Below are 71,631 nucleotides of genomic sequence, written 5' to 3'. Positions count from 1 at the left end.
TATAAGACCTTGGTCAGTTGAATTGGTTTAATGCAAGTCTTCCTGAATTACTTCTTTTAAAAAGTTACAGTGGACGGCTGGGAAGGTGGCTCAGTGGTAGAGCGCTTGCCTTGCATGCATGAGGCCCAGGGTTCGATTCCTCAGCACCACATAAGCAAAAAGAAAAAAGCCGGAAGTGGCGCTGTGGCTCAAGTGGTAGAGGGCTAGCCTTGAGCTGAAGAGCCGAGGGACGGTGCCCAGGCCCAGAGTTCAGGCCCCAACCCCCCCAAAAAAAGAAGTTACAGTGGAATTTGATGTATCAGCTGATTTTATTATATATTAAGAAATTGGTGGGCAAAATTAGTTTGAACCTGATTTTTTTCCTTCTTAGAGTATCTTTAGAAGATCTGTATAATGGCAAGACAACCAAACTACAACTTAGCAAGAATGTACTCTGTAGTGCATGCAGTGGGTAAGTGTGCATTTTGTTTGTTCTTTATGAATGGGGTATTGAAAATCTATATCTAGTAAAAATTTTCATAATTTAAAACTCACTACACAACACTTTTTGATTCCACTGTTAATTTAAAAATTAGATGATTGAAAATGAAAGTGAAATGCGCAATTTTCTTTGTTAAAATTGAACATGAAAGTGAAATGCACAATTTTCTTTGTAAAGACTGGTTGGAATTGTTTGTGGGCAAAAATATGATTTATAAAATTGCTTGCTTTAGTCAAGGTGGGAAGTCTGGAGCTGTTCAGAAGTGTAGTGCTTGTCGGGGTCGAGGTGTGCGCATCATGATCCGACAGTTGGCTCCAGGAATGGTACAACAGATGCAGTCTGTGTGCTCTGATTGTAATGGAGAAGGTATGTCTGTGGTTTTATATTGGAATGGGTTAGGAATGTAAAAGCTAGAAAGACTACAGTCTTCCTTTTGCTAATTGTATTTATATTCATTTATATTCAGTGGGATTCTAGAAATATAAGAATATTCTATGTATAGATCTAGTATATACAGTTAAACAGTAAGTTATGTTGTATATAGTGAAAAGTTGTGTCTTTAATTATTTTAGCTATACAATAGATTTCATTGTAACATTTCTTGTCAGATACACAATATATTCCAATCTCATCTCTCTTGTTGCCTTCCTTTCCTCCTTCCTTCCCTTGTGCTGGTATTAGGCTTGAACTCAGGACCTTCAGCTTTCATACAACTCTGTTATGGCTGATGCTCTACCATTTGAATCACTCCTACAACTCTGTTATGGCTGATGCTCTACCATTTGAATCACACCTGTAGTTCTAGCTTTTTTGCTGATGAATTAGAGATGAGAGACTCTCATGTCTGGGCTGGCTTTGGACCACAGTCCTCAGATCTCAGCCTCCTGAGTAGCTTGGATTATAGATGGGAGCCACTGGTGCCCAGCAATATCTTCTTTTTTGAGTTTGACTTACTTTGCTCAATATTACACCTCCAATTCCGTTCGTTTCCCTGCAAGTAATATTTGAATATATTTTATTATATATATTTTTAAATCTTTTAAATTTGTTTTTGGGCATATCTTGGGCTGATTACCTCATTTGGCTAGTGTTGGGGATTGAACTCAGTGCCTGGCTCACGCTCAGCATGCACTGTATCTCTTATTTGAATCCCTATTCCTGCATGAGTTTTTAGTCAAGTTAATTTCAAGGAGATGGATGAGATGGTTATCCATCCCTTTGTTATTTGTTTTTTTTTGTTGTTGTTTGTGCTTATTCTGGGGCTAGAACTCATGGCCTGGCCCTGGCCCTTTTTCACTCAAGGCTAGCACTTTGCCATGAGCCACAGCTCTAGCTTTTTTGCTGGTTAATTGGAGATAAGAGTCTTTATTATCTTTTTTTTGGGGGGGGGGGCAGTTGTGAGGCTTGAACTCAGAGCTTGGGTATGGTCCCTGAGCTCTTTTGCTCAAGGCAAGAGCCACAGCTCCACTTTTGGTGTTCTGGTGGTTAATTAGAGATGAGATTCTCACAACTTCTTGCCTGTGCTGGCTTTGAACTGTGATCCTCAGATATCAGCATCCTGCATAGCTAGGATTATAGGCATGAGCCACTAGCACCCAGCCCATGTGTCTTTTAAAAGATTGTATTTGATAACTAATAAGATACTAATAGTGTTTAGCCATTCTAATTAGTGTAAACATGGTTAGCTTTTGGGATTAGATACTGGAATTAAGCTGTTCTCACAGAAGTAAATGTTTTAGACTTACTGGGCCAAGTAGTTTGTGTCCCATCTACTTACCTCTGCTCTCCATAAGACAGTATGTAAACAAAAGGGTATGGCTGTTTTATTTTATTTTATTTATATTTTTTGCTGACTTAAATATTCTTTAAAAAATTAGTTGCTTTTTATACAGCTATACAAAGTTCTTAACATTTCTTTGGCAATGGAATATAATGGAATTTTACAACAATATAAAAAAGTTACCTTTGCCTAAGAAACAGTATTTACTGTATTTACATAGTTGACTGACAAAATTCTCTACCATCCAGCACCCTAATTAATCGACGAAATAAGGTACCTCATAGGATTTCCAGAAAGACAGACAGACACACACACACACACACACGCACGCACACACGCACACAACCCTTCGGTGGCTCCAAACACAGTATCACGGCCCTGTTTTCAGGCAGCTCGCAATAATTGCCAAATACAATTCAGTGATAAGAAAAATCTTTTCAGTGATGAAAAACAAAAAAAAAAAAAAACCAAAAACTTGTAAATCCCACTGAAGTACAGCTTTAGTTTAACTATACATAAAAAGTTACTTAACATTTTCCTGTTTCAAATATATTTAACGCTCATTTTTTTTAAAGATGAGCTGCCCGCTATATTTTAAAATACAGTTTTATCAAAATTTATTTCCCAATTTGGCCTGTGGAATATTTCTGGAACACTATTATCCACCAGGTGTTTCTTGTGTGTTTTGTGGGTTTTCTTATTTGTTGTTGTTTGACAAGTGTTAGGAAGGAACCTAACCTAAGGATTGTTACATGCTGGACAAGCTCTGTACCCCTGCCTACATACCCCAGCCCTAGTAGAATTTTTTAATGTGATAATGGAATTGTTTATCTGCAATTTCTCTGTGCAATGGCCACTAGTCACTTGGAGAACTTGAAATGTGGCTTGAAGAGGAGTTGGGGTATATATATAACTTAGTGGTAGAGCACTTGAACAGAATACTCAAGAACCTGAGTTGGATCTTCAGCACTACAGAAAAAAGAGAAGTGGCTGGTTCGTCTCAGGGATTCAATTTTTAATTTTCATTATCTCTCACACTGCAGAGCCACATTTCCAGCCTCATTTTCTGAAGCTAGATATTTTACGAGGCAAGAGTTTTAAGAGTTGGAAGCCCAACTGACTTAAATTTTAGTCTTTAGTATTTCTATTAAATCATGCATTAGGAAACCGTGCTAATTTTCCACCTTACACTATGTACAATTTCAGTTTTGCTTAATATTATAATGATTCAGAAGAACATAGAGAAAAGGCTGTGTTGTCCTGAAGTAGAGATAGTACCAGTTAAACTCAGACATCTCTGAGAAATTCTTAGTGGCAGTATAAGTAAATAAAAGAGCCAGAGCCAAGCACTAGTGGCTCACACTTGTAATCCTAGCTACTTGGAAGGCTGAGATCTGAAGATAGGAATTTGAAGCCAGTTTAGGCAGGAAAGTTTGTGAGATTCTTCCCTTGAGTTAAGCACCAAAACAGCCCAAAGTGGAGCTGTAGCTCAAGTGGTAGAATGCTAGCAAGAAGGCTCAGGCCCTGAGTGTAAGCCCCAGGACTGGCACCAAAAAAAGTAAGATCCAGAGTTGGGAGGTAGAGCATAGTAGTGGAGTGTGTGCTTTGCATACTCAAACCTTGGGTTTTATCCTCTGATCCAATGAAGAAAAAAGAAAAATGTAGTAAGCAGTCTTTAATCTGAAATAAACCTTACTAACAACTATACAGTTTAGTAATGAGCCACAAAGAATATTTAGAATTAGAACTGAAAGTAAACTTTTTCTGAAGAAGCGGTTGTACAGAAGCTCTAGCATTTGACTTCACAAATGTTTGGTCGTTTTAGGCTTTGTTTTTAACTTTCAGAATAAGATTCGAGGAAAGAATGTGTTGAAAAGCATAGTACTCGGAAATAGTGTGTAGCTGGATCCTCTAGGAAATGTATTTAACAAGATAAGGACATTATCAAGACATACTTAAAGAGTGCAACACATAGTACTTTTGCTGGAAGTTTATATATAATGCTCTATCTTTGCAGGAGAGGTAATTAATGAAAAGGACCGCTGTAAAAAATGTGAAGGGAAGAAGGTGATTAAAGAAGTCAAGATTCTTGAAGTCCATGTAGACAAAGGCATGAAACATGGACAAAGGATTACCTTCACTGGGGAAGCAGATCAGGCCCCAGGAGTGGAACCAGGAGACATTGTTCTTTTGCTACAAGAGAAAGAACATGAGGTAACTTCGTTTCTTTTATTTATTTATTTAGTCTATTGTGTGGGTTGAACTCAGGGCTTGCTGCTGTCCCTGAGCTCTTTTGTTCAAAGCTAGCACTCTACCACTTGGAGCCATAGAGCCACTTCTGGATTTCTGGTGGTTAATTGGAGATCAGACTCATGGACTTTTCTGCTCCAGCTGGCTTTGAACTGGAGTCTTCAGATCTTAGCCTCCTGAGTAGCTAGGATTACAGGTGTGAGCCATCTGTACCTGACAATTTTTTTTTCCTGATGGGACTAGGGTTTGAACTCAGGGCTTTTTTGCTTGATAGGCAGGGACTCTGCCACTTGTGCCACACCCCCAGTTGCATTTTATTTTAATCTGAATTTGGACTTGCTTTTATGGAATAGATCTATTTGGGTACCCTAGAATAACACTGAGTATAAATGAACTTCTTAAGGACTTAAGATTCACTTCACTCCAACATAGTCAAATGGTGTCATCTCTTAATTGTGTCTCTCAATTTAGTCTCAATTTGTTCCTCTCAACCCCAAACTTCTTTTGCCCCTATCCACAGCTCAGCTCAGAGGGACCAGTAGCACATATGGTATAAAAAAAAAAAAAAAAGATTCACTTCACTCAGCACAGCTTAACACAAGAACTGACTTGTGTAAGACCCAAGGGGTGGCTGGAGGAGTGGCACAATGACAGTGTTTGCCTAGTAAGCACAATACCCTGGTTAAAACCCTGTATCAACCAAAAACAAAAAGAGTTCCTCTGAAAATTTGCATTTTACTTAGTAGACAGGTGCTGGGGTTGAACAAACATTTTGCCTCCAAACCCACACCAGTATTAATTTCCTTTAATTTATTTTGTGCCGGTCCTGGGGCTTGAGTTCTCTCTCAGCCTGGGCACTCTCCCTGAGGTTTGTGCTCAAGGCCAGTGCTCTACTACCTAAACCACAGCTTCTTCTTGCTTTTTGGTAATTAATTTGAGATATAAGTTTCATGAACTTTGCTATCCAGCCTGGCTTTGGACTGTGATCCTCAGATCTCAGCCTTCTAAGTAGGTAGGATATAGTGAGCCACAGATAGTTGGCTTGTTTTTTTTTTTTGGTCGGTCATGGGGCTTGAACTCTGGGCCTGGGCGCTGTCCCTCAGCTCTTCAGCTCAAGGCGAGCGCTCTACCACTTGAGCTACAGCGCCACTTCCGGTTTTCTGGTGGTTTATTGGAGATAGGAGTCTCACAGTCTCTCTTGCCCGGGCTGGCTTTGAACCGCGATCCTCAGATCTCAGCCTCCTGAGTAGCTAGGATTACAGGCGTGAGCCACCAGCGCCCGGCTTTAGTTGGCTTGTTTTTGTCTTTTTATTCTTTCACTTGTTTTACAAATAGAGAATCTCAGTCCTCCTTGCTCTGCTTCACAAGTAGCAGGGATTACAGACATGGACCTCCACACCTGGCCTGCGTTTACATTATGAAAATAAATTTAAAAGATGGTTAACCTTTTAAAATTTTTTCCCAATTTGATGCATTTAATTTTAAAGATCAAAAAAGCTGGGCATTGGTGACTCACTCCTATAATCCCAGCTAGTTTGGAGGCTGAGATCTGGGAATCTCAGTTAGAAGCCAACATGGGCAGGGAAGGTCTGTGAGTCTCTTATTTCCAGCTAACTACCTAAAAAGCTGTAGCTCAAGTAGTAGTGTTCTAGCCTTGAACAAAAAGCTCAGGGATAGGGCCCAGGACCTGAGTTCAAGCTTAGGATCTGTACCACCCCACCCCACCCCCAAAAAAAGGAAAGAAAAGAAAGTTTAAATTCTTCAAGACAGAGCATATTGTGGAGCAGATTATGAGAAAGTGATTGCATTCATTCACAAGATTGTGACTATTCAATGTTCAGGGACCTGAGCTCAAGCTTAGGATCTGTACCACCAACACCCACCCCACCCCACAAAAAAGGAAAGAAAAGAAAGTTTAAATCCCTTCAAGACAGAGCATATTGTGGGGCAGATTATGAAAATTTGATTGTATTAACTCACAAGATTGTGACTAGTCAGGATTCAGTACACTAGTCACATTTTATGCTTTAGAATTCTGACTCAGGATCGTACAATTGAAAGATTTGCCTGCCACCACACTCCCCCCCCCCCATACACTCTTTTTTGAGGGAGTGGTAATGGGCATTAACCTTGGCTTTACAGTTACTAGATGAGCAGTCAACAACACCTGCTTTTCTTTTGATTTAGTTTTGAGGTAAAGTCTAATATTCTTGTCTTGTATATTATGAGCTGAGATCCTTCTATTTATGCTTCCTATATAACTGAGATGACAGGTATGTAGCACTATACCCAGTTATTTGTTGGAAGATTTTAGTAACTTTTTGCCTGGTTGGCTCTCATCTTGAGTCTCTCAGTCTTCACCTCCCAAGTAGCTAGGATTATAGATATGAGCCTCTTTTATTTTGTGCATAACACCATAGAACCATACAAAACATGAGAGGTAGAAAAACAGCCAAAACTTTAGTTTTTATTTTTTTTAACATTCTGGTGTCAGACCTGGGGCTTTAACTCAGGACCTGGATGGTATCCCTGAACTTTTTTGATCAGGGTTAGTGTTTACCATTTGAGCTTCACTTGCTGCTTTTAGCTGGTTAATTGGAGTTAAAAAGTCTTTCAGACTTTCCTTCCCAGACTGGCTTTGAACTGTGATGCTTAGATCTCAGCCTCCTAAGCAGCTAGGATTACAGGCCTAAGCCATCAGGACCTGGCCAAAAATTGAATTTTTTCATCAGCTTGGGTATAGATAACGGTACAGACAACACCAGAGTAGTTTTATTAACAGTGCAGCAGCTTGAGAATCATGAGGAAGCTAAGAAAGAGCACTTTTTCTTGGATTTTTTTTTTTCAGTCGGGAATGTTAACTGATGGTGAAACCTTTTTCTGCCCTAACTTGTCCTTAACATGTAATTTGGATTTACAGGCAAAAGACTTAGTTCTTCCATTTACTACCTTTGGTGTCTCTGGGCTTTTGCTTACTGGAGATAGTCTTATCTGTTTCAGCAGGAGTATTGGAAAATTACATGAGACCATGAATGAATGAAGTTACTCTCATCAAAGTCACTTTAAATAGTTGGGTTGAGTAAAATTGCACGAAATTGCTAACCAGCATCAGAATGTAGCTAATTGACTGGGTTAGAAAGTAAAAGATGATAAAGGTTAGAAAAGAAATTGTAGTTTTTTTCTGGTTTCATTATGACTAGTAGTTAAATCTGAGGCAAAGATGAGATTTAAGTATTTTAGTTAACATGTTAGCGAAATGAGTCCCTTCCCATAGTTTAGTCCATTCCTTCCTTTCTGCATAGCTTTTAGCATGCCCCCTTCCTAGGCAACACCAGTCCCATGTAGTAATGGCAATAAATAATAAACTTCTAGCCCCCTTTACCTTGGGATGGTACTTCTCTGGAGCAGCTACCATCATATAAGGCAACAAGAGCCCCTTAGAGTGACCTTCAGGTCTGGGCAGTTACAGGACCCCTTATCTACTAGTCTGCCATGATGAAGCCCCTGGCCCACATGTCCACACTAGGGTCTCTGCTCCTAGCCCCTCCTAAATCCCCAAGATTATATAGGTCATCACAGACAATAGCTAGTGCTTCTTCTCACTTCTCCCTTGTGAGAAGGAGTCTTGCCAGCCCCCTTTCCCTACAATAAACCTTTCTTTGTTCTCTGTACCTGGATGTCTGTGTGGTTCTCTGGCAAAGTCTAATTAATCTTTTTTTAAGCTAACAACATACCTCTGAAAATAATGAGTTATGTACAGAAAACTAGAATAGTTCAGACTAGAACATGGAACTACTTGTTTTGTTCAAGAAAAACTTTGGTTTTTGGCTAAGCCATCCTCCCCTCTCCTCCCACCCATCCCCCCACTCCCAACACTGCTAAAGGAATTGAACCCATGATAACATGAGGATAGATTAAGAAACACACTAGCATTTTAAGTTATTTTCTCTATTTGAATTTTTAGCATCAACTTGTCAAATCTTCCTACCTCAACCAAAATACAGATTACCCAGATACTTTTAACTGAAATCACTTCAAATCAAACTTTCCTATATGGTACTCCTTCCTGCCCCTTCATATAGCTTCAACCAAAGACTGGTGAATGATGATTCTTGGAATATTGTTAGCATTTTGCTGTATATTAGCATTTATTATATTACAACTTAACAGCATTGAAAAGTTTTCCTTAAGACTTACTGATTTCATTGTGAGGAATGTACATAGATAGTATACATTTATTGATTCTCAAACCTTAGTATTATATTGCAGTTCCCCTGGAGGTCTTTTTAAAACTAGTTTGCTAGGCTCCACCTCCATTGTTTCTGGCAGAACGTGGAATAGGGGCCAAGAGTATGTACTTGCTATTCAAGCTATTACCCATGACTACACTTGAGAATCATTGCTTATGATGATAGTTTTGTTTATATCATAGGTTAATTTAGGGGGGAAGTATATTTTTCAGATTCTAACAAACCAGCCAAGACTGCTTTTTTTTTGTGGCTTTGTTGATTCTGGGTTTTTTTTGTTTGTTTGTTTGGTTGGTTGGTTTTGGTGTTACTGGGGTATAGAACTGAGAGCCTCCCTCCCTGCCCCTTTTTTTGTTGGCAGTGGGGCTTGAACTCCAGGCAGGGATGCTGTCCCTGAACTCTTTGGTTTAAGGCTAGTACTCTACCACTTTGAGCTATAGCTCCACATCTGGTATTCTGGGGGTTAACTGAGGATAGTGTCTCATGAACTTTCCTACCCAGGCTGGCTTTCAACCAGGATCTTCAAATATCAGCCTTCACATTATCTAGGATTACAGGCGTGAGCCACCAGTGCCTGGTTCTGAGGGTCATCTTGTGTTTGCTAGGCACATGCTATACCAATTGAGCCTTGCCTTAGCCTTTTTGACTTTTTTCAGGTAGTGTCTAACCTTCTTTGCCAGGCCAGCCTATTCCCACAGCAGAGATGTGCCTGGCCCAAGATTCTTCTTTAGAACCAATGTTAACCAGTTTCCTGCCCCCACACCAGGTTATTTTTCTGTCTGGGAATTGTGGAATCCATAACCTGACTTAAATTGAGCAGTGAAGGAGACATGTTCTCAACTTTTAAGTCTTGGGAAATAAGAATAGGTTACTAAAGAGGAGGAATATGCATGTCTTTTGTGTATGGGTAGTGACTTTCTGGTAATTCTGTGGTTCTAGTTGTAGCATAGCAATTTGTCAACTGTCGTGGCACTGGGAAGTAATGTGTCCTTTAGCATGCTGTGGGGATTATAATGAGGTGTTACAGAATTTTCTGGCAGTCACTTTGGCATCTGTCCTAGATCCAACAGGTTTCACCTGCATTGAGACATCTGGCCTGTAGGCCTCTTTGTCCTTAAGCAAGATGAAGCTGGGCACCAGTGGCTTATAATCATGCTTGTAATAGTAACTAAGCAGGAGGTTGACATCTGAGGAAAGTCCATGAGACTCCTTATCTCCAATTAAGCATATCCCTCCCACCCTTAAAAGAAAAAACTCGAGGCGGAGCTGTGGCTCAAGTGGTAGAGCACAAGTGTTAAGCAAAACAGAAAAACAGGACAGCTCCCAGGCCCTAAATTCAAGTACCAGGACCAGCACAAAAAAAAGAAAAAAAAAAAAAAGATGAAGCTTAGCACTGGTGTCTCACTCCTGTAATGCTAGCTACTCAGGATCTCAGTTCAAAGCCAGCCTGGGCAGGAAAGTCCATGAAGCTTTTATCTCCAACTAACCACCAAACAGCTAGAAGTAGAGCTATGGCTTACATATAAAAATAGGTCAGGAACAGTGCCCAGGCCCTGAGTTTAAGCCTCAGAACTGGCAACAAAAAAGATAAGGGGATAAGAATTCTGCTAGGTCACTTATGCAGTAAGTATACTAAGTAGTAGCAGATATTTACATTGAAAGCCCAGATGACCTTGCTGGGTGCTAGTGGCTCTTAGGCTGAGATCTAAGGATTTCAATTCAAAGCCAGTTGGAGCAGGAAAGTCCATGAAACTCTAAACCACCATTTTGGTTAGAGAGCTGTGGCTCAAGTGGTAATATGTCAGCCTTGAGTGAAAAAGCTAAAGGAAGTTCCCAGACGCTGAGTTTAAGCCCTAGTCAGTTCACATACATACATCACATACATACACATACACATCATACTATGTGACCTTCCACCACAGTTTTGTTTTTTGGGTGCTGGTCCTTAGGCTTGAACTCAGGGCCAGGTTACTGTTTCTGAGCTTCTTTTGCTCAAGGCTAGCACTCTCTACTTGAGCCACAGTTCCACTTTCAGTCTTTGGTAATTAGTTAGACATTGGCTTTTGAACCAAGACCCTCAGATTCCAGCCTCTTGAAGTAGCTAGGATTGATTAGGTAATCCTATGTAGATATAGGCTACCGGCACCTGGTTATAACTGAACTTGGTGTGTGTGTTAGTAGTGGGACTTGAACTCAGGGCCTTGGGCACTATCCCTTAGCTTTTTCTGCTCACAGCTCTGTTTCTGGCTATTAGTGGTTAATTAAAGATAAGATTCTCTTGGACTTTTCTATGACCCTCAGATCTCAACCTCTTGAGAAGCTAGGATTTACGGGCTTGAGCCACTAGTTCTCAGTTTGGCTGAACTTTTTAGTATTGACCATCCTTTGTTAGTATCGTGTCTGGGAATACTCCAGGTTGACCTGTTTGGTTTTCTATATAAGCCATAGGTTTTTCAGCCCAGGGACATAATTAGAAAATGGGCCAATATTGCAAAGTAAACCTGTTGTTAGTTTTTGGTGCCTCAGCTTTGTTCTCTTCCTAGTGTTTTTAAATTCCAGAGCCACCTTCATAGAAGCTTGTATCATTCTGCTTAGGATAGTGACACTTTTCCTTGGTGTTGAATGGTAGAATTAAGATTTTGAAATTGACTGAAAGATGTACAACAGGTTAATTTCTTGAAAGTAAGTTTGTGTATTTTGTCTTAGGTGTTCCAGAGAGATGGGAATGACTTGCACATGACATATAAGATAGGACTTGTTGAAGCTTTATGTGGCTTTCAGTTCACATTTAAGCACCTTGATGCACGTCAGATTGTGGTGAGATACCCCCCTGGCAAAGTAATTGAACCAGGTAAGTCTTAACTTTTGTTTGGTATAGGATTCTCTATACTATAACTTTTAGGTTTTATATTCCTTTCAGAGGAATATTATTGAACTCATTTCTTAGGTAAGATTTTTACCTTTTTCCTTTTCATAGGATGTGTTCGTGTAGTTCGAGGTGAAGGAATGCCTCAGTATCGTAATCCCTTTGAAAAAGGTGATCTCTACATAAAATTTGATGTGCAGTTTCCTGAAAACAACTGGATCAACCCAGACAAGCTTTCTGTAAGTAGTTTTTTGTTTTGTTTTGTTTTCAGTTTAAGCAACTAGAACATCTGTGTTCTTGTTTGAGACAGTGTCTTCCTATTTAGCCCAGGCTGGCGTTGGATTTAGATACAAGTGCTAAGCAACTTGAACCTCTTCATTAAAGTGTATTGTTTCTTCAATATCTTCCATTTAGTTTAAGTGCTAAGATTAGATCCCATAATTTGAGTTTTTAGTTTTTTGAGACAGACTGGATTTCTAGTCTAAGATAGTCTTGAATTGAAAATCCTCCTGCTGGGCCTCCCAAGTTCTGAGATTATATGTGTAGGCAACCAGGAGATGAATTTTACCTTTTTGTGTGTCTGGGTACTGGTTCTTGACTTGAACTCAAGAGTTTCGTGCTTGGGTGCTTATTTAGTCACAGCTAACACTCTGTCACTTGAGCCATGCCTTAGGTCTGTATTTTGCTAATTAATTGGAGATAGAGTCTCACAGCTTTTCTGCCCAGGCTAGCTTGGATTCTAATCCTTCAGTAGCTAGGATTACAGGTATAAACCACAGGCACCTAGGTACTTTTAAAACATTTGTATTAACTGATGGATTTGCTTGGTTATTATGAAAATGCAGACTGCTAATGTAAATGTTCATGGGGCTAAACCAAAGAAATTGTAAGTGGTGGTTGGGATTCTTGGGAATCCCTGGAGAGCAAGTCCCTTACTTAAAAGGGAAGAACCACCCCCCCACCCCCCAGTACTCTGTATTAGAGATTCAGGAGGGCATGTCTGCAGTGAAAATTTCCAGGTTTTCCCTCCCTCACTCCCTCCCTTCCTCCCCTTCTCCCTTTCTCCCTTTCTCTTTCTTTCTTTCTTTCCTAAAAAGATATGCAGGTTTGGCCTATGGGTGATTAGTTTGTGATTTCTGACTAGACGTGCAAGGACCAGTCACTTTTTTGTTTGGGCTCTCAAACATACCTGCATTGTATCAAAAGGGAAGTGGATGATAATGCTGTAGCTAACTGTCATTTTGTCTGTTTCTGTGAAGGAATTAGAAGATCTTCTGCCATCTAGGCCAGAAGTTCCTAATGTAATTGGAGAAACAGAGGAAGTAGAGCTTCAGGAATTTGATAGCACTCGAGGCTCGGGAAGTGGTCAGCGCCGTGAAGCCTATAATGATAGCTCTGATGAAGAAAGCAGCAGCCATCATGGACCTGGAGTGCAGTGTGCCCATCAGTAAACTCTGCAAACATTTGCACAGGTGGATTTTCTTTCCACATTTGCCTGATTTGTTCTCAGTAATCCAGCTATTGGAGTGTCTGATCAATCCAGATGAACTGATGGACATCTGTTGGTCTATGTGTAACTTTTAAATTGGTATAGTATCTACAGAGTGTATAATTTAAACTAACCACAAAGCTTTACATCTTCATTTCGACTGTTCTGTAGCAGAATAAAGCACTTGAAAGGAAACAAGACTCCCTTTCACACAATGGGTTATAAGTTTCAGTCCCTGGTATCTATGCTTGATTTTTATCAGTTTTGTGTAGATTTTATGTTTCATACTTTAAATTCAAATCCCACATTGTAAAGTTTGTACAATTCGTCCTGAAGCTTTGTGTTTGGCTGCACCTGCATAAGCTGCTACAAATAGAATAAAGAATTTCATAGCCTGTGTCTATCATTTAGATGCATGGAAAAAATGGGCCTTGCACACAATGGGTTTGGAGCTGACTGGGAACAATGGGAGAAATTACATTAGTGGTGGTTGTAAATTTTTTTTAACCATCTTGTGAAAGGTTTCAGTAAATAATAAAAAGCAGTTGGTGTAAATTATTCTGTGTCACATTTCTAGAAGGAAGAATATTTTGAAGTGTAGAATGTATCATTAAACTGAAGAATATCTTTAGTTCTGTTATTAAACAGCCCTTAAGAAACCCATTGACCTGAAGCTTATGTTCAGGCACCTGCCCATTTTGTAGGTTTTAAAAGATGCTAGAAACAGGCTTTATTGACTTCAGTTGATGCTTGATAGGGTCAAGGATATCATCTTAAGTTATGATTCAGAACTTTGGGGCTAGCCCAGGTCTGCATCTCTCGTATGCCTCTTTTTAAAAATAAAGCAAATCAATAGTAGAACCATGTTTGCATAGAACCTGTCAACATGCTGTTTTCATTAAATGTTAAGTTTAAAAAGCTCTGTCTCCATTAAATTGAATATTTAAAGTTGGGGGGGACATTTTGATTTAAAAAAAATAATGTTTTATAGAATAGGCTCAGGCTGGTATGAGGAATAAATCAAGTAAAACTATGAAAGGTTGTTCCTCATCCTTCCATCTTACTACCTTTTTATTCCTGAAGTAGATCATTTTAGAACATATTACTTGAGGGAAAAGGGGCATAAGATACCCTTTACATGTGTAAAGGCACAAATGTGGAAAACTGAAAACTAGTTTTAAAACTTATGCCATTTCTGAGCCTCAATACATTACTGTTAATTTCTAAGTCTGTTAGAACCTAATTAACAGAAGATGTACTGACTTAATCAAGACCTGTGAGGTTTAAATTATTGCCCTTATCCACTCTACCTCCATTGTACAAAAACTTCTGCAACAAGCCTGGGCAAGAGTGAACAGCATAATACTTTTGTATCCAAGGTTATCTCCCCACAGCACTTTAAGCAGTAAGCAATGCAGTGGCAATATAAACTGTAGCCTTTCCAATAAAGGTTTATGAAACAGTTGTTCAGTGAAGTGTTTCTTTCAGTTCTCAGGTTTTGTGTTTTTTTCTTTTTAACTACCCAAGTTCTTTGTTGTAACCTTAGCAAAAAAATATGTTTGGAAGAAAGGGAGACCCTATTAGTTGCATTTACTTGCCTCAATCTATCTGTTGTGCACCTGTCAAAAAAGTAAGTGTATATAGCCATTTTTTAAACTACTGCGGTATAACTTAAAACAACTTTGTAGAAAGTATACATCACATTTCAGTGACACAAGATAAAAGCTAAGCAATGAACAGTTGTTGAGTCCAATACCTGATCATTTTTGGAATGAAGTCTGATGATCTAAATCCCTGAAAAGAAACTCTAGGAAAACAGTATACCTCTGTTAGTGTATGAGGACTAGGGAACCAGTGTTACTTTTCTTTTTTTTTAAAGTAATTTGTGAGTTCAAGCCCTACAACTGTCAAACGTATATTTGAGACCTTAAGGCTGATCACAAGTGATTTGTCTCAGCTTCCAGAATATATATATATAGCTGGGACTATACACATGAACCACTAAGCTCAGCTCCAAAATGTATTTTAAGATGAATATCCAACACTTTTGGACAATGTTAAGGGTTTGGCTTGCCAAAAAAAAACATGATTATTAAGGTATTACTGTTACATTTTGCCAGTACTGGGATGTAGGTTCATGGTTTTATACTTGCTTTGCTGACTTCCTCATCCAGTACTCTACCACCTGAGCCATACCTCCAGCCTATCTTTTTGCTGGTTATTTTGAATATGGAGTCTTGCAGACTTCTGCCTGGTCTGGCTAGGACAATCCTTCAGACCTTTGCCTCCTAAGTAACCAGGATTACAAGATGAGCCACTAGCACCTAGCTTAAGGCATTCTTATGGATAGAAAACGGAGTGGGATCAACTCTTATGAAATGAAAGTAAAGTATAAGAGAACACAAAACTTAATGAAAACGCCTGTGTAGACTCCTTTGGTGAAAGAGTCCAGTACCAGCTGTCCATACTAAAATCTGATGTCCTTGGGAATTAAGTTTTCCCTATGGACAATTGATTGCAGCTGAATTGGAGTCTCCAAGGGTGTGTTCTAGCACAGAATCCAAAGTATTTGAGTCCACACAGCTCATCAGGAACACTCAACTATGGTCTCTGGAGGAATAGAGTATTGCTGATCCCCAACTTTCTCAGGTCCTGGGTTCTTGAAGTGTTTTCTGGATGGTTGAGTGGCATGACATGACATGGTAACATTCCATTTTCTCATACCATTAGTTCAAGAACATGTCTTTAATAGCTGAAACTCATTAGGCCCTAGGACATCAGTGAATCTCACTACAAGGATATCATGCAATATTCAATCTACCCTGTGAGTCCCAGGGGTGTAGAAATGCCGACAGTTGCACTACAAGTGTATATGTTTTGAATGCTTTTCCTCTTCCTATCAAAAGAGACAACTATTGCTCATATCTTGTCATAACTGAGGCTGCAAAGGAGGTTTCAATGTGTAATGGGCAAGCAGTGTACCAGTGGCTGGCCCTGCTATTATTCCTAGAAACCCTCTTACTACTTTACAGTCAAACTAATGCCAGGCACCAGTAACTTATAATGTGTAATCCTAGCTATTCAGGAGGCTGAGATTTGAGAATTCAGGATTTAACGGCAGCTTGAGAAAAGTCCAAGAGATTCAGCCTTCAATTAACCGTAAAGTCCAAAGTGGAGCTGTTGCTTAAATAGGAGAGTACCAGCTGTGAGCAAAAAAAGCTAATGGACAGCACCCAGGCCTTGAGTTCAAGCCCCACTGCCAGCACAAAAGGAAAAAACAAAGGAAAGGGTGACATTGTCCAAAAAGGAAATGTACTCTTTACATGACTTACATAACAGTAACCCCTCTGTGCATGACCTTTAAAATAACAATAAAAAATTGTAAAAAGCAACTGACATTTGCCCAGCATATGATTCATAAAACTATTTGGTTAGCAGATTATTTAAATGCCTTTGCCCAGTATTACACATCAAGGCATTTTAAAGCTTGAGTTTATCATAGGAGATTAACATTCTCTTGACATTGATCAGTGTATACATCTAAGACATGAGTCTAATGATTACAAAAACAATTACAATGACAGTGTGGCACACAAGAAATTATATCATTGAAAGGCTCTTAATTCATGGGTCCAGAAACATGCTTATTAGAGCTAGGTGTGGTATAATACCAGCACTTAGGTGGATAGGCTAGCCTGGAATTCTAGGGCACCCTATCTCAAAACACAAACACTCCTCCCTCCCAAAAAATACAAAAGGGAGAACCAACAAAATAGAATTGGTACAAAAGAAACCAGTTGTGTTTTATTGTTTTTTGGTCAGCTGTGGGGCTTGAACTCAGGGCCTGGGCTCTGTCTGAGCTCTTTTGCTCAAGGCTAGCACTCTACCACTTAAGCCACAGCTGTTTCCAGCTTTTTGATAGTTAATTGGGGGATGAGTCTCACAGACTTGTCTGTCTTGGCTGGCTTCAAACTGCAATCCTCAAATCTTTCCTGAGTAGGATTAGAGATGAGCCACTGGTGCCTGGCTGTGTTTTTTTGTTTGTTTTTTGTCAGTCATGGGGCTTGAACTCTGGGCCTGGGCACTGTCCCTCAGCTCTTTAGCTCAAGGCTAGCACTCTACCACTTGAGCCACAGCACCACTTCCGGTTTTCTGAGTGGTTTATTGGAGATAGGAGTCTCACCAACTTTCCTGCCTGGGCTGGCTTTGAACCGTGATCCTCAGATCTCAGTCTCCTAAGTAGCTAGGATTATAGGCCTGGGCCACCAGGTGCCGGCTGGCTGTTTTTGACATAAGGTCTCACTCCTATGCCCAGGTTGGCTTCAAATTCAAGATTCTCCTGCTTCTGCTTCCAAAGTACCTGCTATTACAGACATGTACCCCTACAACTAGTTTATAAATAAAGGTTTTTTTGTTGTTGTTTTAAATATAGCAACATTCATTCTCTTTCTTGTTTTGCCAGTCCTAAGGTTTGAACTCTGGGCCTGGTGCTGTCCCTGGGCTCCTTTTGCTCAAGGCTAGGGCTCTACCACTTAAGCAACAGTGTCACTCCCTTGCTTTTCTGTGATTAGTTGGTGATAACAGTCTTGTGGACTTTCCTGCCTGGGCTGGCTTCAAACCATGATCCTCAAATCTCAGCACCCTGAGGAGGATTACAGGCATGAGCGACTGGCACCCAGCTCATACTCATTCCTTTATTTCCACTTTTTGTTGTGGTTTGTGTGTGTGGTACTGAAGGTGAACCTGTTCTCATGCCATGCAAAGGAGCTAAAGCATGTTTTAGGTATTTTTATGCTACTGTCATATTACAAGAACAGAGTTGAGTTGTTGCAATGAGGAGACCATGTGTATTAGTTTTCAATTAGCACACTACCAAAGAAATCAACTGATGAAAGAAACAAGTGATGGCTTATTCTGGTTCATGGTTTCAGAGGTTTCAGTCCATGGTCTCTTGCCCTATCACTTTGGGCCTGTAGTAAAGCAGCTCATCAGAGGATAAATGCTAATAGAGAACTAGAGAGGAGGAGGATCCAAGTGACAATATTCCCTTCAAGGATATGCCCCCAGTGTCCTAGTCCTTCTATTAGGCTCCATTTCTGAAAAGTCTTATTTCCTCCCAATAGTTTCATATGCTAGTGATCAAGCTTTCAACACTTGACATTTGGGGAATATATTTGGGGAATATTTAAGATCAAACTACACGGCTGGGAAGGTGACTTAGTGGTAGAGCGCTTGCCTTGCATGCATGAGGCCCTGGGTTCGATTCCTTAGCACCACATAAGCAAAAAGAAAAAAAGCCGGAAGTGGCACTGTGGCTCAAGTGGTAGAGCGCTAGCCTTGAGCTGAAGAGCTGAGGGACAGCTCCTAGGCCCAGAGTTCAGGCCCCATGACCGGACCCAAAAATAAAAAAAATAAGATCAAACTACAACCATGTACATTCTGCCTCAGACACTTAAACAATTGTGTGTGTGTGCTAGTACTGGGGATTGAACTCATGGCCTTGGTGCTATCCCTGTTTGCTCAAGGATAGCACTCTACCACTTGAATCACAGCCCCACATTTGGCTTTTTGGTAGTTAATTGGAGATAAGATTTTCTTCTCCAGACTGACTTTGAACCTTGATCCTCAGATCCCAGCCTCCTGAGTAGCTAGGATTATAGGTGTGAGCCACCAGCATCTGGCTAAGGATGCCTCACTGATACATTCACTGGCAGCAGAAAAGGAAACACACATATATAAATGATATATATAATAAAATATAAATGTAAGTACACAATAGATTACACATATAGAATATACATTGTACAATGTATGTTTCTACAACTATATATTAATACATATATATATATATTTGGTGAGAGAGCAGCAGTGCTATAGACACTTTGCTATTCCCACATTCCAGCGTGTGAACAACATTGTAACAGGCAAGCCACATCATGGAATGATTTATACATACCAAACTGAGCACTTGGTGTTTTATATGCATTACTTCATGAAACCCACAACAACCTATAAAGCAGAAATTATTACCCTAGTTTACAAATAGGAAATAAAGTGTCAGAGAATATGAAGGAATTTCTGAAAAGTCACATGACCAGCAATGAGTCCAATATTCAAACTTTTTGCTCTTCAACCATATAACCAAGTCGACAAGCCCTGTAAAAGCAGCAAATCTTTCTCTACACTTCCAGTAAAAATCCTTAGTGGGACTCTCTCATTGGTCTAGTGTACACTATATGCCATTTTGAATCAATCCTGAGGTCAGGGTATGTATCATACATTGTTGGCCAGGTCTGGTCCTTATGCCCAACTGGGACCCTTGAGCTAGGGTCTAGTAATCTAAATGACATGACTTGGTATTGGCAGTGCCAGAGTGTCCATATACAAAGAGCTTAATGGATGGAAGTATAGCTCAGAAATAGTGCTTGCTTTGCAGTGTGAGACCCTGAGTTCCTCCCTGCACAACAAAAATGAAGGGAGGAAAGAAGGAGGCAGGGAAGGAACAAAAAGAGAGGCGGAGAAAAGAAAGGGGAGGGAAGTGACTATCTTCACTAGAAAGTCTTGAGAATTGAAGTTTCTACATACCTATTTGTCTACATTGACAAATACAAGGGGTGAGGTTTCGAAGGCTGGGGGCTCCGTTCAGCATTCTGGGTGCCAAGTGCTGTTACAGAACTATGCTTCCTGGATGTTTTACAATTGGATGGTACAAAGTAGAAACTACCAGGTTGGAAGTGCTTGCTTTAACTAACACTCATTATCATTGAGTAGGTGGCCAGCTCCCCCTGGTGCCTAAACAAATTTTTCATCTAGGAATTTTATTTTAGGCCAGTTATGGTAGAATAACAAAGTTGATTATCTATTTGCTCAAAGACTTTATGACTTTTGAAATGAGATACTATAGGTGCCCTTCACAAAGTTTTTTTTGTACAGTATGTAGCTATTAGAAAATAATGTGGTAAAGAATGCTTTATGACATGATGTTAATTATATAATAATTAGGAATGCATTCTGAATGATGCTGTTTTTATAGTCATGCTTTTGGGGCTGGGGGTGATATAGCTTAATGGTAGAAAATGTGCTTTGCACGCATAAAAACCTGGGTTGGCTAAGCACTGATGATGGCTCACACCTGCCATCCTGGATACTAAGGAGTTCCAGGCTTGAGCAAAAAGGCTAAGGGGCAGTGCTGAAGCCCTGAATTCAAGCCTAGTACAAAGATCAATGAATCAATTCACACACACACACAAAAATGAGAATCCTTGAGGGCTGCTAATATGGCTTAGTGGTAGATTGCTTGCCTAGCATGCATGAAGCCCTGGGTTTAATTCCTCACTACCATATAAAGCTGGAAGTGGTGCTGTGGCTCAAGTGGTAGAGGGCTAGCCTTGAGCACAGAGGCTGAGACAGAGCCCAGGCCCTGAGTTCAAGCTCCAGGACTGGCAAAAAAAAAAAAAAGAATCCTTCAATGCACTCTTATTCTAGAAACATAGATTATATACATTAAGCAAATCCTGAATCTTGTGTGTCCAAGAATGCTCTAAAGGGAAGACTTTGTAATGTTTTAGTAACTTAATAATTCATAGAAATCCCTGTGAATTCTTTTAAAGGATTTTATAGTTTAAGTATTTCAGAAGGTAATATTATAAGATGGGGTTAAAGGAAGGGTCTTATATTGATGAAATACAGAAAGACACTGATTTCCATTGCCAACAGTGTCTCAATACAGTGTTATCTGAAGGTTATTTTAGGCCTCTGCTGCCTGCTCCAAACCCTTCCTACCTTTAAACAACCCACCTCATTTACTAATATTGCAAAAGTGATTATGGCTGTGGTTAGCTTATAGCCACACATTTTCTCCTCCCAATCTTCTTTGCTGAAAGTCAATCAGAAAGGCTTTTTAGAGCATACACCAACCAAATAACTGTTGGTCCTCCACCCGCCCCCCCACCCCATGCTCATTCTGATAGGTAGCCTAGCTTCATACAACAGAAACTTAACTCCAACTAACATGGATAAAAGGGGAAAACATTTGCTTTTAATATCCAAGAAGAAGGGTGCTAGTGGCTCATGCTTGCAATAGCTATTCGGGGCCAAAAACTCCATGATACTCTTTTCTCCAATTAATCACCAAAAAAGCTTGAAGTGAAGCTGTAGCTCATGTGTTTCAACTAGCCTTGAGCAAAAACTAACCTCAGGGATAGTGCCCAGGACACATACACACACACAAGAAGTCAGATGGGCTATCTATGGAAAGGGTAGTAGAATTGTAAGTGAAAACTAGCGGGGGGGGGGGGGGTAGGGTTGTTTGTTTTTGCTTGTCCTGGGGCTTGAGCTCAGGTTCTGGTGGTCTCTGAGCTTCTTTTGCTCAAAGATAGTGCTCTACCACTTGAGCCACAGCTACACTTCTGGCTTTTGCAGTAGTTTATTGGAGATAAGTCTCAAGAACTTTCTTTCGTGGGCTGGCTTCAAACCATGATCCTCAGATCTCAGCCTCCTAAGTAACTAGGATTACAGGCACAATTCTCTGGCTCCTGGCTTGCTGAAGACTTTAAAAGTGTCCAAAGAGTTTCAGTACAAAAACACGGGTGTGTCTGTCATAGTCTGTCACGATTCTCTGAATGTCAGTTTGGGCATCCTACTGAAGAATGTTTTCTCTCCATGAAATAAGATTTGTATTTGGACTTCGTGTTTTAAATTTTTCAGCCTCTGGGAGGGAGGGGGGAGGCTGGGAAGGGATGTGAAGGGTAAATAAAGGAGGAGGCTGCAATGCTTGGTAAGAAATGTACGCATTATCCTGCCCATGTAATTGTAACCCCTCTGTACAGTATGTTCACAAATAAAATAAAATTAAAAAATTTTTTCAGCCTCTGGAGAATTAGATTCTATGTTTTTAGCTAGATAATGCTGGGAATGGATTACTGACCCATCAAAAGACCAGAGATATTAACACTTCTAAGAGTAAGACAGGTAACTTTTTTGGAGGACAGAAACCTCAGATGAGCCAGGAAGCTCATGTCTGTAATCTTAGCTACTCAGGAGTACTATCTGAGGATCACGGTTCATAGACAGTGTGAGCATACAAAATTGAGATTTACAATTATGTAATAAAAAGCCCGAAGTGGAGATGTCACTCAACAGGAAGTTCTAGATCAAGGAACATATATCCCCCCTCATGAAGTTACTGAATTATAATCTAGAAACAATGAAATCTACAATTAAAGACTATAAGTTGGGGTGTGTGTTTATTAAACTGGGGTTTAAACTCAAGGCCTTATGCTTGCTAGGTTTGTGCTTTAGCATTTGAACCATACCCAGCCCTTTTGTTTTTTGGTATTTTTTTTAAAGTGTCTTGTAGTTTTGCCAGAGCCAGCCTAGACTCCAATACCATTTATGCTTCTGGTACAGCTTGGATGATAGGCATGTGCCATTACACCTAGGTTTTATTGGTTGGCATAGGTACTTATGTAACCCATGATTCACAGACTGGCCTTGAAGCATGATCCTCTTGATGTCTGCCTTCCAAGTAGCTGAGAATCTAGGTCTAAGCCACTATACCTGGATGCTCCTGAAAATAGTTTAAATATTCTGCAATATATTCCTTAAAATAGTTTGAGATGGGGCTGGGAAGGTGGCTTAGTAATAGAGTGCTTGCCTAGCATGCATAAAGCCCTGGGTTCGATTCCTCAGTACCACATAAACAGAAAAAGCCAGAAGTGAAGCTGTGGTTCAAGTGGTAGAAAACCTGATAGATAGCACCCAGGTCCTGAGTTCAAGCCCCATGACTGACCAAAATAAATAAATAACTTAAGATGTATTTGTGTGTAGTTGTGGATCCTAGCTTTCACTTGTGACTGCTAATAAAAATGCCAGATGAGCGGTTTCTAGCTTTTTACTTTGATAATTTGATAATCTGACATTTCTAAGAAATTTAAGATGTGTAGATATATATCCTTTATGTTCTACTTCATCTTAAGCATCATTAAAATTTGGGGTTCATTTTCCTTTTTTTTTGTGTGTGTGTGTGTGGTTTTTTTGGGGGGTCCAGTTGTGGGGCCTGAACTCTGGGCCTGGGTGCTGTCCCTTAGCTCTTCAGCTGAAGGCTAGTGCTCTACCACTTGAGACACAGCGCCACTTCTGGCTTTTTTCTTTTTTGCTTATGTGGTGCTGAGGAACCGAACCTAGGGCCTCAGGCATGCAAGGCAAGCGCTCTACCACTGAGCCACCTTCCCAGACCATCATTTTCCTTTTTTAAAAGAGGTAGGTGATGTTTTTATTAGGCCATGTATAAAAGTAAAAATTTAACATATTTAAAAGGACTTCAAAAGCAATGCTGCATTAAAGAAAAGGCACATGAAATCCAGGAGGAGACAAAAAACAAAAAAAACAATGCATCTTCTCAAGTGGGAAATAAAATTTCACTAGGAAACATCTAATCTGTGTCCCTAGAAGGGGAGTATTAGGGGTGTCTCAGATTGGGCATGGGGTGAAATTCAAAAGCATCATCTCTGGAAGACTTTAAGAGGACACTGAGAGATGAGTAGGTGGCCCCCACCTTCAATTCAGTAGAGAAGGGCTTAATCTCCCTTCCTTTGCTTCACCTCTACCTCTGTGTGACTGAGACTTGAACCCAGGGCTTGCACTCTCACTTAGCTCAAGGCTAGCGCTCTACCATTTGAGCCACAGCGCCACTTCCTGAGGAATCGAACCCAGGGCCTCAAGCATGCAAGGCAAGCACTCTACCACTGAGCCACCTTCCCAGCCCCCTATATATTCTCATATGGGTGTGTACAGTAAGTAACAAGATAGCGAGAGCAGCTCCAATCCATTTGGTTATCAACTAATTGGAGGTGAGAGTCTTACAGATTTTCTTGCATTTGGCTGGCTTGGAACCATGATCCTCAGATTTCAGCAGCTTCAGTAGCAAGGATTTCAGGCAGGAGCCCCCAGTGCCTGGCTGCAACCCCCTTTTCTATGGTCAGTAGCTTTTCTTCCCCTTCAATATTATAGTTTCATTGAGGTGATCCTCTGTGTTCAGAGTTCTTATGAACTACAGAGATTGGCTCAGTTAAGGACACTTAGGCCAGGACAACCAATCAGTCATTCCTCAGGATTTTTCAGTGTGTAACTTGATAAGACAGGTTGCATATAATAAACACTAGAAGCCAAGCCAGCTTTTCCTACCTGTACAAGGCAATGTATTTCTCTAGTCTGCTTAAACTGTGCTAATGAGAATCCTAATGATTCCAAGAGTCTTAATGTTTTCCTTTGTATCCCAAATTTTCTTCAATAAAGAATTAAGCAGTTTAGTCTAGAGAGGTTTGATGTAAAAACTACACATTACAACCAATGTAGATATAGGAAACCTGGGGACAACTAATATAATCCCTTCTGTTGACATCTCCCTCAGGACTCATTGGCTTCTCCACCCCATGAAGACAATGTCAGTTTTTTGTTTTTTAGGGAGGGGGGGGTGCTGGTTATAGAGCTTGAACTCTGGGCCTGGACCCTGTCCCTCAGCTCTTCAGCTCAAGGCTAGTGCTCTACCACTTGAGCCATAGCACCACTTCCGGTTTTCTAGTGGTTTATTGGAGAATAGAGTCTCACAATTTTCCTACATGGGCTGGCTTTGAACCATGATCCTTAGATCTCAGCCTCCTGAGTAGCTAGGATTACAGGTGTGAGCCACTTCTACCAGAAAGTCACAGACTATATTCATAGAATATTTATGCCAAGGAATCCATAATCTGTTCACTTCAAGCAACAAAAGAAAATGTAGCTGTGTCACTGGAGTTGAACTCAAAGTTGTTTGCTAGAAACATATATTACAAAGAATGAAGATACTCTGGGCACTAGTGCCTCACATCTGTAATCCTTGCTACTCAGGAGGCTGAGATCTGAGTTCAAAGCTACGTCTGTCAGGAATGTCCATGAAGCTCTGACCTTTATTAACCAGCAAAAAGGCAGAAGCGAAGGTATGGCTCAAGTGACAGAAAATTAACCTTGAGAAAAAAAATCTAAGGGACAGCTTCTAGGCCTTGAGCTCAAGCCTTAGTACCAATACAAACAACAACAACAAAAAACACAAAAAAAAAACCAAATCAAAGAATAAAAACATAAAATTAGTGATAGCAGGGTTGGGAATGTGGCTTAATGGTAGAGTGCTTTCCCTAGCATGCATGAAGCCCTGGATTCAATTATTTAGTACCACACAAACAGAAAAAGCGGAAGTGGCGTTGTGACTCAAGTGGTAGAGTACTAGCCTCGAGCAATAGAAACTCAGGGACAGTGTACAAGATCTGAGTTCAAGCCCCAGGACTGGCAAAAAAAAAAAAATAGTGATATCCATTCAATTTTTAGATTTAAATAACAAAGTTAAACACAAGCCACTATTCTGGACATAGATTTTATTGTTTAGAAATTTCCAGCAGTGTACCTTTGTCAGATGCCTGTGAGAACTGAGACTGGAAAAGAGCCAAGGGCAGGTTGTGACTATTCTTCCTGAAAACCCCACACAGAACAGAAACAGCCAGCCTGGCCTCAAGGCAGGAGGCGATGGAGGAGCCAAGGGTTGGCCACCCATGCGCAGATCTGTGTGAACAACAGAAACTGCACAGGTGTCCAGTCAAAGTGAGACCCCAAGTTACAAACAGCTTTCTTAGGTAGTGCCGGAACAGGAAAAGCATTAGAGAGAATCTATAGAAAACCAATCTATCGTGGTCATCATATTTACCTGAAACTAATCTACCTGTTCTTATTATTCTTTTATTTTTAAAAGCAAACCAAGTGTTTACAGTATTTTTTTAAAAGTCATGTAAACGTTGCAAAGTTTTGTGGGTTATTTATAATCTAGAGGACATAAAAAATTACCATACTTGTTAAGATTATAAATACTAACCCTTTCACCCCCCTCCCCCAATGAAAAAAAACAATTGTTACAAAAATATAAAAAATATACTTGCTGCTCCTGTTTAACCTTTCCACCAGAAATCTCAAGACTCTGGGATATATCTGGCTTTTATGCCATACAACAGCAAGCACAAGCACAACCTTTCTAACTTTTAAGAAAGGAAAAGCTCCAGAGCATTCCCTTTTGCTCTGAGATTTGTGGCTGCTTCACAACTACTACAATGCTAATGAGCAATTAAATTCCCCTGCACAAAGGGAAAATTTATAGTAGGAGGACCAATTTCAAATTCATTCTGCAACCCTTCTCATTTCTCTCTTTAGCTCCCTCACTTCCCCAATGGGACATGCTGTGTCCTCAGGCTCTTGAACTGGTCATTGCTTCCCTCACTTTCCACTGGAGAAGGCAGAGAGGAAGGAGAAGGCTTCTTAAGGAAGAGGATGTACTTAGCCTGTTCTATCTGCTTCCTTGACATGAAATTGGCTCCACCCCAGACTGCTGATATCAAGGAAGCTGCATGCTTGGTAGATGCTAACAGTACAGCCTGGAGTGATGGCAGATGCTTTAGGATATCATCTCTAGTGTTAGAAGGGACAGCAGGAGCAGTAAAGGCAAAATACTCTGCACTCAGTTAAAACACTTCCATCAATGTTCAGTCAGATCACATTCACTTCTCCACAGCAAGAATGTTTACTAATTAAGAGCTCCAAAATGGCCAAAATTCAGATTGAAACTACAGTGGCTTGCCTGCTTGTTGCTCAAGTCTTTAAGGATTCTACATCTGGCTCAGGGCCATTTCCAGTCGATTTAGCTGCCACCAGTAGGGGGCAATGTGTGAAAAGGCTTGCTCAAACCCTTGAGAAAATTGTCACTGTTCTTCTACTAGGATAGATCAGAATGCTATCAGGAAGAGCTCCACATAGCTGTGATACTGCTGGACTATACCCTGTGTCCCTAAAGTCCACTGAGATCACTCAGACCAGGGATTTGGCCTAAGTATGTTCAAGAGTATAATTCACTCCAAAGCACTCAGTGTATACTGAATCCCACTACCTGCTGTATTGCTTAGAAGAGGAAACTGCTCTACTGGAAGCTATATCTACACCTTCAAAGGACCTCTGACCTTGGCCATATCCCTCAGTGTCTACCACAACATAACTTGGTAACCTGCTCTACCCCTGCACTCCTGCTATCCCCATTCTTGTCCAAGATGGACTGCCAGAAAGATGTGGGCCCCCACTGGACCTCAGGCTCTGAAGGACTGGATTTTTACACCACTAAGGGCTTTATTTCAGATATCACAATGTTGATTACTGGATTTTCATTCTTTACCATGATGGAGCCATATATTTCCCAGCACCTGCTCATTTCTCTAGATCTGAAACACCTCACCCAACATGTCCTTGCTGCTTCTAACACCAAAGAAACTTTCCAAAAGTAACAGGTGGTTTGAGCACGTTGGCCACATCTGCTAAGCAAATCCTCTCTACTGCAGTTGCATTAAAAGATCAGGCCCTGTGAGACATGGTGCATTTACATTTTCTCAGAAGAGAAGTGCTCCCAACATCAAGGCACAAGGAAGGAAGTCTCTTGGGCAAAATAACCATGAATACAACCAGCAATCTCCATGAGGTCTGAGGCAGTCAGGGGAGAGTCCTGGGTGGACATCAGGAGGAGACCCAAGGAAGGTATCTCCTCCAGGGCCTGAGGCATCCTCAGGCATACTTGTCCAGGAACTTTATATGAAAGTCCTTCACTTTCTGGAGCACTGTCTTCAGCTTCTCCACTGGAGGGAGAATGGTCATTCTGTCAAGAAAGAGAACAACTATCAGTCTATCTGCTCTGGAAAAGGAAGAGGAATCAACCTAGCATCTGGTCTTGCATTACAAGAAGTGAGGATAAGCCATGTGAGGAAGGACAGGCATGCGTGCGTGCGTGCGTGTGTGTGTGTGCGTGTGTGTGTGTGTGTATACTGGTATTGAGACTTGAATTTAGGGCCTGGGCTAAATTCAGGGCCCTGAGCTTTTTCACTCAAATCAAGCACTCTACCACTTGAGCCACACTTCCACTTCTAGGTTTTTGGTAGTTAAATGGAGAAAGGAGTCTTACAGACTCTCCTGCCTGGGTTGGCTTTGAACTGCGATCCTCAGATCTCAGCATACTCACTAGCTAGGATTACAGATGTGAGCCACTGAAGGCTGGCTGGCTGGTCTGCTTTAAAAACTCAAGCTCTAGGACAGTGCTCAGGATTTATTAAAATCTCTTCCTCTCTCCTAATAGAGTCTTGCTATGTTTATCCAGCTAGCTGTGAACACCTGAGACAGTGATCCTCCTGTATCAGCTTCCCAAATAGCTAAAATGACAAGCATGAACCACCAAGTTCAGTTTATAGCTAATTTTTTTAAACCAAGTAACACATGTAAATGAAAGTAATAATCTATTATAGCATTTAGAAAGACACATTCACCTACTACCACAAAAGTCCTGTATCATATTTTGATTAATCTGCAAAACTTTCTAGGGGATGACTCTGAGTCTCTTACACACAGAGAACAATTTTTACTTGTGCTACATACACATTTCTTTCTTTCCACCACTCAGTCTCTAAAAGAAACAACTTCCAGTGAGTTTACTCCAAAGGCATTCCCAAGTCCACTGTTAACTAACATTTCCCTCAAGAGCTGTCAACAGGCCTCCCAACTCTAGAAGCAATCACTTCAATTTCACTTTTTTGAGGGGGGTGCTAAGGACAGAACACAGGGCCTCCAACTTGGCATATGTTCTGTTACTGGCTACTCCAATCCCAGCAGCACTTTCTGAATGGGCCATGAAGAAAGGAGCTTGACTTAGAGAAAGGAGAAAAGGCGAATTAGAAATGGTTCATCCTGCTGGGAGACAACCTATAATCTTCTTTTTTATTTCTTTTGCAGTACTGGGGATTTGAACCCAGGGATTTATGCTTACTGGGCAGGCATTCTACCATTTGAGTCATGCCTCCAGTCCCTTTTTGCATTGGTTATTTTGAATGTAGGGGGTCTTTTTTTTATGCCCAGATCAGTGTGGGCGTTGAGCCTTCTGTTTGTGCTTGTATAACTGGGAATGAAGGAGTATACCACCCATTCATTGTGTTGCCCACCCATATCACCCATCCATTGTGCTTCCTCTACAGCTGGGATGATAGGTGTGTGCCATTATGCCCAGTCATTGGTTGAGATAGAGTCTACAAACTTCTGTGCCTAGGCTGGCCTTGAATGACAACCCTCAAATCTCACCTCCCAAGTAGTTAGGATTACAGGACCAAGCCCGGTTATTACCTATAATCTTGATTAAGTAAGACTTCATCTTTAGTCAGCAGCTCATGTTATTTCTCTTTTTAGCATCTGCACAGGAAACACCCAAAAGAAACAAAACTGTGGGGAACTGTGGGAAGCCCACGAGGAATAGATCAGCTTAGGAGCTGAACATTCTCATCTGCATGGGCGAGGAGGCTGAGTCAGGGTGCGCCTGGGAAAGGTCTCATAAGTAAGTAAGCTAATTCCTGTCAGTGAAGCATCAGCAGGATTTGAGACTCACAGTAGTACCAGGTCCCATTGTGCAAACAAGGAGCTATGGCATGCCACCATGTGCAGACACTGTCCTGAGCATCTGCATGCACCATTATGGACTTTTAAAAGGGCAAGGAGATAAAGAAGAAAACACACTAATAGGTGTGCACTGGTGGCTCATGGCTGTAATCCTAGCTACTCAGTAGACCAAGGTTCAAAGTCCATGAGCCTTGGTCTTCCAAATAACCATAAAAAATGCTGGACAGGACTGGGAAGATGGCTCAGAGGTAGAGTGCTTGCCTTGCATGCATGAGGCACTGGGTTCAATTCCTCAGCACCACATAAACAGAAAAAGCCAGAAGTGGTGCTGTGGCTCAAGTGGTAGAACGCTAGTCTTGAGCTGAAGAGCTGAGGGACAGTGCCAGGCCCAGAGTTTAGGCCCCATGACTGACACACACACACAAAAAAAAGCTGGACAATGGCATGGGAAGGTGGCTCAGTGGTAGAGTGCTTGCCTAGCATGCATGAAGCCAGAAGTGGTGCTGTGGCTCAAGTGGTAAAATGCTAGCCTTGAGCAAAAGCAGCTCAGAGACAGTACGCAGGCCCTGAGTTCAAGCCCCAGTACTAGCAAAAGAAAATGCTCGACTAGAGGAGTGGCTCAAGTGGTAGAATACCAGACAGGAGCCAAAACCCTGAGCACAAGGCCTTGAATTCCAATTTCCAAAAGTGATAAGACAGATGGAGGAAATAGAAGGGGAGACCAAACAGTCAAGGAAGATCTGTTTTCTTATTTCTTGGCAACAAAATAGAAGGAAGTGTTGAGATGAGTGACATTTATTCAAAGCAGCTGGCTGCCTCACCATTCCACAGTCTCTGAGGAGCCACTCTATGCTCCATGTTAAGAAGCCCAATGATCCCAGGAGAAAGAGTAGAGTATCATACCTGAAGTGGTAAGTGCCTTCCCTTTGTCCAAAGCCACTGCCAGGCACCACGCAGATGCCAGTCTCCTCCAGGAGTTTCATACAGTAGAACATGTCTGGAGCCATTTTATGGGCCTGTGGGAGCAGGGGAGAACTTCAGATTCCTTCTTGCCTTCACAAATACCAACTCACCATTCAAAATTCAAAACATACATAATCTAATTGGCAGATTATTGTTCCTAGGCAGGGTCCTTGTCTCTTCCCTGCAGGCAGAGCAAGACAAGAAGTTGGATTACAGCTAGTAGCTGGTGCCAGGAACCAGATACCTGAGGCTGTTGCAAGATGGCCAGTGGCTATGGCACCTCCGTCCTTCTCTAGGGAGTGCCAGCCTGTTCTCTTCATAACACTATCTTCCAGCCACTGACAGCAATTGCCTTTGTACCAATCTACATAATGATCTGAAAACAAGCCCAAGAGGTCCCCAAAGTTCAGAACTCTTTGTTTGTTTGTTTTTCTGGGTCAGGTCATGGGGCCTGAACTCTGGGCCTGGGCGCTGTCCCTCAGCTCTTCAGCTCAAGGCTAGCGCGCTCCCACTTGAGCCACAGCGCCACTTCCAGCTTTTTTCTTTTTGCTTATGTGGAATCGAACCCAGGGCCTCTGGCATGCAAGGCATGTGCTCTACCACTGAGCCACCTTCCCAGCCCCAAAGTTCAGAACCCTTATAACCAACACCTTTACTCCCCAGTGCAGGAAACTACCCAGGACCCAATTGTAGAAAGTAAACCTAGGGAGAGACCAACCCAGCAGTGTCCCAGACCTGAGCTGTCTCCACAGCCTTGGCAGGAATGAAGATCCGAGGAAAGGCATACATGGCTCCCTGCAAGGGGTTGCAATGAATTCCTGGGACTTGATTAAACAGGTCTTCTGTCAGCTTTGCTTTCTTGGCTAGATTACCCAGGACAGACTCTTTCTCCTGAGGAAAGAGAGAAAGGGCAAGAATCAGTGTCTCAATAAAGAAGGTATTTTCTTCTATGTCCAGCAACTGTAGATTGAGAAAAGATGAGCTTGTTGGTGCCTAAGTGCTGAGATCAGGAAGGTGAGTAGAACAAGCCTTCTGTAGGACATTTGCCACAGCATTCTCAGCCCAGAAGACTACCAACTATGCTGGACACATAAATACATGGTGGGTTTCAGGCCACAGTGTAGATCCCAGAAGGCCTGTGTCCTGGATTCTATTCTTGCACAAGGATGACAGTGAAAATGAGCAAAACCAGCCCTATCCTGTTGAATCAACCTATTTTATCATATACCTATCCATCTCTCCATCTCTGATATGGATTAATTTTTTGACAAATATTCTGGATGTCACTAAGCTCTGTTTTTCTCAGATCTTCATTACCTAGGATTAGTTTGTACAGTCTGATTTTTTTTTTTGCTTATTAGAAAACGATTAAACATTCATTCTTACAATTTTGTTTGGAAAAATCTTTCTAATTTAAGTCCAGTCCTGGGACCTGATAGGAAACTGTCTTTGCCAGTTCAGTTCATCTACATGAGCCCCAAACTGAGTATCTCATTGTATCATGTACTCTGAAGCTGGGTATGGAGGACACAGAGGAAGGTGACCAACTCTTTGTGTAGAACAAACTAAAGATATTTCTAGATGCCATGAATCTTCCAAAGATAGACTCCACCATGTCATTTGCAAAGATACCTTCCCAATCCCAATCTGTGCGATGTGTGCATAGAACACAGACTCAGGCAAAGCAAATCAGTCTGGGCTGGTCCAGAGCTTACACTTGTGTCCAGCCAGGAGCAGAAGTGTCAAGGACTTCTGCAAATATTGTTGGGAATGGGACATATAGAGGGATAAGCCTGCCAATGAGCAGATAAATAGTGTGATATAGACATACAGTGACATGGCACTCAACTATCAGTCCAAAAGGTAACTGTTACCTGTGCAGGTCACACATTTTTAAACTGTTATGTTTAAAAGTGGTTTTATATACCATATATACATTTATAAATATATAAACATAAGTACATTTATAAATATATATTTATATTATATATATAATATCTATATATAGGCATATAAATATAATATGTAATATGTGTAATAAATATCATATATAATAAATTATATATAAAACACACACACACACACACACACACACATATATATATATATATATATAAATGTCTTTCCCACATACTTAAAAAAAAAGGTTTTGAGTCTAGACCAGAAAAGAGTTGACCTCTAGGTTACATGACTCATAGGTTCCTTGTTTTTTCATTTTGGTTTGGCTTCATTTTTTGAGTGTCTCAGTATGTTGACTAGGCTGGTCCTAAACTCCTGGACTGTAGAGGTCCTACTGAGGAGCTTGGGCTAAGCATGTACCACCATACCCAGTGTCATCAGTTTTTTCTTCTTTTTGTTGTTGTTGCTGTTAAAGCTAATCAGTTAGGTTCTCAGTGTGTATGACGGGATGGTGTCGAGCTGTGGGGATGCCTGGTTAGGATAGAGGTAAGCCCTGACTTAAAACAATATTGTGTCCACACTTCCCCTTCTTTTTCAGCTTACTGACAGAATCCCTCAATGTGTTATCAGGATGCAAGTTCTTCCCCTATAGGTGCCTATGAGGACAGGTAGAGAAGAAGATGCGTCTATCTAACCACATGCATAATCATCCCACTTAAAAATTCAGACTCAACCAACTAACAGAAGATCAGGTACCAAGAAGGTCCACGGAAGGTGGATAGGGACAAACAGACTAAGAGAGAGAAACATATATCAACAAATACCAGTAGATATATGGCTATCTAGAGACAGGCAAACCATCAGATCACTCATGGTAGGAATTCACCAGTGACTTAACAGTAGCAGTACATAGACAGGTCACAACAAACTTACCTTGATGAACTGCTCAAAGGATTCCTCTCCTGGTACTGGGGGATTCACAACAATGTCCATGGCAGCCTGTCCAGACACTGGTGGGCACAGACGTACAGAAAGCAGCTTTACCAGCTGACCCTTGATCTCAGGGTGTAGATTGATCACCTCCATGTAGCCTCCTCTATAGCCACACCTGGAGGGTTGAGAAGAGGATACACATTCACTAATTATGGAAAGATCTTTTACTTTTTCTTTTGTCCTAGTAATGGGGCTTGAACTCAGGGCCTCTGCACTGTCCCTGAGTTTTTTACTCAAAGCTGGTACTCTACCACTTGAACCATAGTTCCATTTCTGGCTTTTTGGTAGTTAATTGGGAGACTGTACCATGGATTTTTCTGCCAGGGCTGATCCTCAGAGCTCAGCCTCTTGAGTAGCTAGGATTATAGGCATGATGACTATAGAAAAGTTTAGGAAAAAAACTACATAGCACACAGAAGCCAGCATTGCTACCCAGGTAAGACCAGACAGAACAGCCAAGCAATCATTATAGCTTCTTGACCAGGCCAAAATATCTCTTCCAACTTTAGTTACACTGGCTTCCAGTCTCCCAAATGAGTACCTTCCCCATGCTGACACCTGGCACCCAAAAGAATCCCAGCGGTGAGAAAGATGCTCTCTCTTTTTTTTTGGTCAGTCATGGGGCTTGAACCCTGGGCATGGGCTCTGTCCCTCAGCTCTTCAGCTCAAGGCTAGCACTCTACCACTTGAGCCACAGCACCACTTCCAGTTTTCTGAGTGGTTTATTGGAGATAAGAGTCTCCCTGGACTTTCCTGCCCTGGCTGTCTTTGAACCACAATCCTCAGATCTCAGCCTCCTGAGTAGCTAGGATTACAGGCATGAGCCACTCGTGCCTGTGAGAAAGATGCTCTTAATGGTAAATGAACACATTATCTTTTCTTCTCAATCTCCTCTTCTCCCAGCCTCTGAGCAGGGGAGACCAGGCCTAATCCTTGGCTTCTTTGCTGTACTTACTCCATGTGAGGCTTACAGTTCCAGTGATCCAGCAAGCCAGAGACTAATGCCTACAAAATTACATCTCCAGCCAGATGTCAGTCCTGATCTAGATTTATACCTCCAGCTCTAGCTGGACATAAACAGGCATTTGTAAGTGTAACGTGTCCAAAGCCAAATTCTAGGGCTCCCTCTAGACCTTCCTCATCTGTTTGTCCCCAAGTATATTTTGTGTTTATTTTTAGGTCCAAGATAGGGACTTGAACTCAGTACCTGCAGCTTTTGCTCTTGGCTAGTGGTCTACCAACTGAACTACACCTAATCCCCTGGATTGATTGATTGATTGTAATACTCCTGGGACTTGACCTCAGGGCCTGGTACTCTTATCACTTGAACCACACCTGGTTAATGGGACTTCCCTGCCCAGGCTAACTTCAAACCACAATCCTCAGCTCTCACCTCCAAAATAGTTAGAATTACAGGTATGAGACACTGTGCCTGGCTCAAGTATATTGTGGATTTTCTCCCCACTACCTCTGGTAGTGAGTCCTTGCCCTTGCCCCATCCCCTACTAGAGAGCAACCAGAAGAAGTCTAGTGGGGCTGGGAAGGTGGCTCAGTGGTAGAGTGCTTGCCTTGCATGCCTGAGGCCCTGGGTTCGACTCCTCAGCACCACATAAGCAGAAAAAGCCAGTAGTGGAGCTGTGGCTCAAGTGGTGAGCGCTAGCCTTGAGCTGAAGAGCTGAGGGACAGTGCCCAGGCCCAGAGTTCAGGCCCCACGACCGGACCAAAAAAAAAAAAAAGAAGTCTAGTAAAACACCGGTCAGGTAAAGTCACAGCTCCACTAAAATCCTTCAGTGGCTCCCATCTCACTCTTAGTAAAAGCAAAAAGTAGTACACCATGTGGCCCAAGCAATCTGACTTCCTATGACCTTGGTCTCAACTTCTACCACTTTCCCTCTAATTTATCCTTTCTAGCCGCCTTGCCATTCCTCCAACAAGCCATGCATGCGTCTTCCTCTGAATCTTTACATGCACTGTTACTTCTGCATGGAATGCTCTTAGCCAGGTATCTTCTTTGGGTCTTAACTCAAATGCCAACTTCACTACTTAAGGCTCATTCCGGGCATTTTATCTCCACCTCCTGGCCTTCCTGCATCTTCTCTGAGACTTGTTCTCCATCTATCACATGTCTTCACTTTTTCTCTCTTGTCTCTTTCCCTCCCTAGCATATCAGCTCTGTGAAGGCTGTGTGTTTACTGTTGGGTCCTCCATGTTGAAATCAGTACTAAACTCAGAATAGGTACTCAGTAAATATTAGCCAAATGAAAAATACAGCACTGAATCTGACCTTTTCACCCCTGAAGTCACCTAGCCCTCAGGCAGCCTTGGGTACAGTGCTTGGCCCATTGATTTAAATGGTATTTGTTTTTCTACTCAACCTGCCCTCCTTGGCCCCTTAATGTCAGAGTAACAGAAATAGGGAGGCAGAAAATTATCAGTTTTGGGAGCTCCTGCCAAAGCCTGCTTTCTTTTATTTTTCTTTTGTGCTGGTTCTGGGGCTCAAACTCAGGGCTGGGTGTGTCCCTTAGCTTTTTCATGCAAGGCTAGTGCTTTATCATTTGAGCCACAGAGCCCAAGCTGGCTTTGAACAGTGATCCTCAGATATCAGCCTCCTGAGTAGCTACTAGCATCATAGGCATGAACCACCAGCACCCAGCTTTATTTCCATCTTTTATCCACAGTCTGATTTCTTTCAGGCATGCTTGGATTTCAGTTGAACCCTTGCATGAGGGCTTCCCCTAGGAGAGGTGCAGCCTTTCTCCTCTTGATTCTTAGATCACAGAAGTAATGGAGAAGGTCTGCTTTCTTTACAGGATAGAGCAGAAAAGCAAGTTGATAAGGGACAGTAGCAGGTCCAGGCAAGCCCAGGGGCAAAGGGAGGCCAATGCCAACTTACTCGCCCATGTAACCCTTAGAGGTGGAGTGGAAGGAAGCGAGCTCCACGTTGTTGGAATACTCAGGCCCCATCTCGTAAAGCACCTTCTTAAAGGAGTGGAATCTACAGTCCGGAGAGTACACGTTGTCCTGGTATACCTGCAGGGGAGGACATGACAGGGACATTGCTTCAGAGAGCCTGGGCCTATAAAGGCTAGGTTCAGGGTGCCAAAGCTGAGGAAGGGTGGGCACAAATGCTCAGTTAACCTGTGGTCGCGGGGTAGGTCACAGGGCCCAGCCCTGAACATGTTAGCCAGCCCAGCCTGAGATAAGCATTACTTCCAGGGATAAACGAGATTGTACCTGAAGGAACCTTCCAGAACAAGCAAGGAAGAAATGTCTCAGACTAGATGCTGAATTTGACAAAGCTTAGGAGCTCACTTGGCTTTCTCCCACATTCATCCTCACACCACTTCCAAACTTTTTCTAAGGAATATTCTACCCACGACACTGAGGATTCCCATCTTCCCAAGTACATTTTTCTTCCTAAAGCACAAAACGTACTTCTTTTAAAGATAGGAAATGTTGGCAGTGCTTATTCTTTGAACTCCCCACTGAAGGAGTTAACCTTACTGGGTTTCCTCTCTTACTTAACTAGAATCATTTTCTTTTTCTCTCCACTTCTCATTGCCAGAGCAGAACGTCCATTTTCTTCTTCCCTATCCCCCAATCTAGCACTCACAGCCTACCAGCACCCTACTCTGACCCTTGAAATTAACTTTGCACACTAATTTTTGAGATCAGGAAAAAAAATGGCTTCCTGGGCTTCTGAAGGTCAGTAGGAGGTTCAATGGGCTCCACAGGCCCAGCATTGTCCTCCCGGCTTCTTCCTTCAAGACCCAGTGGGGAGGTTAATATACCAGGTCACAGGGAAAACCATGGGCCTCTGTGTTGCCCAGTGGGGAGGTTCATATACCAGGTCACAAGGAAAACCATGAGCCTCTGTGTTGCCCTTCCCTCCTGTAGAAATGAAGGTTTTATAACCATCTATAATTAATTATGGCAACATTTGGTAGGTAAGTTGTTTGTGTGTTGGGGTAGGATAGGGATCCTAAGAAGCAAAGAAATGAAGGTAGTGTTCCAGAAACTACAACTAACAAGAAACTATGCAAACATGAAGATGAAATAAAAATGGAATTGGATAGATCCTCATTTCTTCCTTGCAAAACAGAAAAAGAATGGGCAGGTCTCACTTCAGAACTGGTGTTCATGAAGCAACAGTATGGGACTAATTAAGACCTTCTCATAGACTGAGAAATGAGAAGGAAGCTATGGAAATAGCAGGAGACACAACTGCTCCTTATGAGGTGCAGACATCAATCACTGCTTTCATGGGGCAACCTTCTTTCCTTTTCCAGTAAGAGTTCCCCAGTTTTTCTCCTCCTCTCCCACATCCTATTTGGAGGTTTGGGGAGGACAGGGAAGATACTATTCCTTGCTCTGAGTCTAGCCAATCTGCAATCAGGCTGTGACCTAAGCTCAATCAATGAGTCACAACAGACTTCTGCTGAAACTGCCAGGATGAAAGCCCTCTTTCTTGTCTGCAAAGGTAACAGATCTGTGTCTGAGGCCAACAGAGAGAGCAGAAAGGAGAGAGCTTAGAAGGCATGTTTTGAATTCCTGCTTCTAGCAACACTCCCATGGCCCTAACATCTTTTCCTCTTTATCTTTTTTCTTCCCAAAGTTTAAGTAATCTGTGTTAAGTTTCTGAAATTTACAATTAAAGCCAAGATAGGGATAATTAGGTTACAGAGTCATAGGTTACAAAATAAACATTTTTGCCATTGGGCCAGAATCACTCCTCAATACCTAGAAAGTTCTCTCTGGCTTCAGAACAATCAGATCTGGATCCCTCCCCTAGAAAGGAACACTCATCCCCACCCATCTCTGAGAGGGAGCTGGGACTGCTCTTACCTCATCAGCCAGGAGAAAGAGCTTCTCTTCCCAGGCAAAGTGAATCACATCTTCTATGCACTTTCTGCTTTGTACCTGGCCTATAAATCCCCAAGAAAACCAAAATATAGGTTGCAACAATGTTTAAATTGTCCCAGGTCAGAATCCCACCCACAATCACTTAGTGTCCTGTGTTCTTTGAGACTCTAAGAGACCACCCATCTAGCTGTGTGCATGTTGGTGAAAGGTCCATCTCCAGGGATCCCACTGAAGCCAAGTGTATGGTACTGGTTCATATCCAACTTTCTTTCTGTTCTTTCATTTCTTTTTATTGTTTGTTTTGGCACTGGCCCTTGAACTCAGGGCCTCATGTTCTCACTTGGCTTTTTTGCTCAAGGCTGATGCTGTACTATTTGAGCTTCTTGCTGGTAATTGGAGAGAGTTGCACAGATTTGTCTTCCCAGGCCTGAGAAGCTAGGAATATAGGCCTAATCCACCAATATAGGTGCCTGACTTTTGCTGTTGCTTTGAGTCTGTGTCGGTGTAGATGCATGTGTATGTACATAGTATTTGATTTGTTCTGGGGGATATGAAGACATTGAAATATCATAAAGAGCAGAAAAATAAAACTAAAGCTCACCCTTCCTCTCTTTAATATGCACCAGCAGTGATATAATGGGACGACCACACTAGCTAATATGGTAACTGAGTAATTTGCTGAGATTTCTGGAAACACTTTCTCCCAAAACAGGCACAGAGAAGCTCTCTAAGCCAAGGACAGGGTCTATCCTACCTCATCATTGACCCTTCGAGGTGGCACTTAACAGATATTCAATAAATATTTGCAGAACAAATGCTAAATGAATGAACCTGGACACCAGTGTTAGTGTCTCCTGTGAGCTGAAAGGAGAGCTAGACATTGTGAAAGAACATGACAAGCATGCTGCGTTTGTCCTGGGGTCAGCCTCTTCCCCGCTTCAGGACTGGAATCAACACTAGCAGGAAAGATAGCCATTTCAGAGAAACAAGTGCAGACAAGAAGCCAATAACCCAGCCACTCACAGGACAGGCCACAAGTACAAGTGAGCCAAACAACAAAGGCAAGAAAGTGGAAATAGAATCTTTCTACAATATTATCTGAGACTGTGGCACTAGAGTGGCTGGTATTCTCACACTATCCTCTGGGAAAGCACCGCTACCATCAAGCTTGCCAATTTCCTTAAAAGGAATGTTGTTAAGCCAGGTACCAGTGGTTCACACCTGTAATGCTAACTACTCAGGAGGCTGAGCTCTGAGGATCATGGGTAGCCAGCCTGGACAGGAAAACTCCTTGAGACTCTTATCTCCCATTAACCACCAAAAATCCCAAAGTAGAGCTGTGGATCAAGTGATAGAGCAACCAGCATTGAGTGATGACCTAAAGGCTATAGCTCAGGCTGAGTTCAAGCCCCAGCATACCACCCACACACATATGTGGGCACACTGGGTTGGGAAGGTGGCTCAGTGGTAGAGCTCTTGCCTTGCATGCATGAGGCCCTGGGTTCGATTCCTCAGCACCACATAAGCAGAAGAAAAAAAAAAGGCCGCAAGTGGCACTGTGGCTCAAGTGGTAGAGGACTTGTCTTGAGCTGAAGAGCTGAGGGACAGTACCCAGGCCCAGTGTTCGGGCCCCACGACCAGACCCAAAAATAAAAAAAAATAAAAAAATAAAAATAAAATAAATTAAAAAAATTAAAAAAAAACGTGGGCACACACATACACACACACACTCACGACTGTTTTTAAACTAGATATATAGTATGTTTAGTATGTTGATGTATATCTTAGTGTATACATCTGCCCACATATATGCAAGTTATTGTGTAAACATGTATATTGTACTGTAGAATAGTATATAAACTGTATAAACTGTTACCTTTTGTTAAAAATGCTTATAATCTTGTATATAAAGAAAATACAAATTACTGACATACAATGTAACTTTAAGAACATGATATGATTTAGCCAGGATTTCTGTCCTGAACTGTTTAGTATGCTTGAACTCAGGGCCTGAGCATTGTCCTTGAGCTTCTTTTGCTCAAGGCTAATGCTTTACTACTTGAGCCATAGCTCTACTTCTGGTTTTCTGGTGGTTAAGTAGAAAAGAAGTCTCATAGACTTTCATGCACAGGCTGGGTTCAAATCATGTTCCTCAGATTTCAGCCTCCTGAGTAGCTAGGATTGTAAGTGTGAACCACCAGTGCCTAGCATGTCCTGAACTATTTGTAAAACAATTTCTTCATTAAGGAACTGACTTCTCTTGACAAGTGACAGCTGGGCTTCATATTTAGCAAGTTCAGGTCTCTAGGAGGGTGTCAGGCCCAGGTTTCTTTCTTTTTTTCCTTTTTTTGTGTGTGTGCCAGTACTGGGGCATGATCTTAGGTCCTAGATGCTGTCCCTTAGCTTTTTCACTCAAAGCTAGCACTTTACCATTTGAGCCATAGCTCTACTTTCAGTTTTTGGTTGGTTAATTGGAGATCAAAGAGTCTCATAGACTTTCCTGCCCAGGCTGACTTCAAAACATGATCCTCAGATCTCAGCTTCCTGAGAAGCTAGGATTACAGGCATGAGCCATTGGCATTTGGCCCTGGTTTCTATGTGGAACCAGCCATTGTTCTCAGAAACGGGGGTTGGGGGTGAGTGTGGTGGGGGGGAGCTAAAGCTGTTTACAAACCCTCCTGGTCTTGCCCTCCCAGGTAGGTGATTGTGCATCCTGTTAAGAATTTAAACAAGGATTTGTGCATCAGGACATATAAAAACATACCAAGGGAACCACATAAAAGGAAGCTGATGGAGGAGGTGTCAAAATGCCCTCAGCTTAGGCCAGGTATAATAGTATATCTCTGTTAGCTCAGCACTCAGGAGACTGAACCAGAGGACTACACAAAGGAAGACTGTCTTAAGAAATGAAAGAAAGAATAAAGTCCTCAGCTTAGTAGAGGAAATGAGATCAAATGGGGGTGAATAATCTCATTCCCACAAATGTACATATGCAAATTTGTAGATAAAGACACAGCTTAATTCTTCCTGGTGTATGAACACAGCTGTCACTCAGAGCATTTCCACCAAGCCACCAATGGGACAACACATGGATAGTGATAAAAAAGCCATATGTGTATTTAGAAAGGCCTTAGCACAACTCTGCTCAGCTGAAGGGGATATGAGATATAACTTTGATCTAGGCCTGTAAAGGGGGGACCCCAAGAACCCCTTAGCAGAGATTGGGCCCAAAGAATTCTCCATGAACTATTGCTTGTGCCTGCCGCACAACCCTCGCTTCTGTGAGTTTACTTATCAAGGGGTATGTGACACAGAACTGACCAGTGATTTGACTGATTTAGAGATGGGCAAGCGGCCCACATTCCAGAATGGGCAGACTGGCCCAAGTATACATCCAGTCTGGGAGTTTTGGTGAAACCATGAGAGAAACTCTCTTCCAAGGTTGCTCCGTTGCTGGGCAGCTGAAGATTGCTCCAAGAACATGTCTTTCCTGAGAGGAAATACAACCTAAAGGACAGAAGAGCTGAGGGATGGACTGAGGCTCTTAGGACAACGGTGGAAATTCTGGTGGCCTGCTTTACCCCTGGACTTCACTGCTCCACCATCCAATCCTTTTAGTCTTGACTTGGGTTTCTATCTTGAAACTACACAAGAGTACTAGCTAAATACCCCAGTCCACTTTGACTAGCTTAGCCAAACCTGTGTGGTCCAGACAAGATACAGTCATCCCAGGAGGGTTTCTATTTCCCATTATCCCTCTTCTAATAGCTAATTGATTTTTTTTACCCACAAAATTTAAGCCCCACTTTGACTAGCTTAACCAAAATTGTGTGGTCCAGACAAGATACAATCATCCCAGGAGGGTTTCTATTTCCCATTATCCCTCTTCTAATAACTAATTGATTTTTTACCCACAAAATTTAAGCCCCAAGAGCATAAAATCAGATTCTGCCCACTCATATAGTTGCTCTTTGCACAAATTTTTTAATTAGTATGCATTCATATGACCCCCTTTACTTAAAACAGGAAAATATTTCTTCACAAGATAGCTAGGTGAAAAGATTCATGTAAACACCTGGCCAAAAAAAGTATTAATTCAAATGTAGGCTGTGTATGTGGACCTAAGATTCTCACATGACTGGCTATTCCAACTACAGTCCGCCAACCTGAGAACTGCTTAAAAATTAAAATTCCTAAGCTCTACCCAGTCCAATGACATCAAAATATGCAGGAATTGAGCCCAAAATACATATGCAGCTGATTTTTATCAACTGCAAGGAACACAGATGCCTGAAACATCCCCAGGGAGCCTGGGGTAAAGCCTAGTCTTGAGATATCTCCACAACTCCCTCGTGATTCTGACCTACAGCCCAGGTTGACAGTGTGATTCTGTGTCACTTACCCACAGTATCATGGGTAGCCTTCATCCCTTCTCTGAAGGCATTGGCAAAATAAACCAGTGCCCCACCAGCTGCACCCCCTTTCTGCACTCAGAAATTCAAGTGGTGCTTTCAGTTTGTTGAAGCATCATCCAATGTTCCAGAGAAGCAGATTATACAATGAACTCCAATGCATTTTGGGCCCAGATCCAATTTATCTCAACAAAGGAGGAAAGAGAAGCCCTTGTTCTCTGCATCCAAATAGTACTGGAGGCATATGAAGCCAGCAGCCCGGAAAGATCAAAACAGTCACTCAGCACTGAGTATTTGAGGGGATGCTTTTCAACTTCTAGAAATAGGCTTTTTGTTTTGTTTTGTTTTTTTGGCTTATTTGTTTTTGTTCTGGTTAGGGCCATTTCTTTTTCCGGGACTCAAGGAATGACACGGCAATGATGTATCAAAGAGAAAAATGTTCACACCAACCTTCTAAAAACTGGTTCAGAAAAACAAGTGGCAGTAAAAATAAATGAAGGCGTAGGATCAATGATAACCATTTGTGCATGAATAATCTCAAGGAGACTAGTTTTGGCAAATGGGAGGAGAACAGGAAGAAGAAAAAGAACTGGTTCCAATAATAAAACTCTGCTAAAGAAACTGCCTGTGTTTACTCACTCCCTGGGGCCACCTGAGGAAAAGCTTACAGTTTATTTTAGCAAATCCTAGAATTGGATTGGGAAACTGGGAGCAGTACCTCAGCTACCCTCACCCCCTAAGAAAGTGGCAAATGAGTTAAATACAGACCTGTGGGGTTCCCAGGGTTAATGATGCAGAGCACCTTGGGGTCACAGTGGTCTTTGGCCTCCCGCACTGCCCGCCGGAGCTCATTCACATTGAGTGCCCATTTGTTCTCCTCATCTAGGTAGTAGTTCACTTGGATGGCATCGAGCTCAGAGATGACAGCTGAGTAGAGGGGATACTGAGGGATTGGGATCATCACTCCTGTCCGTGACTTGCCACCACCAGAGACGAGGATCTTCAAGATTGTCTGCAATGAAGAAATCACTGCTAGAGGGTTCTTTGCCCCTCTTCCAACCTTTGGAAACTGAGAACCACACAAATGTGATCAGTCTGAACCTCAGCCTTTCACCTGAAAGTTGTTTCACATCCCTGAGTCTGTTTCCTCATTTGTAAAATAAGGGCTGCTCTAAGAATAAGCGAAGTAGAACATTATAATGTTCTTGGCAGAGTGTGTGGCATTCAGTTGAACACTCAGTACTTGTTAGTATTTTTAATACTTCAGAAACAGAAGTCCTGAAACCACTCTTTCTCAGCATTAGTCTAACCTCAGCCTGAAAGGGTGCCTTATCTATAAACATCAGTTGCCCAGGGTTGGAAAGACCTGGGAATAGACAGTTGAAATGAGATGAAATACCCATTCACTGCCACCAGATGGCGATTTGACCTGTTTTCAAAGCTATGCAGGGTTTGTGGGATTCCTGAGAATCCAAGCTGTGAGAAACCAGTGGGGTGTTGGTGGAGGTGGTAATAATTCTTTGAGTTAATAAGCCAAAACCCTCTGTAGGGAGAAGCCTCATCTTACACGTGGGCAGAAGTCCTATTTCAGGATGCTCAAGTTTCTTGTTAGAAGGTCACCAACTCAAGGGAAAAAGGATAAAAAAACACAGCAATGATGAACCCCAAGATAGGGACACAAGAGATTTTATCTTTGTTGCTGTTCTTTCTAATGTACTTAAAATGTACTATGTGATTTTGTTTTGTTTGTTTCTTTGTATGTTCTGCCCCCATGGTACAACCCCTGTTGTCACTGTATTTGACTCTGGTGTCTTGCATCTTGTATATACATTTTTCTAATTTGGGGAGGGGAAGGGAAATAACAAAATGCTGAAATAAGGATACAGGATGACCCATTGTAACAATGAGATATACAAGACAGTATGTTGAAAACAAACTTTACAACTTTTTTTTTTGGGGGGGGTGTAGTTGGGGAGGTGGGGAAGAAAGGGATGGTAGAGGAAAAATAAAGGAGGGTGTAGCAATGGGAATGGACTCATTACCTTGCTCATGTAACTGTAACCCCTCTCTGTACAGTATCTTTACAATAAAAAAAATATATATATACACAGTACAACAATGGAGCTCACTGGATGTTGATGAAAGTGAACTATATAACTTGTAGGTGGAGACAGGAGGGACTGGGAAAGAATAAGAGAACAGAAGACACTGTATGAAAGGCAATGTACTTATTAACTAACTCATGTAATTGTAATCTATAATTGTAATTTGTAATAACAATAAATTAATTTTAAAAATTAGTAGAAAAGAGATTTTTTTAAGTCACAAGATTGCAAAATGCAATGAAAATTTTCACTAAATCTTATGGATAACTCCCTTTTCTCCTCCAGGACCTGGCCAATACTCTGCTTCTCAGGGAATGGAGAGGGGGCTTAACAGTACAAGAAATGGAAGGTGCTGTCATTGGGGGCTGGAGTTCCAACATCAGAATCCCAAATGTCACAAGAATGGCACAAAGCTGATTAGCTATTTAATATCTCTGAGCCTGTTCTTATGAGCCCATGTAAGAGTTTAATGTATTTATGTGAATGGCTTTGGGGAAAGGAACCAAGTACTCAACATCAAAAATAGGAGTCTTTGAGGTCAGGAGACAAACATAACTCCAATCAGGAGAGGACCAGATAGTACATGGCTCCCTGAATAGAGAGACTAAATGAGTTAACAGCACCTAGCACTGGACTAAGCCCTAGGGAGGAATCTGACAAAAGGAATAGAAGGATGTATATAGCTCAGTGGTAGAACACTTGCCTATCAGGGAGAGAATTGGGATTCCATGCTAGCACTGAAAGAGGGGTGGGGGAGGTGTAGAGGGGAGAAAGGAGAAGGAATAGAGAAGAGAGGAGAGAAGGGACATTGGAGAGGGGAAGGTGCACAGGGGAAAGGCAGGGAGAGGGGAGCGAGCGCAACAGGTTTCCCAAGTCCAAGATTTTGGACTGCTGGAACAAATAACCACTGACATTAGTCTCCCTACCAATCCATGGCTGACCCCCAATTCAGAACCACCTCTTCTCTCAATCCTTAATGCTCCCTCACATCCCTTATGAGGCTCTTCCTAGCCAGGCCAAAGTTTAAACTTAAGAATATTGAGTCATGTAAACTGAGCGCCGGTGGCTCACGCCTATAATCCTAGCTACTCAGGAGGCTGAGATCTGAGGATCGCAGTTCAAAGCCAGCCCAGGCAGGAAAGTTTGTGAAACTCTTATCTCCAATAAACCACCAGAAAACCGAAAGTGGTGCTATAGCTCAAGTGGTAGAGCGCTAGACTTGAGCTGAAGAGCTGACGGACAGTGCTCAGGCCCAGAGTTCGAGGCCCACAACCAACAAAAATAAAATAAAATAATTCCCCAAAGTTCTTAGGACAATGACACAAATCCTGAGCATGCCCTCTCAGCCCCGGCAGGGCTCAGCCATCATCTGCCTCCACAGCCCTGTTTCTGTATTTGTCTCTCACTGCATGTCCTGTCACTTTCCTCCTGTCTTTCTACTTCCAAATGCTATGCTTCCTCCAGCTCACATTGATCTTCAGCTCAGAACACACCCCTTTCTCCAGTCTTCCAAGTTCCCTCTGTATCTGAGCCTTGCTTGGAAAAGCCTTCCTGACCCCCTCCTACCATACCAGAGTCACTGCTGCTCCTTCTTATGGCACTTCCTCCTCTTCCAGGTAGAAGAGAAACTGAAAACTAGTGATGTGATGTTTATTTCTATGACATTAATAGTCATCTGCTCAGCACTAGTGTATAGGCAGAGCCTAAATGACATGTTTGTTGTGGAAGACTTCTCTAGCACCTGGCACAGTGCCTGGCAGAGGAGGAACTCCAGCACTCGCTGAGTGACAGAGAGGCCAAAGGGCAGCCTTAAGTGTCCCACGATCCCTCTCCACTACCTGCTGGTATGTACTCTGGAGGGAAGTCAAGGCTGCAGTAGTAATCTGGTTTATGAAGTCTAAAAGGTCAGTACTATAAGCTATCGGGACAGAAAGACCAGTCTCCATGCCAACTGTCTCCCTGACAGCCAGCTAAATATTTAGACCTTCACATACAAAGCTGTTCTTCATGTGAGTAAACAGTAGATAAGAATGGATCACACCCACACATACAGAAATGCCATCACTAGCTCCAGTGGTCAGGTAAATGTTGTCTGGGTCCGCAGGCACGCCACCATCTCTCCTAGTGATATAGGCTGCCACATCTTCACGGATGCAGTTGACACCCTGGCTAGCACTGTAAGATCCTGTAAAACAGCAAAAGAGCAAGTAGAGCCAGGGTGTCTGGATCTGTAGAGTCAGCAGGGGAAGAATGGTTGGGGTTGTTTAAAGTGGGGCCAAACTCCCACTGTTCTGGGCCTTATAATTGTGGCAAGCATCTCAGCTATACATCCATCCAACATGTTTTGTCCATCCATCCACCCAGTCAATACTTACTGAATACCTACTAGGGTAAGCACTAGTTAAGTGATACTTTAAGCGCTGGCTTCTTTACCTCTTTACCTCCCATCACATCAAACACAACTAAGGCCAAATCCCTCTTCTGCCTCTCCTCTGGGGCTTCTAGAAGTCTTAGGTCCATAGGGTCTTTGAGAAGCATCGTTGTTCTCTGGGTTGAACACAGGCATCAGGAAAAAAGGAATAGGGAGAACAGGACTTTGGACTATGGGCTGCTCTCTTCTAGCCTGGGCACACAAGACACTGGCCCACAGCCCATTCAGACTGGCAGGCAGAAAGGCAAGGGGCACTGGCACTTGCCAGTGAGGGATACTACAAGGGTAGTACCCAGAGAGAGGGATGGCAATGCAACCACAGCCACACAGGTAAGCACAGGGCCCTCAATAGAGAGAGCAGAGAAGGTTCAGGGGAGGGGCAGGGAGAGAATGGGGTTAGGGGAAGGGAGGGGGCAATCCCTGGCTGAGCAAACCACAAAATTCCCCATCTTATGTTTGGTCTCACATTTCGAAACTTTAAAGCACATATCCTAAGAATGCTTTATGAACAACTGGTTTCCTCAGGGTGAGGCAAGTTGGATTCTGTGTGTAGGCACTGGGATAAGGAGTGGGACAAAAATAAACACAGGAAAGAAAATGAGATGAGAACAAAGGACTAGAGGCCCAGGGGTTGGAAATCCATCTTGGCAGGGGAGGAAGAGAAAATATCATTTTCACATCAAGGGGACAAGTTCCAGGACCTCCTCTGTGGGGCCCTCTGGGGCCTGGTGTTCTGCCAGAAAGCAGGTGCTGGTGTGGGCTCTCTCTTGCCAGTGTGTACTGGTAAGCAAAGAAGATTGAAGGAAGCCACAAAAGAGAGTCACAGGGATCCTGGCCACTTCTCTTCCCCCACAAGTCACAGTCACCATGGTTGGGGGCCACAGAAAGGCTGAAAATTGGAGTCAAGCTGAGCACTACATGTCCTCTCAGCCTCAAAGCTAAGGTAATCACTTGCTTATACCTTGCCTAGCTATAAATCCCAAACCCAGCAAAATGAAGTATCCAATTCCCACAGACTTAGAACACAAGGATCACAATGAGAAGATTTCTTTGTATACACTTTATGCACCAGTTACCCCCTACATATAGACACACAGACCCTGATACTTTCCCTCTCCCTCTCCCTCCCCTCCCCCCTCCTCTCTCCTACCCTCCTCTCTCCAGGTAGGACCCTTTGTTCAAAGATAGGGCCAGATCAGATACCCATGTCCATTTCATACCCTGGGAACCTCGTGAGTTGGGGCCTTACCCAAACTGTTCCCGCCACAAGCCTGTAGTATCCGTCGAGCTCGTTTTTTAGCATCTTCTGGGAAGTTGGGGCTGTCTAGCAGGTTTGGGTAGGTGCAGAGCGCCATCACCTAAGGGAGCAGGTATAGGCTGAACCCCTTGTACTCCTACTCCAGGGTGGGTGGGGCACAAAGGACACTAGGAATGATGGGTTAATGAAAACTCCCAAACCACGGCTACAGCAAGCCTCTCCGCCAGGGCTGAGCCCATCAGGGAGAGCAGAACATCAAGCTCTGTGGGAAAGCATTTTCATTGCCAAGAGCCAGCGGACACTATGACCAGGGCCTAGGGACCAAGAATGAGCTGCCATATGAGGAAGCAAGGAAGAGAGCCAGGCTACCCCAAGGCTGCTGGTCTCAACTTGTCCATAAAGGATAGTAAGCTCAGACATTTAAGGTCTTAAGAAACAGGGGCCTTCAGATCAGACTCCAGGACTAGAGAGAGCAAAGCCCAGCTAACAGGAACATGGCTACAAAACCCCTGAAGACCATGGCTGAGACCCTCTCACCCCAGATTCCCCCTCTGTTCTCTTCATCACCCCCTTTCTCATGCTTAAATCCTGGGACATCTTTCTTATCTCTGTGACAGAAAATCACCCTAAGCTCACAAATTAGGAGGATTAAGCAAGGACATGTGCAAAGGTACCAGCAAAGCCCAGATCACCAGGCAAGTCTCAGCTGGCAGCTGAGCCAGGTGTACCCAAGGAGGGTGGGGGTGGGGTTCTTGGCTCACAGCTCTGACACCAGCCAGGTGACTTTCCAGCCTTCCTTTCTCTGCACAATGAACAACAGTGTGGTCTGCCCTCTGCCCTCAGGGGCACTTATGAAAATAATAGGAAACACTTGGAGGCTGGAAGTGAAAGCACCCTACAGGAAAGTCAAGGTTTTCTATGACCTTTGGCAGGACTGGATTTGACGAAGGGTTTGACAGACAGTAAAGGCTAAGTTTTGTTTTGGTGCCTGTTTCTGCCAGAGCCCCAGGCACATGCATATGTGAAGCCTCTGCTGAGTATTTAGCCCCTCCCCTCCACTGCCAGTGCCTGGACCCTTTGCCCTTCTCTCCTGCCTCCCTCTCTCTGGCACAGCCATTATTTGCTCTCCTCCCTTCCCTGTTTGGTCTGTTCAATTTCCCCATGGTGGGGACTTTGATATCCATGGGCAGCTGGCATGCTCTGAAGGTCAGCAGTAGTGAACATAGGACATTCCTTAAACCACTATCAGCTTTGGGTGCTTTCTTCCATTTACCAAGTCTACTCCCTCAGGTCTATAAGCTGTGTAGGTTGTGGCCTCCCAGCCCCTGCCAGCTCTCTGCCCCCGCCTCAAGGGTGGGGCAGGGCTATTCCACCTTTGTGCCACCTCTGCAATGGGAGGCACAGGTAGAGAAAAGGGGAGTGGAATGCCCAATACTCAATTTCATTGGCTGTCCTAGCTTGTGAGCCTTAACCACACACAGGACTACATTTTTGTCTAAAACAGGCCCAGTAAAAGCTTTCTATAGCTTTCAGTAGCTTTGTTGAGGCTGCCTGTGGTATTCCCCTAGCCTGCTTTCCTTCTCTCCAAGTTCACCAAACCAGAGTTTCAGCTCATGCAGCGCTCTTGTGGTGTTCAAACTGAAACCTAGGAACCAGCTTTCTGGTGAGTGAGCTGGCCTGGAGTGAGGCAGCCAGGAGAGCAGCAGATGACAGTGCTGCCACAGCCTGAAGTTCCTGCAGTCTGAAAGGTAGCCTCAGTGGTCCTCCAAGGCAGTCCTCCAGGGAATTGTTTGCCTAAAACAGCCAACTTGAAACCTGGGGGTCTCTTGGAGAATGTGGTGTCACCACTCTCACACCACCTTTCAGCCCACTGGGACTGCGGTTTTTCTGTCTAGCTGCTGACTACCTAATAAGCACCCTCTCTAACCATGCCAGGTTCTTGCACTGCAGAAGAGTCTTCTTGTGACTTTCCTACATCAAAGCAACTCCAAAACAAGTTTAGGAATTTTTGACAACCTTGGAAGCTAAGGGAGAAAACCAGAGGACATCATAGATCAGTGAATGGGGCTGTTACTTCAACAGCACCTCTCTGAGGGATTCTGGTGCCTGCTATATCTGAAGAAGCCGGGTATACAAGGAGACAGAGGCTGATCCTACAAGCTATGCTCGCCCTTCCCAGCAACCTCTGTTCCCAAGGGCTGGCTCACCTGTCGGAGAAAGGTGATAGGCTGCTGGCCCATAGCGTGGGCATCTCCAATATTAGCACGGATGACTTCAGTAAATGGTTTCTTGATACCCTAAGTAGAAAGAAGGCAACAGGTGGTTATTTAAAGGTTCTCACACCCTGGATTCCTGAGGTTAAGCAGTGTTCCCACAAGTTATTAATATGTAGCCCTATTTTGAGACTTATAAATTGTCAAGTCTTTGACATGCCTGGTCCCATTTAACCATCACAAATACCCAGGATGAAGTAGTGTTTATCACATCCTACAGATAAGAAAACTGAGGCTGCAAAAAGCTAAGCAAACATTATGTAACTGATAAAATATAAGTGCTATGATTTGAACCCAAGATGATTGGGGTCTCAAGATTATCCTTAATCACTATGCTCCATGGCCTACCACTTTCCTGAAAAGCAGGAAAAACTTTTTTGGGTAACTAGGGTTCCTTTGAGACAGTGACAGGTCTACATCTGTCCCCTCACAGAACATCAAAAAGAAGGCTGTGCAGGGTGGTGCATGGTGAGGCATGGTTGCTTAGGAGGCCTGGAGTTGGGGTGGCTGAGGAGTGAAACCCTGCCTGGAAAACAGACTAAAAGCAAAAGGGATGGGGATTTAACTTAAGTGGAGAATATTTGCCTAACAAATGGGAGGCCCCAAGTTCAAACTTTTTGCCAGTATTAAAAAAAAAAAGGCTTTGGGGCAAATGTAACAGAAGGGTAGCAAGAGTCAGCAGAGAAAGACCTCAGACTCCCTATCCTGCCCTTGCCCCTTGCCCCAAACATAGCCCGACTGCACAGCTTAAGCAAATAGCCTGATACACCGAGTAGTTCTCTCTGCTCTCCAGAAAAATACTCATCCACCAGAAACTCTCAATTATTCTTTTGCAGTCCTGGCTTTGAAGAACATGGACTATAGGCTGATTTTCACGTTTTTATTAAAAGCATCAGAGATGAGAGTAAAGAGCAAAATTGAGGCCACTCGCTGCCTGAGCAATGTGTTTTGCTCAGAAAAGGATCACAGTGAGGACTTTAGAGACCCATGGATGCCCCTAGGAGGTAATTGTAAGACATCTCAGTTGCTGTAAAGGCAAAAATGAGGTTGACAGAGGGCTATAGAATCACAGAACCATGGGAAATACACACAGCTAAATTACAAATCCAAAATTAGCTCCTAGAGGAACTGAGCTAACAGGTTATAGGACCTCCCAGGGTGGCTGAAAGAATAATCTAAGCTAAAAATGTGAAAGAGAAACAAGAGATGGCAGTCCCAAGGGGTAAAAAGGCCTGACCGACCACCTTTCTTTCCTTTATGTTTGGCAAATACAGGGGCTTGAACTCAGGGCCTTGAGTTCAGGTTCACCTCCTGAATGGAGCCCTGCCTCCAATCACATATTTTTCTGGTTAATTGGAGATGGACTCCCTTAGACTTTTCTGCCTGGCTGTCTTTGAACGGTGATTCGTAATCTCAGCCTCCTGAGTAACTAGGATTATAGGCATGAGCAGCTAACACCCAGCTGACCACTTTTCCATCTTTAGTTGCTCTTGCCTAAAAGGTACACTTAAAGATACAATTCTATAATTTTGATATGTTTACGATTGTATATATGTATATATGTAAACATATATGTTTATGTTATGTTTTTGTGGTACTGGGGTTTGAACTCTGGACATTGGGTTGGAGGACAAACATTCTACTGCTTGAACCATGGTACCAATACTGGGGCTTGAACTCATGGTCTAACGCTTTTGCTCTTTTTTGCTTTTCATTCATTGCTAGCACTCTTTACCACTTGAGACACACCTCTGGATTAGCTTTTTTGATTTTTTTTGGGGGGGAGGGGCAAGACAGTCTCTTGGACTTTTCATGTGGGCTGGCTTTGAACCATGATTCTCAAGCCTGTGGGCTTGGTTAAGGGAGTAGATAGGCACCCAGCTCTGCTCTGATTGATTGATTGATTGGTTGATTTATGTCTCTGTGCATGTGCTGGTTGTGGGGTTGAGCTCAGGGCATGGGTGCTGTCCCTGATATTTTTGTTGAAGGCTAGTGCTCTACCATTTAAGCCACAGCCTTTGGGTGGCTAATTGAAAGTAAGAGTCTCATGGACTGCTTGGACTGGCTTTGCACTGCAATCCACACCTCTCTGTTTCTTGAGTAGCTAGGTTTATAGGCATGAGCCATTAGTGCCCAGAAACCTCTGGGTTTATTTTGAGATGGAATCTTACTTTTTGTTTAGGCTGGCCTAGATGATTTTTTTTGGGGGGGGCAGAGAGTAGGGGCGGAGCGGGCGCACAGGTCTGGTCTGGAAGCATAATCCTCATGAACTCAACCTCCTTCATAGTTGGAATGATAGATGAGCCACTGGTACTTGACTGAAACTGATTTTTCATTATTTCTTTCACACAATGCATGAATAAAAAGTAACTTTAGAACATTGCTGTTTAAAAATCAGTAATATACACCTTAAGTAAAAACCAGTGGGTTTGAGAGACAAAAGCAGCTATGAAACAAGTTTTTATGACCCTAGTTAGCCACTCCTAAATGAGGAGGCATTGTGGGCTAAGGAAAACAGCCCAGAAATAGCCTTGGATCTTCATAAATAGGGTTTAAGCCTTTGAAAGTTATGTATCTTGTGAGTAGGAAGGTCCTTGAAAGCCTCTTATATTGAGCTTTTAAGGGGTGGACAGCATGGAGAAAGATTCTTAGGAAATCAACAGCAGCCAACAAATGCACACTACACTGGGCTAGGCTGCGAGGTTGAGACACCCTGGAGAGACTCAGGCTGCAGGTGTGGGGCCCTAGGACTGCTTATCCCATAGGCAGGGAGGTTATCCAAGTTGTAACACACCTCTTGGCACTGGCCTGGGCCCTTGCTCTAGGGCCCTTCATTAGTCTGACTAAGTCACCCCAGGCTACAGGCCCATAGCTGAACACAGGTGATTTATGTGGAGGGGCAGAGCCCATTTTTTAGTAAGGAATAAATGTGTCACATCTGTGAGGGCAAGGAACCAACACACAGCTGCGGGCTCTGGGCTCAGGCCCTAGGCCAACCCAATACAGGAAGAGAATAATGCCTGAAACAGAGCCCTGGATGTTCTTTTCCTGTCTTCCCACCCCCTGGCACTGCTAGGCAAATTCAATTCATATCCTGTCAACACAGAGCCTGGGAACACTGGCATCTCCTTTCTTGGGTCACAGTATCTACAGGTCCCCGACAATCTGCTGTGATGGATGAGCTGGGGGACAGGAAACTGGCTCCCTTGAATAGGCAAGGCAACCAGCCCACCCAGCCAAGAGCAATCAACTCAGAGGAGACTGTTCTGGGCAAGCTCCTACATCCAAGCACACAAAGTCTACTTAATGGGAAATACCAAGTAGCCCTGGGAAGACTCCTGCTCCTAGTAACTCCTCTAGGACTAGTAGGTATACCCAATGGTGATATCTTCCCCAGCCTAGCCCTGCCTCCTAAGGCCAGGTCAGAATGACTGAAAAACACATAGCCTCCTCATAAACCAGGATGCTCTTACACCATGCTAGAACCCACTTGCCTAATGCATCTGTATACATCCCACCCTGAAATGCCTTCCAGTAGGGCTCTGAAGAAAAGTCTTCCCCGGGAGGTCTACCTTTCCACCATTTTGGCTCAGCAGGAGTCAGCTGAGAAGCCCCATAGGCAGAAGATGGCATATTTCAGAGGATATTAGTGAGAAGACAAAAGACTCATCAGCCAGACACCATAATACAATCTTACTTAGGAAGCTAAAACTAGGTTGATCACAGTTCAAGGCCAGCCCAGGAAGAAAAGTTCAAGAGACACTGTTGCTCTCTCAACCCATAGCTAGGTGCAGTGGTATGTAACTGTCATCAAGGCTGTGGGAGGCTGAGATTGGGAAGGTCACAGTTGTAGATTAGCTGGGGCAGAAAAAGTCCACAAGATTTCATCACAGTGGAAGCTGGACATAGAGGCGTAAGCCTGTGGTTCCAGCAATAATGGGAAGCCTAATGTAGAAGATCATGGCTTAGGTGGGAAGATCTAAGTGGGAAGCAAGACTCTGTCTCAAAAATAATCAACATTGTCAGGTGCCAGTGGCTCACACCTGTAGTCCTACCTATTCAAAGAAGCTGAGATCTGAGGTTCAGTTCAAAGCCAGACCAGACAGGAAAATCTGTGAGACTCTTATCTCAAATTTACCACCAAAAAGCTGAAAGTGGAGCTGTGGCTTAAATGGCAGAGTGCCAACCCAGGTGCCCAGATCCTGAGTTCAAATCCCAATAGCAGCACATGCACATACACACATACACATACACACACACACATACACATACACACACACACACACACACACACACACACACACACACAGCTGGAACCTGAGATGTGGCTCAAATGGTAGAACACTAGCTTTCAGTGAAAAAGCTAAGTGAGAGATCAAGGCTCTCAGTTCAAGTCCCACTACCAGCACGAAACAAAAACACACCCCCAAAAGAAAAACCATAAAACAAATACAGTATGTGCTATGATCTAACCTGTATGGGAAATGTATCTTAAATAGATCTTAAATATTCTCACTCCTCTCCCCTCCCCCTTACCCACACAAAAGTAATATCATTTGATAATGGATACATAACTCACCATGACAGTCATTTCATAATGCATACATCATCATGTTGCACATATTGAACATATGCAATTTGGGAGGTGGGGGGTAGGCACACGCTGGTCCTGAGGCTTGAACTCAGGGCCTGAGCACTGTTCCTGAGCTTCTTTTGCTCAAGGCTAGCACTCTACCACTAGAGCAACAGCTCCACTTCTGGGGGTGGGGGGGTTGGTAGTTTATTGGCAATAAAAGAGTCTCACAGACTTTCCTGCCAGACTAGCTTCAAACTGCAATCCTCATATCTCAACGTCCTGAGTAGCTAGGATAACAGGCATGAGCCATCGGCACCCGACTTGAATATATGCAATTTTTATGTGTCAATTATTCTTCAATAAACCTACAGGGAAAAACAAGAACTAAACAGTTTCTTTGTACAGGGATGACTCTTGTCATTTCACAAGACATACAGGTAGGATGTTTATTCCCCAAAGAACCTCCCATTTGTTCAACAAATACTCCCAATACAGGAAAAAAAGGACAAGGAAACCAAAACAATTATCTACAGATAACCCATGCCCTGATAATAGGAAAAGAAAGTGGTTAGCAGGGGTTGGGAAAGAGGTCTGACTGGCTCCAGAAAGAGGTCTGACTGGCTCCAGAAACACTGTGCAAAAGGCCCAACTCCAGATCCCAAGTAGGCAATGGATGAGATTAAGGCAGACAGGAAGTTGTACAGAGAGCTCCATAAAGAGGTTACAGAAGCAAAATCCAATCTGAACCCTTAGCCCTGACATAGAAAAGGAAACAGGCTCACCATACCATCTAGCTCTTTTTTGTGTGTGTGTGTGTGCCGGTCGTGGGGCCTGAACTCAAGGCCTGGACACGGTCCCTCAGCTCAAGGCAAGTACTCTACCACTTGAGCCACAGTGCCACTTCTGGCTTTTTCTGCTTATGTGGTCCTGAGGAATCGAACTCATGCATGCAAGGCAAGCACTCTACCCTGAGCCACCACCATCTAGCTCTGAGATAAGAATCTGTGTGACAGTATACATGCTTATAACTGACAAATTAGGTGAGAGCTCAAGGGACAAGTTTCCTAAGTCCTAAGCAGTGAGGGATGGGAACAGGCCACCTGAAAATGGGGTCTGTAAGACAACAAGGCCAAGATTTGTTAGGCAGAAGTAGGGGTGAAAGTTTAGTGATCTACAAACCAGATCATTTATGACAGCAAGGCTGAGGCCCACACAGGAAAAGCAAGCCCTGCAGCATGATCCCAGTCCCAAAGAGGATCAGAAAATAGAAAAGAGCTGGGGGTGTGGCTCAGTAGTGAAGAATCTGCTTAGCAAGTACAAGACTCTGAGTTCAAGTCCCAGTACTGGGAAAAAAAGGGAGGGAGGGAGGCGGGAGAATGGAGGGGGAGGGTCACAGGAAACTCCTAGTCCCAGGCACTGGACTGACAGGTTTAGTAACTATTGTCCAAGTCCAGCCCCTGCCCCAGGGATTCAGGTATTCCATCACCTGGGAAGCAGGGGCTTCACCTTTCCCCACCCTGAAGACAAGATGCCAGACCTTATATGGACATACTCAGATACAAGTTCAGGTACAAGCAGAACTTTTCCATTTAGGGAAGATACATCTCAACCTTCCATATAGGGAAATCTTAGAGGCATCTGCATCTGCATTTCTCTGAAGCAGGGCTGGGAAGGTGGCTCAGTGGTAGAGTGCTTGTCTTGCATGCATGGGTTCGATCCTTAGCACCACATAAGCAGAAAAAGCCAGAAGAGGCACTATAACTTGAGTGGTAGAGCACTAGCCTTGAGCTGAAGAGGTGAGGGAGAGCGTTCAGGCCGCATGACTGGAAAAAAAAAATTCTTCTCCGAAGTGGAACCCTCTTGGCTTACCTACAGCTAAACATCTGCATTCAATGAATGGCCTCTCTCACCTAAAGGCTTTTCAACACTGGGTGGAGAAATCCCTCCACACACAAAAGGCACCAGGATGGCTATAAGAAGTCACTTAGACCCATCCTCTATACTTCACTTGGACTCACCACACACAGCTTATTTATACTGCTAGAACAAAGAAAACCATGCCTCAGTCTTCACCTTTGCCAAGCCCCAGATCCTTCCCCCAATAAAGCAAGGGAAAAAGTAGGTTAAGAACTGTCAGATCTTTCCAAATTCCTTTAATTGCAGCTTATTTTTAAGTGCTGCTCCCAATGAACACTAGGATCTGAACAATTAAGACAGGTTCCCTGAGCTGGGAATGTGGCTTAGTGGTAGAGTGCTTGCCTACCACGCATGAAGTCCTGGGTTCAATTCCTCAGTACCACATAAAGAGAAAAGGCCGGAAGTGGTGCTGTGGCTCAAGTGGTAGAGTGCAAAAAGGAGCTCAGGGACAGTGCCCAGGCCCTGAGTTCAAGCCCCAGGACTGGAAAAAAAAAGATTGCCCCCCCCCCTCCCGCCCTTGAGTTGCTCTAAGAAGAAACAAGACTCTCTAAGAACAAACAGCTTGGGCTGGAGGAGATAGTGCTCCCTTACACTCGTTAGCTGCCTCCTCCTCCTTTCTTCCTTCAGGCTCATCTGTCACAAGAGCAGAAAGGATAAGGAGTAAGTCCTTCCAGTACCTCAAGTACCAGAACCACATATCCAGCCACATGTCAGCCAAACAGTCCATACCATTTGCAGAGCACCTGCTGAAATAATTCTATATGGCAACACAAAGGTCCTAGTACTACCAGGTGTTATCTCAGGGCCCCACAACACTTTCAGAAATATAAAGCTTAGGGCAGAGAATCCTGGGCCAGCCAGACTATATACACACTAGGGAAACGAAGGCCTAGAGAAGATATGGAATTTATCTTGTCACCCTTCTAGTCCATCTCATTTTTACCAAATCATACCCTTAGAACACTTGCCCAACTCTGATCACTACACATCAAAATAGACACAGAAAAACCAAAGCAAGACAAAAATTAATTAATTAATAAAAAGAAATGATTAGCCTGGTGCCGGTGGCTCACACCTGTAATCCTAGCTACTCAGGAGGCTGAGATCTAGTGACAGTAATTCAAAGCCAGCCCTTATAAAAAGTCTCTCACAAACTACATGCTGGTGGCTCACACCTATAATCCTAGCTACTTAGCATATTGAGATCTGAAGGATCAGGACTCTGAAGCCAGTCTAGACAGGAAAGCCCATTTTATCTCCAATTAACCACCAAAAAAAAGCAGGAAGTGGAGCTGTGGCTCAAAATGGTAGAGTGCTATCTTTGAGCAAAAAAGCTCAGAGACAGTAAAATACCAATACTGGATGCCATCTTGGCATCTTAATAGAAGTCAATAGAAGCTGGGGACTTTCTGAGAAATCTAGAGGTGAGAGAAGACATTCTTTGGATTGAAAATGTGTCATGAGTTGTTAAGCTCCAGGAAGACTCCTAGATAATGGGTCCCAATTGCCCCTGATTGTTCCCCTGGATAGTTTCCTTTACTTATGTGTAACAAATTGGTTAGGATAGTTTCCTTTACTTATGTGTAACAAATTGGTTAGGAAAGTATCCTCATCGAGTTTGCTCTGGCCTACATATAAACCTAAACTACTTATAAACCTAAACCTAATTTCTTACTCTGGTTATGTGGTTTCTGCCTTTATAAGCTTTGTCATAACTGCATTTGAAGCTGCAAGTCTTTGAGACAGGAGTCCATCTGCAGTTGCCAGCTTTCTAATAAAGACTCCCAATTCGGCCTCTGAAAATGTGGCTTCTCTGTGTCTCAAAAATGAATTCCAGTATAACAGTGGCCAGGCCCTGAGTTCAAGCCCCATCACACACACACACACACACACACACATACACACACACACACACAAACAGTGGCCAGGCCCTGAGTTCAAGCCCCATCACACATACACACACACACACACATACACACACACACACAAACAGTGGCCAGGCCCTGAGTTCAAGCCCCATCTCTCACACACACACACACACACACACTCACACACACACACACATATAACAGTGGCCAGGCCCTGAGTTCAAGCCCCATCTCACACACACACACACACACACACACACACACACACACACACACAAAGTTTCTCACAGAATAATCTTCTATAACCACCAAAAAGCCAGAGGTGGAGATGTGGCTCAACTGTCTTGAGCAAAAAAGCCAAGCAAGAGTCCAAGGCCCAAAGTTTGTCCCCCAGTACCTCAGTGAAACAAAACAAAAAAGAAGAGATGATGCTTCTCTAGCCCAATGACCAAGAAATCCATGATAGCCACTAAGCTATATCCTTGCTGGAAACCCTTTCTGATGACCCATGCCCAACCAAAATGCACCGTGAAGCTCTGAGGCAGTCTTTTTCATCTTTTTCATCTCATTCACTTCCCACATCTCTCTGTCACATAAAGTCTACTACCAGCATTAATCCCCTTTTCCAAATCCCTAGAACTTCCCAAGGCCTGTCTTTGCTAACAACATAGTTTCCACTTAGAAAGCATTCACTTTTTCAATGCCTGCTGAAAAATCCCACCCATCCTTAGGGACTCAGGAAGGGAAGGCTGAGGGAACAATAGGGCAGTCAACCTGCTAAAAGCAAAGATAGAGCTTTCACCATCTTCACGTAGAGCCAACAAGGAAGTTGCTACTTTGCAAAAGGTAGATATAATTCCTGGAACACCTCCCAGCTCTGAAGCCAGAGAAATCAGTTGTGACATGATAAACCAGGAACATTTTAATCCCAGCTTTGTTTTAGCAGGGAGATTGCTGCCTCAAGAAGGGTCAGCTGCAGCTTGCCAGATAACAGGGCTGGTGGCTCATGCCTATAATTCTAGTTCCTCAGGAGGCTGAGATCTGATGATGGACACCAGCCTGGATTAGAAAAAGACATGAGCCTCTCAGCTTCAACTGTCAAAAATTCAAAAGTGGAGATGTAGCTCCAGTGCTGGAGCACCAAACTTGACAAAGAAGCAGGAGGTACAAGCTCCAGTATAGGCCCCAGTACAGTGGGAAAAAAAAAAAAAGACATGCTTTCTTTCCCTGGCCCACCCCTGAGCCAAGTAGGCACAGAAATGTTGCTGGCTTCCTCTTAGCCAAGCTTTAAACTTAGCACTTCCAGGAGTCAGCAGCAGACACTGGTCTCTGACTTGTCCAGCTCACTTGTCCAGCTCACTGTTTGGAGTCAGCAGAACTGTGTGTCCCAATGAGGACTCAGCCAGCCAGAAGCTCATCAAAGTCTCACAGTCCTAAGAATGGGGGACACACGTCATTGTCCCTTTGGGACTACCTCAGATGTATTCAGGAACACTATGTGACCACCTTGCCCTGGAAACATTGGGATCTGGTGTTTCTCTGGGAGCAAAATCATGAAACCTGTCTCTCCACACACATTCTGGGTCATCTATCTTAAGCCAGAATCTGAGCAACTATTTCATCAGCTTGTGTTCCTTGTTTAGATAAACCTTCTTGACTCTGCCTTCTGAATTCTACCCACATTTCAACTCTGTATCTAGCTAGACTTGGTGGTACATGTCTGTAAGCCTGTGATCCCAGAGCTCAGAGGCTTTAGTGGGAGGTCTGCAAGTTCAAGGCTAGGCTGGGTAACACAGGGCACTCCAGGCCAATATGAGCTACATAGTAAGACTCTTATCTCTAAAACAAACAGACGTGCCAGGTGCTGGTGGTTCATACCTGTAATTCTCCCTTCTCAGGAGACAGCCCTGGAGGATCTCAGTTCAAGGCTAACCCAAAGACTCTATCTCCAAATAACAGGCAAAATGTTCAATGGGAGGCTTGGCTCAAGTGGTAATGTACCACTCTTGCCAAGCAAGAGCTCCAGGCTCTGAGTTCAAGCTCCAGTAAAGTTCAAGCCTCATCTACAAGTGCATGTCTTACTCCTACTCCTGCCACCCTCGTTGCAGGGATGCAGAAATCACTCCTGGCAATGTCGTCCCAAACCAAGATTCCAGTAGCCACCAAGACAAAGTTCCAGGGCCACCAAATAAGACCCAAAAGGCCTCTCCAACTGATTCCCCACGGAGAAGTAGCTGGTTAGTCAAGGTTCCGGAGCGACATAAAAGAAGGAATTCTGCCCCACAGTCCTCTATGCCCCACCATCCACTACGCCCCCACTCTTCAGAGAGTCACAAAAAACAAAGACCCAAACAGGCCTCCAGGCAGACAAACCTTCAGGAAAAAACTCTCCACAGCCTCCTTCCTTCCCCTCCTACCCAACAGGTAGGCTCACCACCCTGTTTAGAAACCCCATTCTATCCTCCAGTTTTACTTTTTCCAAAACACTTATTCACTAACTGATACTCCCACCACTTGTGTAGAGAACCATCCTACCACTTAAGCTTGTTTCTCTCCCCCCCCCCCCCCCCAGGGAATCTTGGTTCCACAAGGATGGGATCGTGCAGTTCCTGGCAGCACAGGCCGCTCAATAACTGGATACAATTCAACAAGTGAACCATTTGGAGGCCCTACTTTGTGCCATGTGCTGGGCACTAGTGGGTGAAGGAATGGAAGGACAGAGTTCTGTGGTTTCAGTCAAGCTTGCCAGAATGAAGGAACTGCCACAGGTAGGAGGCAGTCTGGCAGTAGGACCACACAGAGGCTGCTACCCGCCCTCCTCCTCAACCAGCTCCCTCTATTCATCCCCGGGCCTCCCAGCTCGCGGGCCCCCAAGCCAGCGCTCACCCGCTGCAGCTCCAGCTCGATCTCGCCGGCCTTGAGCACGATGGGTCCGCGCACGGCGTACTCCACCGCCTTCACCTGCGGGTTCATGGACTCCAGCGTGAGGATGCGCTCGCGCGGGCTGCGCTCAGACCGCATCTTGAGCACCGCTGAGGCCTCAGCGGCCGCGCTGCTCTGACTACGGCCCCAGGGGCCGGGGACCCGGGGGCGGTAGCCCCGCCGGACCAGCGCCACCGTCCGCTGCATCGCGCGCCTGCCGTAGGAAACCTTGGCACAAATAGAAAGAACAAACACGTCCCCCACAGCACAGGACCGACCCTCCCTCTCCACTGACCCCCCTAAGCCTCGCCAATGGGCTCTTTTCATCCAGCCATGCCAGCCTAACTCCGCCGCTGCTTATCCAGCTCTCAGTGACTGGCACCCTCCGCCACACCACTGCAACACCGAAGGGCTGCACAGTGGGATTTGCAAAGGCTGCATCCAGAGCGTGCATGCAATGTGCCGGTCGCCGCCCGGCCGCCCTCACCGCGCCGGGCTAAGTCGCGCGCCTGAACTGCTCCCAGGATCCGGCGGCGCCCGCAGCCGCATCCCAGCGCCAAGCCTGCACCGCTCGGCCCAGGTCCTCGCACACCCACCTCTCACGGCTCTGCCCCCTGCCTGCGCGCTACCTTCTGGGTCTTGTAGTCCTTCTGGTTCTCCCAGCGCATCCGCGGAGAGCTAGCGAACTACAAGTCCCACAACGTCTGGCGCTAGCCCGGACGGGGGCCGGGCCGGAGGCGGGAGCGGTTTTCCTCCGGGGCTCCGGACTGGGCGGGCTCTTTGTCCCCGGGGAGAGGATGGAGCACCTTTAGAGGATATAGCAGGAGTTGGGTAGGGGCTGTCCATTCTGCAGCCTTGGTGAGTTAAGAGCTCTTTGCAGCTTCTCCTTGGACTCCCCTTCTGCCTCCCCCACTCTCACTCTCCAACACCTGCAGTGACTGGGACTGCTAGATGGTGCAGTCCTCGCCCAGAGTTTCATCATCCAGGCCACATGGGTGCTGCTGGCTGCTCACTGGCAGCTGGTAGGAAGTTAGGAGTTTAGGGTTTACCCCTTTCTCAACGTCAGTTCCTTGTCAGCAACCCCCCCCCCAAGGGTTATAAGAAAGACCACATACCAAGTAGGTAAGGCTTTTCGCGACCACTCTATGGGAAACCCTCTCCCATCTCGATTACTATTATTTAATTTCCTTCCTGGCATCTAAAATGATCTTATTTAGACACGGTTCGCTGGCTCTTGCTTTACCTCTCACTTCTGTAAGCTCCAGCTTACAGACCAGCTTTTTTTTTTTTTTACATCTATTCCTAGCACATAGTAGGCCCTCAGTAAGTACTGGTTGAAGGATTGCGAACTAATAATAGGGCAGCTATTGTTTCTGGTGAGGGCATCTCCAGGCAGTAGATTCCCTGGCTTATGCAAAGCAAGTGTGAGCAAGACTAGGTAGTGAAACGACAGTAGGAACAGAAGATGTCAGGTCAATGGAGATATCAAAAGAGCAGACCGACAGCGCTGGTGGCTCAGGCCTGTAATCCTAGCTACTCAAGAGGGTGAGATCTGAGGATCATGGTTCAAAGCCAGCCCGGGCACGTCTCATGTCTAACAGACGTAGAGCACTAGTCTTGAGCTGAAGAGCTGAGGGACAGCGGCCAGGCCCAGAGTTCAAGCCCCACAACCAACAACAACAACAAAAGAGCAGACTCATCAAAATCAATAGAACATGGTGAGGAGTCACTTCCCTTCTCTCTGCCTCCCACTCTTCATCTGCAAAATAAATTGGATTAAATGGCCTCTAAGTCCCTTTCTATCGTGCAAATTCTTTGAATTTAAGAATTTGGGGGCACAAAAACAACCCAGAGCTTCCACACTCCAATACATGCGTTCTCATTAGGTTTGTGAAGGGCAAAAGGAACTTAATAAACCCAGCAGTGTAAGGAAGAAGGTGGCAGGATATTTTAGTTTTAATAGAACTTGCATTCAAGATCTAGGGTGTAACTAAGTAGTAGAAAGTTTGCCAGACTAAAGGTTCAACTCTTAACACCACTACAGAAAAAAGAAATGAAAAACAAGCATGTTTCCAGTGACTCATGCCTGTAATTCTAGCAACTCAGGAAGCTGAGATCTAAGGATCATGGTTTGAAGCCAGCCTGGGCAGGAAAGCCCATAGATTCTTATCACCATTAACCAGTAAAAAGCCAGACATAGACGTTCAAAGCCAGCCCAAGCAGGATAGTCTGTGAGACTCTTATCTCCAATAAAAAAAACACCAGAAAACCAGAAATGGTGCTCTGGTTCAAGTGGTAGCGTGCTAACCTTGAGTAAAATAGCTAAGAGGCAGTGTCTAGGCCCTAAGTTCAAGCTTGCTTATAGTCATTTACTATTTATCTCATTGTGAGCTTATCATTTAGCCCTTGTAAGCTACTTTAGCTGTATGTAAAATTGGGATAACAACACTTACCTCATGCATCTGTGGAGGAAGTTAAGGAGACAGCTTTGTAAAAGTCAAGGTTTAAGGTAGAGTGCTTGCGTCACATACAGGAGGCCCAGGTTTGATTCAGCACCACATAAGCAGAAACAAGCCAGAAGTGGCGCTGTTGCTCAAGTGGTAGAGTGCTAGCCTTGAGCTGAAGAGCTGAGGGACAGCGCCCAGGTCCAGAGTTCAAGCCCCACAACCAACAAAAATTAAAAAAGTCAAGGTTTAGGCCAGGCCACGGTGGCTCCAAACTGTAATCCTAGCTACTGGGGAGACAGATCTGATCACAGTTCAAAACCAGCTCAGGCAAAAAAGTCCCTGTGAGACTTTTTTTTTATCTCCAATTAATGACTCAGAAAAACTCTAAAGTGGCCTTGTAGCTCAAGTGGTAGAGGGCTAACCTTGAGCACAAAGAGGCTCAGGGACAGCACCCAGGCCCTGAGTTCAAGCCTTACAACTGACAAAAAAAAAAAAAATCAAGGCTTGGATCATAATGCTATGAGTAACTCTTGTTCATCCTTGACAAAAGAATTTTCTTTTTTTTTTGGGGGGGGGTCCGGTCATGGGGCCTGAACTCTGGGCCTGGGCACTGTCCCTCAGCTCTTCAGCCCAAGGCTAGCGCTCTACCACTTGAGCCACAGTGCCACTTCTGGCTTTTTTCTTTTTGCTTATGTGGTGCTGAGGAATTGAACCCAGGGCCTCAGGCATGCACAGCAAGCACGCTAACACTGAGCCAACTTCCCAGCCCCAACAAAAGAATTTTCTATACTTTGATTAAATAAAGGGGGAAACAAGGTGGAGAAGACAAAAACCAATGACATCTCTGATCTCATTTTAGTGCTCTTACAAAAGTTGTTTAGAGCCAGGCTGGTGTCTCACACCTGTAATTGTAGCTACTTGGGAGACCGAGATCTGAGAATCACAGTTCAAAGCCAGCCCAGGCAGGAAATTCTGTGAGACTCTTGTGTCCAGTTAGTCACCAAAAAGCCAGAAGTGGAGTTATAGCTCAAGTGGTAGAGCAAAAAGAGTACAGGGACAGCACCCAGGCTCTGAGTTCAAGCCCCAAGCCTGGCACACACACACAAAAATAATGTTTGGGCTTCTAATCTGGTAGTTCCCACTACCCCTTCTCAGCCCCAGCACCTGTGTCTTCAGGGTCTACTTCTCACCCTTCGTCTCAGTGGCCTGGTATTCAATCTCTAGTTTAAAGCTTCTCATACAATGATCTTAGCAAATCTAAGTCCCAAATGCCTTCTATGTCATGTTATTACCCATTCTGTTTATTTGAGAAGACACACACATACATTTTCTACCTTTGTAACTCACTCTGATCTATACATGATCTAAATGTATTCCCTTGTTATCTATCTCAGAGTCTGCACTGTCTGCCTTGGTTCATTAGGGACACGAAAGCTGCCAAGTACCTCCAAGAAATGAATACAGTCCATTTACACAACCAGGAAAAACAGTGGCCAGCACACAGGCTACTTGTGTGGATTCCTATGTCATCATTGTAAAAAACAGTGCTCCTAAAATGTCCTCTGCCAGTTTATCTCACAGTGATTACAAAAGCTTAATCCCAGCTACTCAAGAGGCTAAGGTCTGAGGATCCTAGTTCAAAGCCATCCTGAACAATTGTGTGTGAGTGTGTGTGTGCGCAGCACGTGTGTGCGCACATGCACACACACATGCACCCACACTGGTCCTGGGCTAGAACTCAGGGCCTAGATGCTGTCCCAGAATTTCTTTTTGATCATGGTTAGCACTCTACAAGTTGAGCCACAGCTCCACGTTCAGATTTTTGGTGGTTACTTGGAGATAAGAGTCTCAAGGGCTTTCCTGCTTGGGCTGGCTTTAAACTGTAATCCTCAGATCTCAGATCTCAGCGTCATGCATAGCTAGGGTTATAGGCATGAACCACCAGTGTCCTGCCTGACCATATTCTTGACCTCCAGTGAACCATGAAAAATCCCCAATGGAAGTATGTATGGCTCAATTGCCAGACTTGAGCAGGAAAGCCAAGGGAGAACATAAGGTCCTGAATTCAAACCTCAGTACCAGCACAATAAACAAAAGAAGGAAAGGAAAAAGAAAAGGTGAAAAAAGTTTCAGGGGCTGAAAGTGTGAGAGCCTGCCTATCATTCTTGAAGCCCCAAGTTAATCCCCGTATCAAAACAACAACAGGAAAAGAAAGCCCTCTTGTAGCATGTTATTTACTCTCTATTAATTTGCAAAACACTTTCTTGCTCAAAAGAGTAGGCAGTATTATCTCTTCTTTACATAGGCTCAGAGAAGTTAAGCAGCTTGTTCAGAGGGCACACCAGCATATTCTAAGCCTAGAATAGGGAGTATTAGGAACTGTGATTCCTAATCCAGTGCCACAGCAACCCTCCCCCAGCACCAAGCTTGTGTAACTCCCTGAGTGTGGAAATTTGAACTGCCTGTTGCAATGTACTGAAGCTTTAAAGTTTCTGGTGATCATTGCAATGAGTAGTGGTAACAACATGAACTTTGCTTTTTTGCTTTGTAGGTCAGATGGAGGCTAGAAGCTGGATCCTAAATATTAAAGACAAAACTTGACTGAAATGATCAGATGAGAGTTTGAATATACAGTGAATACTACTACACAGTTGGAAAAGTTATGTGTTTGCCACAATGGTATCTTTCTTCTTCTTCTTCTTCTTCGTTTTTTTTTTTTTTGGTCGGTCATGGGGCCTGAACTCTGGGTCTGGGTGCTGTCCCTTAGCTCTTCAGCTCAAGGCTAGCGCTCTACCACTTGAGCCACAGCACCACTTCCGGCTTTTTCTGCTTATGTAGTGCTGAGGAATCGAACCCAGAGCCTCATGCATGCGAGACAAACACTCTACCACTCAGCCACCTTCCCAGCCCTCTATCTTGATTCTTTAGTCCAATAAAGTTGGACACATACCAGGCATTGGGCTAAATTCTGGGATTTCAATAAGTCAGACTGTCCTTCCTTGAATAGAACAGATAGTTTCTTATCAAAATAGACATCCACTAGCTCATCATGAACCCAAACTATGAAAACTACTGGGAAGAAAAAGGATGGTATTTGATTAGAGCTCAGAGAATTTAGCTAAGGTTTCCCAGGTTAACTGGCTTGTGAGCTTCCCAGGCATGATAAAGGACAGCCGTATTGGTAGACAAGGAGCTATGCCTTGCCTGAGCTCACAGCCATATACAACTAGTGGCAAGCACAATCACTGAGGAAGGCAGTGGTGTGAGAATCTGGTTGTTCCTCTTTTTCCAGAGGCTGTATGGTCATTCCTGTATCACAGATTTTTCTTTCTTTGCTCATTCTGCTTCCTCTCACTTCCTCTTGCAAATATCTATTTTGCACCCAATACTCCAGTCCAGTGTCAGTGGTAAGGACAACTTCCCAGGCTAGGGACTACTAAAAATGTGGAGGTCTGAGGAACTCCAAGAGGGCTAGGGTGATTGTGAGGCCAGCAGTGAGGGAGGACAGTGCTGCGAAAGGGCCAGAGAGATGAGCAGTCAAGATAGGCAGGTCATGTAGTAAATGGAAGGATTTTGGTACTGCCTAAATATAAGACCTGAAACTCAGAAACTACTACAAGAAAACATAGGTGACACATCAAGACACCAAAATAGGCAATTATTTTTAGGATAAGAACTTGAAAATATAAGCAACTCAGGAGGCTGAGATCTGAAGATTGTGGCTCAAAGCCAGCCCAGGAAGGAAAGTTTATGAGACTCTTCAGTTAACCACCAAAAAGCCAAAGTGGAGCTTTGGATCAAATGATAGCGCTCCAGTCTTGAGCAAAATAAGTTCAGGGATAGCACTCAGGCCCTAGGACCAGCACACACACACACACACACACACACACACACACACACACACACACACAAGCTGGGTGCTGGTGGCTCACACCTGTAATTCTAGCTACTCAGGAGGCTGAGATTTTAGTATTGTGATTCAGGGCCAGCCCAGGCAGGAAAGTCTGTGAGACTTTTTTATTTTATTTTTTTGTCTGTCATGGAGCTTGAACTCTGGGCCTGGGCACTGTCCCTGAGCTCTTCAGCTCAAGGCTAGCACTCTACCACTTGAGCCACAGTGCCACTTTCCGTTTTCTGGTGGTTAATTGGAGATAAGAGCTCACGGATTTTCCTGCCTAGGCTGGCTTTGAACCTTGATTCTCAGAACTCAGCCTCCTGAGTAGCTAGAATTATAGGTGTGAGCCACCAGTGCCCTGGCTATGAGACTCCAGAAAACCAGCCCTGGTGCTGTGGCTCAAGTGGTAGAGCCCTAGCCTTGAGCAAAGGAGCTCAGGACAGCACCCAGGCCCTGAATTCAAGCCCTATGACTAACTAAATAAATAAATTATACATACATGCATATATGTATGTATACAGAAGTAGAGAGCAAGTGAAATAGAGGGAATTTGGATACTGAGCACCAAAACATAGGTAAATAGAAGGAATATATCTTGTATTCTGTAGCACTATGTAGCTACTATAGTTTACAATAATTTTTTTATATAATTTATGAAGAACTAGAGGGGAGGAGTTTAAAATTTAAATCCAAAGAAATGATAGGTGTTTAAGGAACTATTAAGGGGAAGCTTTGGTTTTTTATCTTAAGAATAACTAGAAGCCTCTGAAAGGCTTAAAGTAGAGAAGTGATATAAAATTTATGTTTTCAATTCTACAGGATGGAGGGTAAGATACAGAGGAAAGGAGGTTGCAGTATCATGTATGAGAACAAGGGCCAACATTGGCTGATGGCTGTATGTGATAAAGTGGATGGGTTCTTCCAGTGTCCAAATATCCCTAGCCCTTGTTGAATTAATGAAGTCCATGTCTTGAGATGCTTGCAGAAAAGCAGGAGAAGGGCAGTGCAAACCAGGGATAGATGCCAAAAGGCAGACCCTTCAGGCTTGGAGGCAGCAAAGGTCATTCTTAGGTAATCACAGAATTGTTAAAGGAAGGATTCAGGAACACTGTAGCTGCTAGGACAGATACCCTACTAAAATGGCAAATTATGCTTGAGCTGGGTCCTTGGGTGTCTCTTTGAAAGGCAACTCTTAATCCCTTGTTTTCTAGAGCACTCAGGGAGCCTTTCACTAACATCCACTAAATGCTTTCAGTAACCAAATGCCTGACTTACAGTCTAGGGTAATAAGTCATCCAAGGATTGTCCAAGTGATTTACATAAATGCAGCTCCTACAGCATTGTCCCAGACTTGCTGGTTATAATAGTCCAGGAATCTTCCTTTAATTTAGGTTCTGACTCATCATTCTGGTTTTATTGCTATGCTGGCATAGGACAAGAAGCCACCACATTTGTGAATCCAGTTGATTAAAAAACCTGAAATGATAATAAATTCTCTGTTGTTAACAGTGCTTATCTTCAAATGATGAGATTATTGGTAACTAACTTTTCATTTTGCTTAATATATTTTCAGTTTTAAGAAATAAAGCTGGGTACCGGTGATTCATACTTATAATCCTGGTTACTTAGGAGGCTGAGATCTGGGGATCCTGGCTTTGAAACCAGCCCAGGCAGGAAAGCTCATAAGACTCTTATCTTCAACTAACTACCAAAAAGCTGGAAGTAGAGATGCAGCTCAAGTGGTAGAATACCAGCCTCAAGCAAAAAAAAAAAAAAAAAATGCTAAGGGAAGCTGGACAGTGGTGGCTTATACCTGTAATCCTAGCTACTCAGGAGGCTGAGATGGTTTGAAGCCAGCTCATGAAGGAAAGTCCATGAGACTGTTATTTCCAATTAACCATCAAAAAGCCAGAAGTGGAACTCTGGCTCCTCTCATGAGATAGAGCACCAGCTTTGAACACAAAAGCTGAGGGATAGTGTCTAGTCCCTGAGTTTATGCCCTAAGACTTGCACAAAGAGAAAAAGAAGCTAAGGGGGACATCAACCAGGCCCTGAGTTCAAATCTCAAGACTGGCACATACACACACACACACACACACACACACACACACACACACACACACACACACGAATAGACTTTTAAAAGTAATGATTAATGAAAATAAAATAAGCACATAATTCCCTATGATCCAACAATTTTATTCCTGAACACTTAAACAAGAATTGAAAGCAGGTCTTTAACAGGAAGTTTGTATGCCAACAATATTCCATAGTAACATTATTCACAATAATCAAAAGGTAGAAACAACCCAAACATGAATGGACTGATGAATAAATAAAATATAGTATGTGCATACAGTAGAATTTCAATCAGCCTTAAAAAGAAAAGAAACTCTGACACATAGTATAACATGGATGATGATATCATTTTAAGTGAAATATACCAGACACAAAATAACAAATATAATATGAATCCACTTACATAAGGGACCTAGAGTAGGCAAATTTTCAGAGGCAGTAACTAGATAGAGATTACCAAGAGCTCAGGGGAGGGGAATAAGGACATACTGTTTAATGGGAACATAGTTTACTTAGGAAGCCTCCAGTCAGGAGGTAAGACTCCTCTCTACTCTATCTGTAAACTTCATGTTGCTTTCTCTCCACTCAAGCCCTCTCCATCCTAGCCCCAATTACTATCCTTTCTATTGATCTATGTATCTAGTAAGAAATCCCGAAACTATGGGGGAGAATAAAAGAAGGGGTAACATTGAACAAATGCATTGTATTCATAACGTGGCATATGGATTTGTAACTTCTTTGTACAACTACTTAATATAAAATATAAAAGAAAAAAAAAAGCCAGGCACACCTGTAATCTTAGCTACTCAGGAGGCTGAGATCTGTGGATCAGACTTCCAAGCCAGTTTGTGTGAGACTCTTTTTTCCAATTAATCATCAAAAAGCTGGAAGTGGATCCATGGCTCAAGTGGTAGCATGTTAGCCTTGAAGAAAAAAAGTTCAGGGACAATGCCCAGGCCTTGAGTTCAAGCCCTAGGACCAGTGTATATGAAGGATTGACCCCAGCCCAGGTGCAGACAGATACCAGGCAAGCCACCAAAGATAAGTGCAGACTGCCTGCTGCAGGCAGGGCCTGGCTATAAACATTCATTGTGGGCCCAACTGAAAAGCCCCCCACCTCCATAGA

General features: G+C 43.5%; 2 protein-coding genes across 2 annotated transcripts in view; one reads left to right on the top strand and one right to left on the bottom strand.

The window, feature by feature from the left end:
- Positions 1 to 14,578, top strand: part of Dnaja2 (DnaJ (Hsp40) homolog, subfamily A, member 2) — a 20,625-nt gene extending 6,047 nt beyond the window's left edge. Inside the window, exons 4-9 of the mRNA XM_013036076.1 lie at positions 371 to 451; positions 714 to 847; positions 4,279 to 4,475; positions 11,465 to 11,609; positions 11,736 to 11,863; positions 12,884 to 14,578. Coding sequence (XP_012891530.1) covers positions 371 to 451; positions 714 to 847; positions 4,279 to 4,475; positions 11,465 to 11,609; positions 11,736 to 11,863; positions 12,884 to 13,075 — 877 coding nt within the window. The 3' untranslated portion in view covers positions 13,076 to 14,578. The remainder of the gene's footprint in view (positions 1 to 370; positions 452 to 713; positions 848 to 4,278; positions 4,476 to 11,464; positions 11,610 to 11,735; positions 11,864 to 12,883) is intronic.
- A 10,933-nt stretch (positions 14,579 to 25,511) lies between these two features.
- Positions 25,512 to 62,650, bottom strand: Gpt2 (glutamic pyruvate transaminase (alanine aminotransferase) 2). Its single transcript, XM_013036078.1, has 12 exons — positions 62,572 to 62,650; positions 62,049 to 62,312; positions 50,736 to 50,825; positions 48,520 to 48,628; positions 46,891 to 47,024; positions 43,503 to 43,746; positions 38,305 to 38,384; positions 36,353 to 36,489; positions 33,400 to 33,574; positions 31,303 to 31,458; positions 30,508 to 30,620; positions 25,512 to 27,826 (listed from the first exon to the last, which is right to left on the bottom strand). Exons 2-12 carry the CDS (start codon positions 62,289 to 62,291, stop codon positions 27,736 to 27,738), a joined length of 1,572 nt encoding a protein of 523 aa, XP_012891532.1. The 5' UTR covers positions 62,292 to 62,312; positions 62,572 to 62,650; the 3' UTR covers positions 25,512 to 27,735.
- Between the last annotated feature and the right edge of the window lie 8,981 nt (positions 62,651 to 71,631).

This window comes from Dipodomys ordii, unplaced genomic scaffold (genome assembly GCF_000151885.1).
Source record: "Dipodomys ordii isolate 6190 unplaced genomic scaffold, Dord_2.0 Scaffold247, whole genome shotgun sequence".
NCBI classification, from domain to species: domain Eukaryota; kingdom Metazoa; phylum Chordata; class Mammalia; order Rodentia; family Heteromyidae; genus Dipodomys; species Dipodomys ordii.
Note: the sequence above shows the minus strand (reverse complement) of the source record. Positions and strands in the feature narration are given on the sequence as shown.

What these genes read in the sequence shown, in the direction of transcription:
- Gpt2 (XM_013036078.1), bottom strand. Translation starts at nt 62,291, where the DNA reads ATGCAGCGGACGGTGGCGCTGGTCCGGCGGGGCTACCGCCCCCGGGTC. An exon ending in AGGCTGTGGAGACAGCTCAG is followed by an intron (nt 30,621 to 31,302) that starts GTCTGGGACACT and finishes CTGCTCCCACAG; the next exon opens with GCCCATAAAATGGCTCCAGA. An exon ending in GAAGGCACTTACCACTTCAG is followed by an intron (nt 27,827 to 30,507) that starts GTATGATACTCT and finishes CTTTCTTGACAG; the next exon opens with AATGACCATTCTCCCTCCAG.